The 72,089-nt window shown below is 43.5% G+C and overlaps 1 protein-coding gene and 1 pseudogene across 1 annotated transcript; one reads left to right on the plus strand and one right to left on the minus strand.

Annotated features, from left to right (window-relative positions):
* Positions 1–16,135: 16,135 nt before the first annotated feature.
* LOC147453332 (calcineurin B-like protein 1) lies at positions 16,136–60,361 on the plus strand. The gene is made up of 11 exons (XM_086518728.1): positions 16,136–16,312; positions 16,375–16,379; positions 16,437–16,495; positions 44,608–44,740; positions 44,822–44,904; positions 44,996–45,055; positions 59,125–59,233; positions 59,336–59,388; positions 59,496–59,576; positions 59,650–59,762; positions 59,877–60,361. Exons 1-11 carry the CDS (start codon positions 16,164–16,166, stop codon positions 59,938–59,940), a joined length of 909 nt encoding a protein of 302 aa, XP_086374854.1. The 5' UTR covers positions 16,136–16,163; the 3' UTR covers positions 59,941–60,361.
* Positions 16,504–21,251, minus strand: LOC147453333 (uncharacterized; annotated as a pseudogene).
* Positions 60,362–72,089: the final 11,728 nt, after the last annotated feature.

Raw genomic sequence — 72,089 nt, forward strand, 5'->3', positions numbered from 1 at the left:
ACACGTTTGACTTGTCCCCAATAGTCCTCCATGTAGTATTGTGGACTTTCTTCAAGCAGGGTGTTGTTTGAACAACATTTTGGGCCCTAGGGACCATGTGTTGTGACGTTTGTTCAAGAGGTGGGGCCGGCATCAATGCAGGCACTCGAGATCTGTGTGTCCATGCTAAGGTTGGTCTATTGGCCATCGCGCGCTTAAATACTATGCAATCTTTAGCTTGATGACCATACCTCCCACATGCATTGCAGTTCCCATTGAATTTTACTCTAAAAGTAGGGTATTCACTGGTACTATGCGGTCCATAGCATACTAAGCCATTGTTGCTCCCTTCTTGGATATGTATGATTGTTTTGCGGAGCAGGATTGTCTCTAAGACTCTCTTGAAATGGCCTTGGTGAGATCTGCTAAAGTCATCTCAGATATCTTTGGCTCCTTAGCAATAGGCTTTAGGGTCATTGGTTGATGCCCCGATGCTTGCGAGCTAATAGATTTAGGCTCAACAGACACTCTTCTTCCTTGAATCATTAAATTATCCTCCAATTGGATCGCATTGGTGGTAACCGCTTCCCAAGTGGTGATACCTCTAATGACTAGGCCATTGTAGATATCCTCATGTCGTAATCCCCTAATGAATCTATCAAGGAATTGATTATTATTGAATCACTCATTTGGATTACAACGAGAATTCAAATGCTTCAAGCGACTAATAAAGTCTCTCACCGACTCTCCTTCCTCTTGTTGGGCTTTCTGGAGTTGAGAGGCTACACCCCAAAGCACTCCCTCTCGTATGTATTCTTTCAAGAACAGTCTCCTAAAAGTAGGGTAAATCGTTTTTTCTTCCACCCTTAGGGTTCTATATCAATCCCTAGCCTTTCCACTTAAGGTTATGCTTAAAGCATTTCTCTTATGCAGGTCATTGTGTTCTCCTAGAGAATCGCATATTTGTTCAAACACTTCGATATGCTTTCTCGCATCCCCGTCTCCACTAAATTTTTATGTGCGCTTGGCTATTTGTATTGCCTTACTTCTAGGCTCTTTATCAGGCATGTTACGCATATTCTCAGCAATAGATCAACCAATAGCTTGAGCAAATGTTGCTAAGTCACCTAAGTGAGCAAGCACCATGGGTGAAGGTGCTCCAAAGACTACATCTGGAGTAGGTATTGGCATTGGGCTTGGCGCATAGGAAGCCCTTGGGTTCCACGTTGGGTACGATGTTGTGCCATGTGGTGGCCCAAAGTTCATATGTGTGGCCCTAGGCATAGCAGACGTCGGATGTGACATGCTAATGCTAGCCGGTATAGTCCCATGGAACTTGGGTGTTGTGGTTGTGGAGCATAGGTTGTTGAAACTATGAGAGGGGTAGGGACTACATGAGTATGAGGACCCATGGGTGTATACGATTGGTACACACTTGTAGGTACTGTTGCAGGCATTGAGCTACCATGTCGCGGTGCTTTACTAACAAATGAGGTCTATGGCGTGTTTCTTGGCATGCCCATCATTGGGGTAGGCATGGTAGCCGTGATGTCATCAAGGGAAAGATGAGCTAGACTTGGAAAAGTAAAGCTATCACTGGTGGGCTCAGATTGCACTGAGACCCCTGGCGAAACAACATAAGGATCCATCGGACTTACCGAGGGAGTCTCCATTTGCGATAAGGTTGGTTGTTTAGCCTTCCCTGTATCCAAGAATCTCATGAGACAGGCATGTGGATCCCCTTGTTCTGTCTCTCTAGCTCAATGACTCTATGGATGACCTCACAAACTCTTTGTTGTTGATCCTCCACACTAGTAGCACCCATTGTGGATTGTAGGATATCTAACCAATCCACATGATAGGTGTGACCTGTGTATAGGTCGGTTAGAGTTTCCTTTTGTAGTTCGTACTCCCAGTTCTCATTTAGGAACGCTCCATCTAAGCTTGAGGTGCTAGGGGTGTCCTTTGAACTAGATGCAATGTGGCTCTCTATGGGTTGACCCTTAGTGGTCGCTAATTCAAGAGCACTCGATTGCTCTCCTAGCAAGGATATTGCTTTCAATTTTAAATCTCTTCATTTCTCCGCCTTGTGTAAGCTCTCAATTTCCTTTTCTCTCGTCGCAATGATATATCGCTCAACGTCTTGCACTTCAACAAGGCTTCTACCATCGGGTAATATGACCTCGGAGGGGAATAGCTATGATGATTCAGGGGGTGCAGTGAATGGAGTATTCACGTGCACATTCTCTAAGGGCATAGGATCTATGTTTGTCACGAATGGAGAATTTACTTCCCTACCCCCCTCATTTACATCATTAGCTCCATGTTCGGAGCGAGTGGCTCTACTAAAGTTTCCTTCAAGCGACTAAGCACGCTCGGCCCGGACCGTGGGCCCATTGCATGCATGTCTCGGCTTGAGCTATCAGGGTTAGGCATTGGGAAACCCTCCATGATGTCGCAGTCAAAGGAAGAGTCACTAGCCGCTATGTTTGGGTCTTGGTTTGTACTACCTTGGGTCCCCGCCGAGGGCCCGGAACCTAAGGTAGGTGGATATTGAGAAGTCACGTAAGTCGAAATGCTCTCTAGTTTCTCAGCCTCTAGCACACGACCAGAGCGCAGATGCATGTACCTTTGGCGAATAACCTCGAAGGTTAACTGCTTACTTTTTTAGGTGTCCGTTTTCACTTTTTTTAATATTTTTCAATGATCGATTTTTTTATTAAAGTGTGTGATAGCTCGAAACAAGCATATTGCTCAGAGGGTCGCGGTGTGCTTTACAGCACAACGTTCGGTCACTGAAGCTCCGTTGGTCCTCAAAAAGGTCGATTTTTAGCTATGTGTGAGGCTAAAATACGTAATTTTAAAGGGCAAATGAGGCATGAGCCCGAGCGTCAGCTTGAGCTTGGGTCTGGGGGATATTCCCGATCCCGGTCCTACCTTTAATTTTTTTTTATTTTATTTTTTTGGGATAAGGTCACTGCGGCCGCGATGTGCACACGAGCACACACACACCTAACCTACTTACTTACCACTAATACAGATACTGTTACACACTAACACACTACAACACCAACTCACTAGCTAGCATAACTACTTATTGTACTTTACACTGAATTAACATTATGGATCTACAACCTTAATACTAACACCTTATCACAAAGAAAACACGGTACCTTTCGAAACCTTATTAACAAAGAAAACACAGTACCTTTCAATTCCTTATTAACAAAATAATACACAGCAGCAAAACAAACTTCTTCTCAACACACACACCTTCCTTCTCTACCTTTCGTACAATTAAAATTGCACTAGAAAGAAGCACAGAGTGCCATTCAAGCTTAGTTAATGGCATTTCTCCGGCAGTGGCGCCAAAAATGTGCACGTCTGTCGCACGTGTCAATGCAAGGAACTTGCCGATACACTGTGTGAAAGCCACAAATGGCTCCAAGCACGCAACTAGCCTAAACTAGTAAGCTCACATATGGCGATGGTGTGTCAGTCACCGCTCTATGCTTGCTGTCGTGGGGGATTCCTAGCCGCGAAGAAGAAGGAGATGCTGATACGCCGCGCTCAACCGCTTTGCTACCATCGTGCCACCGTCGCAATGCTCAATCACACACTCTCTCTCTCTCTCTTACGCAAACACACACACACACACACACACACAAGGAGATGAAGAAGAAGAAGATGGAGATGGAGCAAGAGCACTCTTCAATTGCACAAATGAAAGAATGAGTGAATTTTAGGTTTAGTTGACTTTTATATGAGCTCGCCCCATTCACACTTGGGCACCCATGCTTAGCCAACTAATCCCTTGAATGTTCCGGTTAGAGTGCACCTCTCATCGGCGATCACTCTTACCTTTTTCCTATTGGACCAACAAGCCCGGTACCTGACTGTACCAAATAAATAATACGACGTCCGTCTTAGGTGATAGGAATGTGCGTGAGGGTTAACAGATTGCTTGGTGCTAATGTACACACTTTGCATATCCTTTAGCACAAGATTACACTTTGTTATCTTCCTATCCCCTTGGATAACTGACAGTACTGAGGTGTGTTTCCCCCACGGTTTACAGACAGTTGTCCCAGATGACTGGTAAACGAGAATCACAATATCGTACAACATTGCTCAACAATGTCCTGAATAACCATCATGGTTAACTTGAAATATCCACAAGTGCAGAAAATGAACCATGACCTCTATTGGTGATTGGTAGACCCAAAAGTAATCTGATAGAGATACTGCACTTAGATCAAAATGCTTCATAAGCAACAACTTGATGCATACGCATGCCATTCCAAATCAGCTTTTGCTAAACACTAGGGCCCATAACACCTAGTGTGCATGCATTTATCAAAAAACAGATCCGAACCTGTATATCCATAATCGTCCTTGCCAATACCTATGGCGAATGTGATGCTCCTAGCACACATTGAAGAGGAGTGTAAATAGTTGCAAAAAGAAACGAAATACTTTCTATTGCAATCATTTGCAAGCCTTGCTGAAACGTTTGAACCATAATAGAAGGTGAAACAGAAGTCACTTCTAGGTACAAACAATGAAACTTTTTCATTAACAACTCATAGGCTTGCTATATGTGGAAACAACCATCTGTAATGTTGTTTAGCAGCACTTGTACCTTAACAAGTCATTCTAAGTATCCAACAATTTCTAGCCACTAAAATTGCTCCTGATACATCGTGCTGAAAATGGTCTATAAAACATATATGAACAGCACCTAGGGATATCGTCACGACACATAATTGAAGTAGCAGCATTGTGTCTGTCCCAAAGACTCATATTCTCCACATGTGCAATATGTCTTAGATAAGGATGTCTAAAAAAACGTCCTTCAAGTACGAGATGTAATTGGATGTGGAGGTAACTATAAACACGTATGTGACGTGCATGAGAGAGATCCTCATTATCCATGCTCCACACTGGCTAAACCGAACTCCTTAAGTTCCCAGACCATGTTGTATCCCATGTGACAACATGTGTCAAATAAACCTTACAAGTGGGTCTATAACTGCATAATGCAAAAAATGTATTTTGGAATCACAACCCAAATTGCTTCGCTCTTACATGACCTTGTCATTTCTCTGAAGAGAAAACATAGTTTATGCATCCTACATAAAAAAGAAACAAAACCAAAATAGATGTGTACCTGTAGCGGAGTGAAGAGCACCTGCCCAAAGTTCCCGCCGGCAAACGCCTATGAACACTAGTTGAAAATTAGTGAAATGCAAGTAGTATTGCACATGTAACCGTGGGTGTTGCCTTTGCAAACCAGACCCCTTGGGTAAAATCAGCATTGTCAAATCTCTGGGTTAAACGTTGCAGGAAAATTGCTCAACTAACAGCCGATAGTATCTTAATTCAACTTTGGAAGTTGAAATTATCCACGAGCCCTTGGCAGCTGATGGACTACTTTCGTTAGAAGTGCAAATGTGAAGATTCCCAGAATTGACCATCACACTTTAATAAGTGATTTAATAATCACGAGCTGGGTCTTACCCAAAAACTAGATTTATATAGACACTCGTATTGCTAGAGATAAAATAGGAGATCCACTGAAGTTGGAATCGTATTCACAACTAGATCTTTTCCGAACCCAAAACTCCATAATCTTGGGTTTTTATGAACAGTGCTGTCTGAAATGCTGGCATCATCTATACACCTTACGAGATAAACCCTTACGAGTTTAAGACGTTCAAGAACTCAACTGGATTTTTGCACTCAAAGTGTGTAGTGCTAAAATATTGCCCAAAAATCACTAATGGCAAGACTCTTGCTTGTCCATTATAATCGATGGGCACTTAACTAGATAGAAGTGTTCGATCTTGAAATCAAGCACTGATAGACTATAAACAAATGGCTCTTAGCCATGCCAAAATAGGTGTCAATAGATGGCGCTTAGCCCTTCCTGTTACCGTAGTAACATAAAAAGATTGCAATAAAATCATGCCTAGTTTCACCTTTCTAGCATAGAAGTTGGAAAGAGAGAGAGAGAGAGAGAATGTTGAGTTGAGGAAATCCTCTTATTCTAATGTGTTGTATGCCCTTTTCAAATGCTCCTGTGCATACCATGTCTGTGGCATAGCTTATCCTATAAGCGTACATCAGTGTAATTGTACCCTGCCCGCGTAGAGAGCGGTACCAAAAGTCACATCTTGACCCACTGACCTTGTATGTGGCATAGCTTATCCTATAAGCATACATCAATGTAATTGTACCATGCCCGTGTAGAGAGCGGTACCAAAAGTCACATCTTGACCCACTGACCTTGTATGTGATCGTGACTGTATTAGGGTGCAGATGTATGGCATGATGCCTGTGAATAAACATCAAAATAAAATGTCTGCAAATAGCAACAACCATGTGAGCTGCTGGTATACATGCCTTGCATGATTACACTAGCATGGATACATTATAGTGCGTTGTTGCGTACTATGATCTTATATCCACATAGTGCCAAAAGAAGTGTGCCAATTATCATGGATCTAAAATCAATGGATAATACCTTGGCATATAAGAGAAGCTGTACATCACATGAAGAGAGGCAAAGTACTCTGCTTTGTACAATGGCTTCTTATGGAGTCTGCCCAAGCACGTTGCTTTGCACAATAGAGAGATCTTTTCCAAAATAAAAGGTAAAACATAGACAAAAAGAAACATAACTTGAAATTGACTAACATTGTCGACCTACTGTGGCGAGTTGTCTGGAGTGTCAAGCCAAGGGTAGGACTAGGCGGGCATGGCCCTGGCAACGTGTAGGACACACATGCAGTAAAGGGGTCTATATATGGAAGAGGACTAAGGGCATATATATAGGATGGTTGGGAGGTTATTTGCATGTCTGTTTACCTAGAGGTCTCACATAGGTATCAGAGCTTTGGGGAGGGAGCAGCCACGGAGGAGGGGAAGAAGCATGGTCTTCTCTCCCGTTCTCTCTCTCTCTCTCTCTCTCTCTCTCTCTCTCTCTCTCTCTCTCTCTCTCTCTCTCTCTCTCTCTCTCTATCTGTTAACCCTCACGCACATTCCTATCACCTACGACGAACGTTGTATTATTTATTTGGTAGAGTCAGGTACCGGGCTTGTCAATCCAATAGGAAAAGGGTAAGAGTGATCCCCAATGAGAGGCGCACTCTAACTGGAACATTCAAGGGATTAGTTGGCTAAGCATGGTCGCCCAAGTGTGAATGGGGCGAGCTCATATAAAAGTCAAATAAACCTAAAATTCACTCATTCTCTCATTTGTGCAATTGAAGAGTGCTCTTGCTCTATCTCCATCTCCTTCTTCATCTCCTTGTGTGTGTGTGTGTGTGTGTGTATGCGTGAGAGAGAGAGAGAGAGTGTGCGATCGAGCATTGCGGCAGCACGACGGCGGCGAGGCGGTTGAGCGCGGTGTGCAGCGTCTCCCTCTTCTTTGCGGCAAGGAATCCTCCATGACAGCAAGCGTAGAGCGGTGACTGACACACCATCGCCATCTTTGAGCTTACTAGTTTAGGCTTGTTGTGTGCTTGGAGCCATTTGTGGCTCGCACATAGTGTATCGGCAAGTTCCTTGCATTGACACGTGCGACAGACGCGCACACGATCTCTCTCATGAAGCATGGCGAGTTTGGAAGGGCCTACAGCCAAGACGGATCAGGCAGTTTTGCATGCTTTGCATGGCGGATGCATGTTTCTCCCAATCCCGATCTCTTCAAGCCGCAGCCATGAGAGGCTGCTTGAGGCTGATAGGATGCAACAAGCCACCGCGGGATCGGCCGCTAGCATGCAAAAGGACGCAGGTTGACCTGCTTGAAACCCGCCAAGATGGGGCTTGTCGGATGCGCTCCAGGGGAGATTACGTCACACCAACCATGCCAAATTCGGCATGCAGCGGCCACGACATCTCCATGTTGCTCGACGCAACAGAGGCACCATTGCTCTCTGGTTCCTTTTTTTTTATAATGTTTTTTTTCCGCTTTTGGTTGCCTTGCCCAAGGCCAATAGGTTAGTGGCCCCTCCCACCACGAGGAAGCCACCGTACTCACCTTGGCTTCGGCAGTGACGTTCCAAGGTGCAAGTTCCACCCGAAGGGGCAGCACAGTCTCGTTTTGCAGTTACCTGAATTTCAAGCCGGGAAAAAGTGACTAAGCCGCGAGCATGCAAGGTCATGCTAGCAATCAAAATTGGGAAGCCACGACAAGGATGATGTTATTGATTGATTCAAAACCAAGCAAGGCTGCCATCAGCAAGGATATACCCTACCATGGTAGGGACCATGGTTACGGCTACGACCAAATCTTATGTCCTCAAAAACGACTCGAGAGTCAACAAAGATCATCGCCAAGATAATGTTACTCGTGATTTGAGGATCATGGACACATGACTGACAGGTCGAATTGCATGATTAACCAAGTATGCAATAGCTTTTTTTTTGTTTGATCACGCTTTCAAACATGCTATGTAGGTCTTACATGCAGGCACAAGCACGACTTGTGACAGTTCCGTACGCATTCAACTTTTGTTGACTGCTTTGTTTGCAAAGAACCACTTGTTTGGTTGAGGGATCAACATCAAGCATGGCTTGAGTACACAATACTTCAACAACACACGTTCGTCGGAGGTTGAATGTTGATGCAAAGGCAAAAGAAATCGGTACTTACAAGGATCGGCACGGCCGGTAATTCTTACTGCTCAAGGGTACAAAGTTGCTTGGCAAGGCCGATTCTTTGTTGATTCGACAAAGCTCTTTTCCTCACGTCTAGGCTTTTAGACGATGACAAATATGCTCCGCATGGCCGACTATTTGTCACCGTTTGCAACAGCCGGAGGGGAACAACTTACCGCACGGCAGGTAGACGTGATTCCGAATCTCTTGCATAGTGGTTTTCCAAGTGTTGATATGATGGCACTTTGCAAGTATTTATGGAGAATCTTTCAGTATTATGCATCAAGCCAAGGGGCATTCATTATCTATTGGACGCCATGGCTATGAGCCAGAAGGGTTCCAGTTCATCACGTACACCTCAGTCTACAAGGCCACAAAAGTACTTATCGGAAGCATGGCTTCCATTTCAAAATCTTGCATTGAGCTTTTCCCCGTCTAGGGTATGCTATGAGCACATGCCCTTGAGGAATTTCTCCATATGCTTGCAGGATCTTTCAGGGCGTGTATATGATACATACGCCAACTCTCTCTCTCTCTCTCACGACACAGATGACTATGAGCTACATTTGAGCGAGCTTTTCTTTCGACATCTCCAAACAACTGGCTACAGCAGGATGACCAGGGTAGACCATGTTTAGTTTTGTTTATTTTTCCTTGTTTATACATTTACTTTGGCAAATACTATCTGTAGTGAAAAGCAAAGTGCTTTCTACTTTCACGTGAAGCAAGGCTTCTCACTCATACCAAGATTGTGCCCATTGACTTGGCATCAAGGGGGCATTGGCACACACGTTTGCGGAACTGGTAAAATGGGAATTTACGCCCACATTTTTTATGTGGCACCATCCCGTTGTAATGTATCACTACTAGTACGGACTGTGCAAGGCACTTATGGTTTGGGCTCTCACACTTGCGACCGTCATAATAGCCAAGGGCTTAGAATTCTGCATGCACAACATGCTAATGAAGTGGATTCAATTCTACCGCCTCATGAAATACGCTTTCGCTATAACACCAAACACTCTGTCAAGGTCAAGATAAGTTCTGGATTGTTTGACATGATTTTTGATTGCTATCAACGCACACCAACACTAAAAAGAACCTAAAACTTGGACTGGACTCACAGGCAAAGTGTCCTATTCAAGTCATCCTCGTACAGTCACGACCCCATATAAGGTAGATGGGTCATGATTTGACTTGTGTTTTCTGTTGCCTCTCTTGATGAGAGCGTCATACATATAGATTGTTGTATGATTATAGAATAAGCTGCAACCCAGGCATAAGATGCACACGCGTACACGGATTGGGTACGCACTATAACAAGTTAAGAAACCTTCCTCAACCCCGCATGTTGTCTCTTTCTCTCTCTTTCTTATTTCTCTCGAAGAATAGTAAAAACTTTCTAAGAAGCTTTTGATACATGTTTTGCTCATGAGTCAGCCTGAGCCAAGGTGCTCTAACTCTTAGCTAGAAATTGGCCAAGACGCCACCCAAATTAGTCTTCCTGGGTTCGTCGATTGAACACTAATTTGTTATTGGCATAAGGGCTATGAGCCACAAAGGCTAAGAGCCATTGTCAGACCTCGGGTAAGACCCAACTGTTGGCATTCCCTAGGTGATTGTTCGCAAGATCACACAGATCTACCAAGTGGAGTACCCATCGACGTTAATGAACAAGCAAAAGTCTTGTCATTATGGATGTTTTTGAGTGTTATTTTTGCACTACATGTTTTTAGTGCGACGCTCGAGTTGAGTTTTAGATAGTCTTAAACTCACAGCAGCTGATCTATCCCACAGAGTCTAGATGCAGCAAATAGTTGAGACCGCATGGCTGTCCATAATAGCTAGGCATTTCACTTGTGTGTATATCCTGCTCTCTTTATAGCACTATGAGTGTCTATGGAAGCACAATTTTGGGGTAAGACCCTGCAAGTGATCATTAAATCACTCCATAGGCATTGAGGATCACAGTTGTACTTTTAAGGAAAGAAGTCCGCAATCTACCACGGGGTAGTGGACACATTCAACTTTTTCGGTTGATTCCAATCATTTTTGTACACGGTCGACTATGTTAGTTACCGTTAACTTCTAATTGAGTGGTTTCTATCAAGGGTCTTGACAAGGGGTTTGACTACGTAGATTCTAACCAAGGGGTTTGGATTGCCAAGGCAACATCCAGGGTTACAAGTTCAATTTCTTTATCTTCACTAATCTCTAATTTTAGTGATTAGCAGGTCAAAGAAACTTTGATATGGTACGCTTACAAGTTGAGGGATATACTTGACTTCCAAATGAGTATCAGGTATTTTCCACCTCATTGTGAGTATATGCTTTCTGGGTTTATTTTCCTTTCCAATTAAGTTTGGTTAAGTTCTGTCAAAGGGATGTTTGAGCAAGAAGGCTTTCATCCAGCTTGCTATTTAGTCACGTGACAAGGTCATGTAAGAGCATAGCATTTTGAGAAAATAGTGTCATTTTCTCTTTTCCCTGTTCATCAAGATACTGTGATGGATTTGACTCTTGCTGAAACAGTTACAGACCTACATGGTACGGTTCTATCTGGCACATGTCGTCGCATGGGATACAACATGGTCTAAGAACTCAAGGAGTTCGGTTTAGCCAGTATGGAGCAATGATAATGAGGGTCCCTCTCACTCACGTTGCAAAGTGTTTGCAGTTACCTCCACACACAAGTACATCTCGTATTTGAAGGATGTCCTTTTTTTGAACATCTTTATTTGAGACATATTCCACATGTAGAGAGTATGAGTCCTTGAGACTTGACACTGGCGCCTGATTCCTAATGATGCGACGAAGTCCCTGGGTGCTAATCACATCCGTTTGTTAGACCATTTGGAGCACACAATATCTGGAACAATTTCAGTGGCCAAAAATTGTCGGGTACTACGTACAGACTTGTTGCGATTACAAGTACTGTGAAACCACCACATAACGGATGGTTGTTTCTACAAATAGCCAAGTGTGCTATAATAATGAGAATGTCTCATGGTTGGTACCTCGGTGTGACTGAGTTTTCACATTCTGTTATGGTCCAACTTTTGTTGCAAGGCTTTCATGTATGTACAGTGGAAAGTCTCGTCATGGAATTGTGGTTCGGATATGTTTGTGTTAAATGCATGCACACTAGGTGTTATGGGCCCTAGTGTTTAACACAGATTTATTTGGAGCGGCATGCAAATTCTTGGACTTTATTCTTTCTGCACCCTTTTGCACTGCAAGTGAAATCTCTCTTGTAGATTTACTATGAGTTCACACCCGGCCATACACAATAATGGTTTAGTATGGGTGTTTGTGATTGGATGATCTAAACTCTATGAGTTTACTTCGGTCAGAATCACATCACGTATACAGCTGGAACCTCACTTGGTGAGTCGTAGGTTATCATCAATCATGGAAGATTGTCTGTAATTGATTGGGGAAAGCACCTCATTCTTATTCTCTGTTATTCATCCCGTGTTGGATGGGCATTCTATTTAGTACTAAAGGATATGCTATGCTTATACGTTAGTTAACCACGCTAAAGGATATGCTAAGAGCATACGTTAGCAAGAAGCGACACAACCGGATCGGTTACCTTTATAGTTGGGAGTCTGTTTCACATGACGAAAGGCATGTTGCGACTAGTTTTAGTCTCTGCCTATTATTCTCTGGAAATCAACCTTGATCATCAGTTTGGATGAGGTTGGTTACTGACACGAACCGACAGCAAGTCAAGGACTTGGTTGGTGTTGATAAGTATATCAGCATGTTACTTTCATGGAAAGTTGAGCAAAGGTCTTATTGCACGTTTCAGTACCTTCATAAAGTTTGAAACCTGGGTATGCATTTAGACACCTTTTAGTTGTGATAACTTCATTTAGAATACTCAACTGAGTTCTAAATGGAGTTCCACGCTATGTTGGTTATGGGTCGGTTAATCAAGACGGTTGCACAGGGACAACAATGTGGAAAAATGAAGATGTTATCTTGATTTCATTGAACCTCCCACTGAACCGGGTTCTAATCCAACGAACTGTTGAATCCATGAGGGATGCCATGGTGGAAAATATTAGTGTTCTTATGAAGATACCACCACTTGAGTTTTCGAGGACAAAAACGCTTCTCCAAGGGGAGAGTAATGTCATGCCAAGGGTAGGACTAAGCGAGCACGATAGTAAAGGGGTCTATATATGGAAGAGGGCCAAGGGCCTATATATAGGATGGTTGGGAGGTTATTCGCATGTCGGTCTACCCAGAGGTCTCACATGGAGTGTCCGAAATAAAAACTCGCTTAAATCTGGCTTATAACCATATTTGCTGTTTGAATGAGGTAGCTATGCCCTCGTGTGATTGAAAAACTTGCAGTTATATTGGCAAGGTTCCCTAAGTTCGTATGCTACTAGCATATTCCCAACTTTGGAAATCGCTATGCCAAATGTCAAAAGGGAAGCCATGCTTCACATAAGGTATGGAACCGTGCTCCGATGTTGGAGGATCATAATCTAGGTTGACTGCATCGATGGCAGACAACGGGCCGAGGAGCTCTCCCCTAACGTTGCTTGCCAACATCGGGAAATAATAAGTAGTGATTGGCCTTGCCGAGTATCGTAACCTTACAAATCACAGGCCATGCCTCACTTGCTTTTACATGTCGAAGGGTGGAATAAACCCTGGCTATGTAGCCCAACCAGGTGATGTTGCCTACACAAACTTTCCACATGAGCCTTGCTCCCTCACAGTACAAATAATAGGTCAACACTCGTCGGCCTTGTCGAATTCCTATTCCCACAGGCCTCGCCTGTACCTGTGGAGTATTTTGTTTACCAAACTTTGACCGCGTGGATCCACCACCTCGTCGATTAGGACGGCACATTAAAAGCATATAATTGCAACAATCCATATCTTGTGCAAGCATATAAACAAGGGTGCCTGAGTTTCCCTGTTTGTAAACGAAAACAATCAGTGGACCATGCCAACATCTGTATCGTACCGAGTGCAGGCCTTGCCTATACTTTTCTTAATGCAAGTGAATGACAGTACCGATTGGTACCAACCTCGTAATCGTTTTGAAGAAGATCATAGGTCTTTGCATGTCCCCATTTAGAATAAGTGTCGACATGGTAGTTCAGCTTTGGGTACTGTTGTCGCATTAATCATTCGTACTTGTTTGACTTGAAAACTTCAAGCAAATGAAAAATTTGAAACCTTTCTGAGATACTTACCTCCCTTGCATGGAAAATTTATGCACGTTGCCAAATCTGCCAATCATATGACAATCCGATCGCTTTCATGATGGTTGCATGGTCACTACCATGCTGCACCTTGCACATTCTACGTCTTGCATGATTGATGCATGCAACCTGGACCGCTTTCTATTGATATATTGTGGGAGCAGCGCCTTAGGTGACCTTAGAGCACCCTTAGGGCACCCAAAACGTTAAAAAAAAAAAAAAAGCTTGGCGATGGTGGCGGACCTGTAGTGCCGAGGGAGAGAGAACTATAGCGGCTTCTACAAGCTGCGAGGGCATATGCCCTTGTGTCGAAAAGCCTTCTTTACTATAGCGTGAGCCCAACGAGCCCACCTGCGAGCTGTTTCGTGGCAATCGATCCCGATCCTCCTTTCGTGCAAGTGGTCGTTCCCGCAGCTATTCCCACAACTATCTCCTTTCGGCTCTCTAGGGGACACTGCCCACGGCCATGCCTTGTCCTTCTTCCCGAGCATGCAAAGGCATGCAAGCACATCGTGAGAGAGAGAGAGAGAAAGACATCGAGAGAGCCTTCTTGACAACGCCATAGCCTTCTATGGGCAAGAGAGAGCCATGCACTCCTTCAAGAGAGAAGCTCCATGGAGAGCTCGCCAAAAATGAACGAGAGCAAGACCATGCATGCCTCATGCAACCGATCTCGTTCCCTCCTTCCTTCCTCCATGGCTCCTCCTCCTTGAGCTCTGATACCAATATAAGAACTAGGGGACTAGACGACTCGGATCCTCCTCCCAAACCCTGTCCACACTGTCTAGCCTCGCCGCCTGGTCGTAGTCTGTGATCGCCCTAGTCCTTAGGTTTGGGCCGTGCCCCTTAGGTCCGTGACCCCCTGGCCTTGCCCTTGGCATGACAGTTACAGATCTCGGCCTCAACTTTCAATCTACCTTTGCAAGGTGAAAACTGTGCAGAGGGGTGTGCACAAGAAGCATGACACCTTAGGTGGCCTAAAGTTGGCCCCTTTACCCTAGTGGAACACATGTTGTAGTGAGGGTTTTCTTTTGACATACAAGCTAGCCTAATATTAAATTTGACAAGTACCCTAATCTTTTTTCTTGCCTTTAGATTTCAAAATTGCAAAAATGTCCATGATGATGGATGGGACAAATTTCAAGCTTAGAAAATTTTGTCCCTAGATAAAAAGATTCAATAATAGATGATAGCTACAAGAGTGCTATTGTCATTATTTATATGATAACTAGAATAATAATGGGCATTAATATACCCCCATGGCTAGCATTCGAGAAAAACCATTTTTGTAATAATACACAATGCCTCTGGTCCTTCAAAGAGGAAACTTAAGATATTTTGAATGTTCTTTTCACATTTCAAATCAACTTTTTTCAAGTCTAAGTCGATGCATTCCTCTTGCTCTCACAGACATTACTGAATTTTCACTTAACACCATTGTAAGTTGGGATACACTTTTCTTCAACATTGAACACTACTGACGACCAATAGAGGTATTGTAGTATTAGCAAGGGGAGGAAAATGATGTATTAGTGAGTGAGGTTCTTGGTATGGAGGTAGAACCTGTTCAAGCTAGAACCAGGTGGTGAGTACACATATGATAGGATTGTCCACCCTTGAGCAAAGTGAAAACTTTGAATGGCCTACATAAAAGGATGAGTTAGAAAGTGTGTGACCCACTACTAATTGTCCCACTTTATAGATATAAGAAAACAAAAAATATCTCTAGTGGCCTATGCATACATAAGAACAAATTCAGACACTACTAGCAACATAGCTTCACACATCATCAATATCATCCATTTGCTTGTAGCAACTTTGAATGTAAAGTTTCATCAATTTGGAAAGGTGGGATAGAAGAAGACGGTTTGGGTAGTTCTGTCAAAATTGATAGAGTTGAGAAGGGGACTTGAGCAAGGTTAGCTATCAACAAATTGCCATGTGGACCGTGTTACTAATAATCGACAAGAGTTATGTGACGGTACATGATTGCTAAGAATAGTTCCATGAATCAATGGTTATGAAACGCCTTATGTAGGTACTAGGCCAAAAATAAACGGGCTTTCAGACAACGAAAGATAGTGTTGGGGGCTTTTGTGTTTTTTGGTTGCTGGGAGTGGGGACACAAAGCTTGGCAAAATGCCAAGCACGTACAAATTTTACGATTGCTTTAGGCTAGCTTCTCCAAAGCTCTCTCTCAGGGAGTGAGAGTCTAGAGACTCTTTCTCTCTCACACAAACACGCAATGCAATCTCTCTTCTGTCTTCACGCTAGAGACACGCATGTGCAATGTACAGTAACAGTGCATGCGATATATCATACATCTCTATCGCCACCGACCTGCCAGCAGACGCCCCCCATACCCATCCATCCCATCTTGTCTCTTTCCTCTTTGGCCCTCTGAAGAATTTTGGGGATGTGCACAGCCCACTCATGAGGTGAGCCTTCGTGATTCTGGCGCGCCTCAATTTTACACGCTTCAACATCTTTCCATACGCAGACATGGTGCAATGATGCATCCATACTCGCTCATGTGAGCTTAGAAGCCTCTGCACGTCTCAGCGCTGCAAAGGTTGCTTCATCGTTCATGCTCGAATCTCCGGCTGCTTCCTAACAAACAGGTGCAACATCTCGTCGCTTTTACGTGTGGTCAGTGTGCGCGCGCGCACGCGGAGAGAGAGAGAGAGAGAGAGAGAGAGAGAGAGAGAGAGAGAGAGCTTTCAACACAGCGTGCCTTTCTTAAGATGGATCGCTCATTTCGACTGCTAATAATGCACTCTTTGCTCCGCTTTGTGTCGTTAAGCTTAGCAGAAGTTTGCGCTACAAGAAGAAAGAGTTTCGACTTCCATATGCAGGCCATTCATGCCTGTAGCTGATCTTGTCAGTACTGCATGTACTTCAGATCTTACTGAGTTTTTTCATCCTCCTGGAAGTATGAATTATACACTAGCAATGGTCTGTGCATTCAGACTCTGGAACCTCATAAATTAGAGATTCATACTTTACACACTTTGTGTACACAGCATGCTTTTTGGGGTTTCAATTCAGGGTTGCAGCTCGTGAAACAGCATTTCAACCAATTTTAGTATTGTTTAAATCAGACCTGTTCTTTCTATGTGCGGTGGACTCTCAGCCTCTGAACTCTTGAGTGTCACTTTGGTGTTAGCATCATGCATTTGTAGCTTTGGCAGTCTAATAACCAATGGCGGGTGACCAATTGCTTTGTCAAGCATTATACATACCAGCACTGCCAAGGACCATCATGTACTTAAGTCTCTGTGATAATGTGGTGCTTGCTGCACGGCTTCCAGGACCCATTGTATGTTAGTGACGTTATTAGTTCTTTTAGTTTTTTTCTTGCAGTTTACTATTATACTCCGTAGCTTCAGAAATGATTTCAACAATCTTGATCACAAGATGCAGCTGGTACTGAGTGTGGAGAACTATCAATGACATTTGAAGCTGAGAGCTTCACAGGACTTGTTGCAGGGCATGCCCCATCAAGTGAATAATTAGCTGCTTGTTCTATTGATGAATATCAATGTGTATCAATGCGGCTGTGACTACAATGCTAACTCAGATTCCTATCAACCATCCTCTCTGACCATCATTACTTTTGTGCATGCTTCTGTGGCTACTTCTTTCCATTCAATGATTGTTTAGACAAATGGCATGTGGCCCACATATCAAATTACCTTCCTTTCCTTCAAAATTACCTATTTTGTATAATAGAATGCGATCTATGTGCTATAGCAATGGTTCAGGATACTCTCGTCACCCAATGAAAGATGTGAAGCTGCAATAAGATTTTCACGTTAGAATGTTTTTTCTAAGATTTTGGATTAAAATGAAGTAAGATTTGAAGTCGGCGGTTCCTTATAGACAATGCTTGTCAATGATGGAGCTCTTTGATTGCTACACCCCATACTCCTTCCACTAGGTATTAGTGGAAGATAATCTTTAGTTTCACTTACATCATGCCACAATGCGGTCGCATGCTCTTCAATTAAGTGTAATACAATTAAACCTCTATGTCTTTTGCGACACTCAAGTTCAAGCAGGGACTAGAGGGAGTTGCGTATGAGAGCCTCTCCACTGAAGCTGATTCTTTTTCGACACCTCCGCACACTTTTAAGTTTTCAACGGGAGAGTGTAGCTTCTAGACTCGTTGAGCCAGCCACTTGAAAACCACAATGGGGTGAGTGTGAGACTCGGTTCAATGCTTTTAGCCTTGTCCTACCTTGACACGTCCTCGTTCAGCTTTGTAACGACTCGGCGACCTCCGGCACGCGCTGCTGAGTGCTGCAGGTAGTCAGAGTATAGGCTATGCTCCGTCTTGCAAATCTACTTGGAACGAAAAGCGAGAACGGGAACGGGGGGCTCCAGAACGGTACCAGAATGGGGAGGGGGATACCGGAACGGGAATGCCGGAACGGTCCACTAAAAAACACTGAAATCAGCCTCAAAACAGCCTATAAGTTAGTAAACAACATCTAGTGGCACAATCACAATCATGTTTAGGCGTGTTTTAACACATCGCTTGTGCGAGTTAGTGGATGTGGATGTAAATGAGAAACCTCATGACATACTAAGCGCATCACAAATAACATCATCTAGGAAGTGCAAAGATTGAAGAGTTCAATAGACAAAAAGATGGAGCAAAAAGACTATGACTATATGTTCAAGCGTGGTTTATAAGGCTAGCCAAGGCGCTACAAAAAGGTGAGCACTGAGAACTCAAAGAAAAGAGAAGAGTCGAGGCTCAAGAGTCAAAACTAGCCACTAGGAACTCTAAGAGCTCAATACATAGATGCCAAAATGCCAAAATGAAAACATGTCTGTTAGGTGCAGCGGAATGAATGTTGTATTTTCTCAAGATTAGTGATCTTTATTGCTCAAGGTTCCTTTTAGTTCTTTAGGGAAAGAGAGAGCTTTCCGTCTTATGGAGAGTGCTATGATCACGAACAAAGTGAGTGGATATTGTGCGTGCAAGTGAATGAGACTGAGAGGAGGAGAGAGAAGAGATACGACACCCGAGAGGTTGTAAAGCCCTCCTCCGAAGGCCCCACTCTCGTCGGCGAGAGTGGTCTACTTTGATTGCACAAAGGTGTACAATGCGTATGCAATGGACAGATGCAATGGGACTATGCCGATGACGACGACGGTGGTGACGACGATGACTTGATGGCTGAAATCTGAGATCTTCTAATCGCTGAATTTCGGGACTGTTTCGGTGGCTGAAAATGACTGTTTTGGCTGCGTTTTCTTGGGCTAAAGATGGGGGAACTTCTGCAACCAATCTGGGATGTATCTGCTACCTTGCTAAAGGCTGAAAATGCTGTGTATCTACGGCAGGTTGGGGCTGAAAGTCAAAACGCTGCAGCAATGCAAAAACGCTAGGCTGATCTGCTGTGTCGTGATGATGCCGGGGCTGATCTGCTGTGCACAAATCGCCAAGGCTGATCTGATGCAAAAACGCTAGGTCTTCTGTGGAGAAAACGCCAGAGTGGTCGCGGGGGTTGGTCTTGTTGAGAAGTTGCCTGTTGAGCAAGGTGCTCCTGCTGCCTCTTCTGCCATTTAGTGCTAACTTGGGTTTGCTTATATAGAAACTTGCCTACCTACTTTTGTTGGAAAGTCACTTAAAAATAATAAGTGAAAATAACCAATAAATAGGAAAATAGGCTAAATGCACTGGAAAATTCCCCTAACTGATGCTAATGGATTCTGATGGGAATTCCGATGATCATGCTGTGTGCAACCGGAGGATATGTTATCTATGCTAAGTGACTGGGCATGCATGGTCTACGAATAGACTCACAAATGTGCCAGATCACTGCTAATCTAAACTTGACTTGACTGACGGGAACCCTGCTATGGTGTAGCTTGTCCACGGACACATAGGGTTGGGATGTGTCACGTGACATCCCCTCCTTTTCAAAGTGAGGTACTGGTACCGAACCGTACGGCGTCGAGGGAGATCGCCAACAGCGTCTGGAATTCTGGAAGGGACTCTTCGTCGGCCCACTCTGATGTGTGGGTCGTGCGGTACTTGAACTTCATAAAGGTCTGCAACGCTTGCTTCTTTGGGCCGTGCCGAAAGCGACACAAAGTCTTCTGAATCTCCTTTCTTGCTTCAACTTCGTCTAGAGTCCTGCTTCTTTCGTCTTCAAGAATCTCCATGGCTGAAAATTCCTGAAACCATCTCCAACACAAAACCATGAACATACCCATTCCATGTAAAGTGAAGGAAAAAAATCTTGTCTTCTCTAAAGACTGTGTATGTAATGTAGATGAACATAGAAACGGAGTTACAACCCTTTCATCAAACACATGCAAACAATGCACTCGAATCTTTTCTGTTTGATCGAAATCAATCAATTGTGGCAATTCACAATGGAAATGCCCTTGCTTGGTGCTCATTCTATCATGTGCTCTTTCGGAAACCGTGTCATGCCACGGAAGAGACATAGAATTTGACTTCCTGACATATAAATTTTTCAGCTTTTCATGAACAATCCGCATACATTCGTGCTCATCCATGAGAGAAACGTGCTCAACATACAATATGTCATGTCTAGGAAAAGTGATCACATAACGATGCTGACTAAAATACAGGAAACCTTCACGAATGAAACACTCGAACAATGCGTGCGTATCAATCATGCGAACACATAATACTTCCTGTAAGGGTTCTTTGGACCAAGGCTCGAGAGCCAAGATCGGTTCGTCCTGAATGATCGAATCGTCCTGTGGGGGTTCTTTGGACCTCGACTCGAAAGCCAAGATCTGATCTTTGTGGTTGATCGAATCTACAACGAGGTTAGCTTCGCTAGGAAAAGCATCAACTAACACATCATCCTTGTGAACAATCACATCATCTTCGTGTAATTCATCATGCTTGTGAGAAATCACATCTTGATCATGCAAATCATCATGCTTGTCATTGTCATCCAAATCATTATGCAAATCATTGGCATTTAAATCATCATGCTTATTATTGTCATTCAAATCATCATGCAAATCATTGTCAATCAAATCATCATCATGCTTCACACAATCATGCAAATCCTGTGTGTCATGCTTGGGAGAAGAAGAAACTGAGAGAGTCTCATTTCCGTGATTCTGTGCAAAGTACGCCTGTACTTGAGAAAAAAGTCGCAAGAACTCTTTGTTTTGTCGGTCGCTCTGCTCTTGTAGTGCTTTGGTCTCACGTGCTATGGTTGCCATTCTGTCTTGGTACTTACGCTCGATGGCTGCCATATCTTCTTCGTAGGCTTTTCTTTCTGCTTCTCTTTCTTGGTCCAAGTCCTCCATAGGAGTTAGTGCAATCTTTGTCGTAGATGGGGAAGGGTCGGAAAAACCTTCCGGTGGGGAAAATTATTCTTCGCCTCTCTCATGCTCATCACTTCCAAGCGAAGTATCCATTACGCTTCGAGTGATGATCATTCTGAAGTCGTGGGGTCTTGTGGGTTCTTGGGGGTCTTGGGTTCTTAAGTTCACGAGGAACTTGGGTTCTTTAGGTTTTTGAGGTCCTTGATTCGTGAGATCTTGGGTTCTTGAGGTTCTTAAGGTGTTCTTTCGCTTGCAAATCGCGTTGGAGAAGGATCTTCTCTTCACCCGAGTTCTACTCCTTTCTGCGGGTGCACCCCTTGGCGGCCTTGCGCTCACACCAAGGTTGCTTTTTCCCACCTCACGTCTATTGGCTGGCCGCTAAGTGCACGGTCCGCTCTCCATGAGTGAAAAGAAACACAAGGGGAGGCTGGACAAGCCCTTCTTTCTTGGGATTCCCGTCACTCTTCAATAAAACACGATTAGGAATCGCCACGCCCAAGTAAACTCGGGTTCGTGCGATCGCAACAAGCAAAAAAAAATCTTGTGGTTCTTGTGGTTCTTTCCTTGAGTAATGCAGAACACTTCCAAAGCTCTGATACCAATGTAAGGTGCAGCGGAATGAATGTTGTATTTTCTCAAGATTAGTGATCTTTATTGCTCAAGGTTCCTTTTAGTTCTTTAAGGAAAGAGAGAGCTTTCCGTCTTATGGAGAGTGCTATGATCACGAACAAAGTGAGTGGATATTGTGCGTGCAAGTGAATGAGACTGAGAGAAGGAGAGAGAAGAGATACGACACCCGAGAGGTTGTAAAGCCCTCCTCCGAAGGCCCCACTCTCGTCGGCGAGAGTGGTCTACTTTGATTGCACAAAGGTGTACAATGCGTATGCAATGGACGGATGCAATGGGACTATGCCGATGATGACGACTTGATGGCTGAAATCTGAGATCTTCTAATCGCTGAATTTCGGGACTGTTTCGGTGGCTGAAAATGACTGTTTTGGCTGCGTTTTCTTGGACTAAAGATGGGGGAACTTCTACAACCAATCTAGGATGTATCTGCTACCTTGCTAAAGGCTGAAAATGCTGTGTATCTGCGGCAGGTTGGGGCTGAAAGTCAAAACGCTGCAGCAATGCAAAAATGCTAGGCTGATCTGCTGTGTCGTGATGACGCTGGGGCTGATCTGCTGTGCACAAATCGCCAAGGCTGATCTGATGCAAAAACGCTAGGTCTTCTGTGGAGAAAATGCCAGAGTAGTCGCGGGGGTTGGTCTTGCTGAGAAGTTGCCTGTTGAGCAAGGTGCTCCTGCTGCCTCTTCTGCCATTTAGTGCTAACTTGGGTTTGCTTATATAGAAACTTAGCAAAATTGCCCTACCTACTTTTGTTGGAAAGTCACTTAAAAATAATAAGTGAAAATAACCAATAATAGGAAAATGGGCTAAATGCACTGGAAAATTCCCCTAACTGATGCTAATGGATTCTGATGGGAATTCCGATGATCATGCTGTGTGTAACCGGAGGATATGCATCTCCGCTAAGTGACTGGGCATGCATGGTCTACGAATAGACTCACAAATGTGCCAGATCACTGCTAATCTAAACTTGACTTGACTGACGGGAACCCTGCTATGGTGTAGCTTGTCCACGGACACATAGGGTTGGGATGTGTCACGTGACAATGTCAAGGCCCAAGGACCACAAGAGCCACTAGCCTCCCAGTCTGTAATATGGATCCAACACAAAAGGTGCACCACGGAGAGGGGAAGCATAGGAGTCCCATCTACTTTGACAAAGCGGGCTAATCTCCTCAAACCTATCTGCATTTGGCTCAAGTGTTTGGAGGGCCTCAGCCATGCGATCCATGGGTGGAGCTTGAGAGAGGGATGGAAGGATGGAGCTTGTGGCTTCAAGCTTGAGAGAGAGGGTGAGAGAGGCTAGATAGTAGAGCTTGAAAGTGCCAAGGGCCCAAGTGGAGAGCCTTGAGGGTGAGACTTGAGTGTCAAGTGAGAGGTGAGCTTCTAAAGAAAAAAAGGACCCCCCCCCCCCCCCCCCCCCCCCCCCCCCCCCCCTCCTCGTGTGAGTCTTGAGAGGTTTGAAACCTCTCTCTCTCTCTCTCTCTCTCTTTTCGGCTAAAGCTTTAAGGTCTCTTGGGATAGTTTCCTACGACTCTCTTCTTCTTCTTCTTCTCTCTCAGAAACGGTCACAAAGTTGAAAATTAAAAAACGGCTCAATTTTTGAATGTGCCTGTCCGCTTCCGACCCGTTCCGGCCGTCGTCCCATTGTCACGTTCTGGTTTTGGAACGTTTTTCTGTTCCCGGTATCGTTTTGGCACCTTGAACCGGTTGGAACGCTGTTTCGATATGTTTGGGGGCCGTTCCGCCAGTTCCCTGTTACTTTACCGTCTTGCCCTCCCTGTTGGAGTTTTGGCATCTCAAGTGATCTGCCCAATGTGAACCCATTATTTATTTTGGCTTTTAGGTATTTATTTTACATATTTGTCAAAGTCTGGGTAGGGCAATTTATTGAGGTTGGTATATATCAACCCCTTGCCTCCATTGTATTTATTACACACATTTAGTAATTCATTGTAGAGGTTGATTGATTTAGGACTCTCTCTCTCTCTCTCTCTCTCTCTCTCTCTCTCTCTCTCTCTCTCTCTCTCTCTCTCTCTCTCTCTCTCTCTCTCTCTCTCGTGCTCACTCTCCTTGGTCTCTACGCTTCCGCATCGTCGATCTTGACATGGTATCAGAGCCCTTGGTGGAGCTTTGTGCTTGAAGAGTCTTGGCAGAGAAGGGCAAGTTGAGAAGAAGTAGACTACCTCGTCGCCGACGTCAATCTCCCTCCACACTGTCTTGTGCGTTGCAAAACGCTGCCAACAAGGAGCCCTTGGCCGTCGTTAGCGTTTCAAAACACTAGCGTTTGCTAGCGTTTGTTGGCAAACCTCTCTTGGTTGGTTCCCCCCCCCCCCCCCCCCCCCCCCCCCCCTTCCCCCCCCCGCCCCCGCGGCTCGTAAAACATCTCAAAACGCAGCCACTGTCGGCGCCGAAGAGCACAAGCAAGCTGCTCCCTATCGCTTGGTCCATTGTTGATAGCATTTCAAAACGCTATTGCTAGCCCAAGCAGGTAGCGCTCCACATTCCTCCCCCCCCCCCCCCCCCCCCCCGGTTTCGATCATGGGTTCCGAGAAAGAATTGATGTTGCAGCAACAACTAACCTCGCTATCTTCAAGGTATGCTTGGATGAGGAGTAATCCGCATCTGAGCGACCCCGAGATAGGCGTGATTGCAAAGACTGTTCAACCCTGGCCCAAGAAGAGCGTGCTGTTCGCAGGCCTACCTCCTCTGTCCAGGAGTCCTCATGTATATATACATAGCATGGTGGGCTTTGCGTATCAGCAAAGAAGTGTACCACAATGTGTCTACATCCTGCTATGTCTGGAGGTGTCACTGAGAACTTGGCCAACTGTCACGTGCACATTTAACCTTATGTGCATGTGGACAAGCTATCTCAGGTCTAGGGTTCAAGTTAGCCTAGGAAGTGTTCTGGCACCCTTGTGAGCTCGTGCGCAGGCCGTGCATGTCCAGGCACTAGAGTAGTTGCATATCCTCTGATTGCACAACCCGAAGCATGAGCATGATCACCCAACACTAGAGCATGATCAGTAGTAACCAGCATGATCCACCGGGACTCTTTTTCCCCAGACACCATGTGAACCACCTCTTATGGTTACTTTAATAAGTGACCGTAACTTGTTAAAAAAAAGGCCAAATTGTGGAGCTCTCTAATATCTGCTCGACCCAGCCTATTGGGAGTATAAAGGCAAGGCTTTGGGCGCAAGGGAGAAGGAGAAGACAAAGGATAGCACAGGCAGACTAGTGCACATGCCATCCAGCGTTTCCTCAAGCCAGCAAGCTGAGCGTTTTTGGAATCTTCTTCATCAGTGTTTTGCTTGCTTGTCATCAGCTACTCAGTTAGCGTTTTTCAGCCTCAGCCTCAGCCTTCAGCCAGGGATCACCAGCGTTTCCAGCCAGAATCAGCGACAGTATTCAGCCAGGAAACCCCAGCGTTTTCTGCCAGAACTCAGCCAGAATCAGCGATCAGTTTTCAGCCTTGTTGCTCAGTCAAATTTCTGCCCTCAGTAGCAGATCAGGTAGCGTTTTGGTCCAGCCAGCACTACGGCAGAAAATTCAGAATTCAGCACATTGGTCGTCATCGCCGTCGTCGTCTTTGTCGTCCCGCCATCATCGACTTAGCCTCATCTAGCATCATAGCATCAAGTCCATTGCATCAAAACCATTGTACCAGATTTGTGCAATCTATAGCATAGACCTCTCTCGCCATAGAAAGGGGGACCCTTGGAGAAGTGTTTGAGAACGGTCTGGTGTCGTCTCTCTCTCTCTCTCTCTCTCTCTCTCTCTCTCTCTCAGCATTTCCATTCACAGTAGCATTCACTTTGTTTGTGATCATTGCACTTGCACTTTCTCTTTAAGAAGAACGGAAGGCACTCCCTTCCATAAGTAAAAGGAACCCTTGAGCGCTGTTCGAGCAGTCATCCTGAGCACTATCAACATTCACTTCGGCTGGACGTGACATTGGTATCAAAGCTCTGTGTGTGTTGCACCTGACATTGGAATCAGAGCTCTGTGTGTGGTCCAGCTTTGCAAACTTAAGGGAAGAACCTAAAGAAGAACCAAGAACCTCAAGAACCAAGAACCATCAAGAACCCAAGTTGAACCAAAGAACCCAAAGAACCTCTCCCAGTTTTTTCCTGAAGAATCTTAGAGTCTCGACCATGGACTTACCAGAACCCATCTTCATTGCCATGTCTTTGAAGGAAGATTGACATCGGATACACGAAAACCCAGATCTTGAGTACCAGGATGTACTTGCCTCTTATGCGGATATGGAAGGAGTTGGAAACAAGATCCCTAACATCTTCTGCATCTGCATTCGCATGTAGCGTGCATCCACTTCCGTTGACAAGAAACCCTTGGGATTTTTCTCGGAGCACCCTTACCTTTCAGCTTCACCCGCAATGTTTTCACGACAGGACTATTCGGGTGATAGTGCTTGCTTGCAAGCAGAGTCAACATGAAGGCTGGTATTCTGCGACAGTAGTAAGGCTACCTAGTAACTCGTATGGTCAGTGTTTACATCGCAGCAGTATCTGTAACAGACTTGGACACTCCAAGTCAAGAATTTACCGCGACATGACATGAATTCACTTCAAAACAGTTCACAATTTGATTCGACAGCGGCCCGGCGGAGTTCCGTGTTAAGAGGTATTGGCCCCAAAGACTGGTGCCCCTTTCGGTATTTCTTTTTGTATTAAATCTGTTGCACAAAGTACAAGGGAGTAGGTGGGTCTCACTCTCAGACTCTGCGTCCAGATGCTCTGCGAAGTGAGAGCCCAAACTACACTTATAAAGGTTTACAAGGGATGCCAAAAGCAGAGCCCCAAAAATTGCCAATTAAAAGCATTCCAAAAACAAAGTTACTCCTCTCACTTGCTTGATAAAAATAAAGCAAAACTTAAAAAATAAAGCTCTCTCTCTCTCTCTCTCTCTCGTAGCCCAAAAGCTGAAGGTCCGTACGTTGCTTTCGCAAAAAGCGCCGCAAAACGCGGGGTTGTCCGTACGCTGCTGCCATGTGGCACTGCAGGGAATTCCGAGATTGCCCGCCTGCAAGAGAGGGTGTGTGTGTCCGATCTGCAGCCCATTTATGGGTCTAGGGTTATGCCACGTCACTGGTTTTAGGACATGTCCCCCTCTTGAAAGCATTGTAATCGCCCTCGATTACGCCTGCAAAACAGATAGAGGCCATAAACTGTCTTAGCAGACACTGATTGTTAGTACCGACGCACTAGGAACACAACATCTAGCACATGTACCAATCGGCAATCACATCACAAGACATCACAGGACAAATCACATTCAAAATTCATTCGGATCTCTTACCATGATTAATCGGCAACGTATTTAGCAATCGCATCTAGATCCACTCGGTACTTCACAGATGCCTGATTGACTAATCGTTATTGCAATCATGTCTATCGAGATCTTTCATACCCAAATGCTGCAGTCATTTCGTGTATCAGTTCCTGCACTTAAACAAGTCAAGAACAAATCAGTATCATATTATCGGGAATTCCAGTTCATAAAGTCATACAGTAGAATACTGTCAGCTCACAATAGCCCTGAAACTCAAAGAGACATCAGTGACTTTAATATCAAAAATCGAGGCAATCTGTTGACAAAGGAGCGGATCGACTCTCCTCTTGTGCATACCCGTTGCACCAGATTCCGCCCAAGCTGAGTTCGGGGTTCCATTTAGACTAGACTATGCTAATCCAAATGCTTCAAGGTAATTAATTATTATTCACAGTCTGAGGAGTATCTGCTAGGTCCTCCTCCTCCATCCACTTCGCATCCAATGCAAGATAGTTCTTGAATTTAACCAAGAACCGCCTTATCGCTTTACCCTTAATCTTTCTGTCTTAATGTGCCAATATCTGTTCTGGAACAAGGATCTCCTCGTTTTCTTCCACTTCGGGTTGCTCATAAGGCTTCCCATCTTCGGGTATATCGCCTTTAAAAGGCTTCAAGAGACACATGAAAAGCATTGTGAATTCTCCAAGTATCGGGCAGCTTCAGTCTAAAGGAGACATCATTGATCTTTTCGGAAATCTTGAAAGGTCCGTAGTATCGCATACTAAGCTTTGGAAAAAGCCTCTCCTTTCCCTTTTTCTTTCTCAGGCGTGCCTTCTCAAAACATAAGAGCACCCAATCGTTCTCCTTCAATTTCAAATCACGACGATGGCGATCTGCTGCCTTTTTCCATCTTTCTTGAGATTTCTGCAAAGCCTCGTGGACCTCGGCAAAAGCCGTGTCTAAGTCACGTGTGTATACGTCGGCTTCAAAAATCTTATCTTTCGTGCTTAGGAAGGGTGGAACCTCCGTAGCACCTTCAATAATCTCAAATGGTGTCTTCCCCGTCAAAGAGCATATCGTGTTATTATAGGCAAATTCCACCAAAGGTAAATACTTTTCCCATTGAGTCTTCTGATCCGAGATTTAAGACTTCAATAAATCTAGTACCACTGAATTAGCAATCTCTGATTGCCCATCAGTCTGCGGGTGGAACGATGACGAGAACTGCAACCGCGTGCCAATGTTCTCCCAAGTAGCCTTCCAAAACAAACTCGTGAATCTGGGGTCCCTGTCGGAGACAATCGTCTCAAGCATGCCATGTAATCTGAAGATCTGGGCCACAAACAATCTCGCTAAGTGATCTGGCTTGACTGTTTTCTTCATTGGAATGAAATGAGCTTGCTTGCTAAGTCTGTCAATAACAGTCCAGATACCATCGTGACCACTCTGTGTTCTCGGAAGATCAAAAATGAAATCCATTGCAATACTTTCCCAGGGGCGGATGGGTATGGGTAAAGGCTGTAACAATCCTTGTGCTTTATGCCTGTCAAACTTGACCTTCTAGCATACCAAGCAACTGCGTACAAAATCCTCCACGTCCTTCTTGAGTCGCGGCCAAAAGAAGTATCTCTCCACACCTTTCAATGTGTTAGTTATGCCGCGGTGACCCTTAAAAGGTGGACAATGGCATTCGGTTAAAACCTTTTCCCTCAACGGCTGTGTAATGCACAACATCGTTTTCCTCATCAAGTAGCAAATGGAATATCCCGCTACTATCTCCCCATTCCATATCCGAGTGAAAATATCTGCAAAATCTGTATCTGTGGCATACTGATCGACCATATCCTCTAAGCTCCTATGGTGAATCGCGGAAATAGCTAGAACCAATGGCTTTCGGGACAAAGCATCTACCACCAAGTTCTTCTGTCTTTGCACATGGACAATCTGGAAGTCAAACTGTGACAAGATGTTTGTCCACCGCATTTGCTTTTCCAATAGTTGCTTCTGTGACAAGAGGTAGCGTAAACTCTGATGGTCTGTGAAGACAATAAAATCCGCTCGAAGTAGGTAATGTCGCCACTGAGTAAGAGCATGGATAACCGCCAAAAGCTCTTTCTCATAAATCTGTGTTGTCAATTCCGGCCTTGAAAACAATCGACTTTCATAGGCAATGACATGGCCTTCTTGCATTAAGACCGCACCCAAACTACGACCACAAGCATCACAATATACTTTGAATGACTTCTGCAAATACGGCAAAGTCAAAACTGGTCCTGTAGTCGGTCTCTCTTTAATGTCTGAAAGGCAGTCACCTTTGTGGGTCCCCACGAGAAAGGGACTCCTTTCTGTGTCAAGATATGCAAAGGGGAAGCAACCTCTACAAACTTTCTAATGAACCACCTGTGGTACGAACACAAGCCCAAGAAGCTTCTAACTTCATGGACATTCTTCAAATCGGGCCAATCACGGATAATCTTTATCTTGGCCGGGTCCATCTGCACTCTTGTTGCTGAGACAATGTGTCCCAAAATGTGTATCTCCGGTAGGAAAAATTCAGTTTTCTTTGCATTAATCACCAACTTGTGATCTTGTAATGCCTGAAAGACCTGTAGCAGATGCTCTTTTTGTTCTGTCTCATCCTTGGAGAAAACAATGATGTCGTCAAAGAAAGTGCCAACAAATAGTCTGTACTATTGAAAAATCCTGTCCATCATCCGGGTAAATGTCGTAGGAGTATTGGTTAGGCCAAAAGGCATCACCAAAAACCAAAGGTCGTCCGAAAAGCTGTCTTGTAGACATCTCCTGGCGCGATTCGGATCTGATGATATCCGCTCTTCAAATCGATCCTACTATGGCACGTGCACATCTAACCCTGTGTACATAGACAAGCTACTTCATGACATGGGTTCAATTCAGTTGCATGTCCAGACACTTAGATTAGAAGCATATCCTCTGGTTGCACTCAACATGATCATCAGATTTCCATCAGAACCCATGAGGAGCATTTTTACAGTGCATAGCCCTATTTTCTCTATTTTTGACATTTTTCACTTATTATTTTTAAGTGACTTTTGTTGGGAACTAGGTAGGGCAAATTCAGTAGCCAAGTATATAAGCAAACCTAGCGCTAGCATTTTGTTAGCATTTCTGGCAGAAGAGGCAGCAAGAACTTCGCGTTCAACACGCACCTTCTCAGCAGGACCCCTGCAAGAGACCCTAGCGTTTTCTGCATCAGCAGCAAGGCCTAGCGTTTTTGCATGACAGACCAGCCCTGTCGTTTTGCATTGCAGATCAGCCCCGGCAGTTGCAGAACAGCAGATCAGCCCTAGCGTTAGCAGTTCTCCACATCAGGATAGTTTTCAGCCCTAGCGTTAGCAGCTCTCCACATCAGGACATTTTTCAGCCCTAGCGTTTTTGCATCAGCATAACCATCCAGCGTTTTGCAGATCTACTGCGACGGAATCCAGATCTAGACCAGCGTTTTCAGTTTTCAGCATCAAGACTCCGCAGAAGAAGTCCCGAACCTCGCAGATCTCACCTTCCCGCAACAGATCCTCGCCGCACGGTCAAATCAGTCACAGTTTGTAGTTTCAGCCAAAAAACGCAGATTTCAGCATCTACGTTTTCAGCGCGTCATCGTCACACCGTCGTCATCGACATCGTCAGAATTCAGCAGATAAAGATTTGCAGATTTCAACCATTAGCGTTTTCAAATTTCAGCCCTTCTCGTTGTCGTCCTCATCGTCGTCGACATCGTCGGCAAGTCTGAAGCATTGTAGAGATTTGTGCAATCAATAGTAGACCACTCTCGCCATAGAGAGTGGGGCCTTCGGAGGAGGGTTTGACAACATTTTGGTGTCGTATTCTCTTCTCTCTAGATCTCTCAGTCTCAGCACTTTCATTCATAGTGTTCATCACTTTGTTCTTGTCCATTGCACTCTCACTAAAGGAACGGAAGGCTCTCCCTTCAGTAAGTAAAAGGAACCTTGAGCACAGTTCGGAGCACTCATCTTGAGCAAAGTTCAACATTCACTTTCGCTGTACCTTACATGCTAAAACACGAGGATCCCTGTAGTTGGTCAAGAATATCATCGATCCTAGGAATCGGAAATCTGTTCTTGATGGTGATTTTATTGAGAGCTCTATAATCGATGCACATTCTCCAAGGACCAAGATCCGTCTTTCTTCACAACTAACAACACTGGAGAGAAGTACGGTGAAGTACTAGGCTGGACAAGACCCTTTTCCAAGAGGTCTTTCACTTGGGTTCATAATTTCTTCGTTCTGGGCTCGGTTCACACGGTAAGGTGGCCGGTTCGGTGGTGTGCTTCCAGGTATCGGATCAATGGTATGATCCTCGGGACGAGCGGATGGTAACTCGCATGGCAGGCCTTCTGAAAAGGAATCGGCATGAGTGTGGAGAAAATCTTGGTGTTCTTTATCAAGTTCAAACATATTTGTCCTATTCTCATCATTCAACTCTTTCAAAAAGATCGAGTAAACAAACAGACTGGATTTCATTAATTTTGAAACGATCGAAGCCGATACAATAGGGACAGACTCTCCCTTAAGTTTTACATGAAGTACAATAGTTTGGCCCTTCTTTGTAGTCAAAGTCGTTGTTCTCGCCCGATAGTCGATGTAACAGACTTGGACACTCCAAGTCAAGAATCAACCGCGACAGCCCCAAATAATCACTTCAAACAATTCACAGATCACAATAGATTTGCACTGGCCCGGCGGAGTTCCGTGCCTAGAGATATTGGCCCCAAAGACTGGCGCCCCTTTCGGTATTTCTTTTTATATTAATCAGTTCAAAGTACAAGAGAGTGGGTCTGGATTCACTCTCAGACTCTGCGTCCAGATGCTCTGAGAAGTGAGGCCCTCACCACTAATTGAAAGGTTACAAGGGATGCCCAAAAGCGGAGCCCCAAAAGCTTCAAATCAAAAGCAATTGCTCTCTCTCTCTCATAGAGAGTCAAAACTTGAAAGCAAAAGCATTCTCTCTCTCTTTCTCATTGCGTAGAGAAAAAGAAAAATTTGCGTCGCTCATCATTTAAAAAAAAAAAAAAAGTCTCTGCGATTTCTAGAAATTAGGGTTTTTGGCAAAAATTAGGGTTTGCAGGAATTTTAGGGTTTCTGGCAGAAATTAGGGTTTCTGCTGTCCATAGCCACGTCATCACTTTGTGACATACCCCCCTCTTGAAAGCATTGTAATCGACCGCGATTACGCCTGCAAAACCGACAAAAGCCATAAACCGTCTTAGCAAACACTGATTGTTAGTACCTACGTACTAGGAACACACATCTAGCACATGTACAAAATCGACAGTCACATCATACGACATCACAGGACATCACATGACATTCAACATTCATTCGGATCTTAGACCATGATTTATCGGCCCTGTAGCTAGCAATCACATCTAGGTCCAATCGGGACCTCATCGATGTCCGATTGACTAACCCCTATTGCAACCATGTCTTTTCGAGATCAATCAGACCAAAATGCTGCAGTCATTTCGTCTATCAGTTCCTGCACTCAAAAGAAGTCAAGAACAAATCAGTATCATTATAAGGAATTCCATTTCATAAAGTCATCCAGCAGAATACGGTCAGCTCTCAGTATCCCTGAAGCTCAAAGAGACATCAGTGACTTTAGTATCAAAATCGAGGCATCTGTTGACAAAGGAGTGGAGTGGACTCCCCTCTTGTGCATCCCACTGCACTAGATCTTTGGCCAAGCTGAATTTCTGGGTTCCGTTTGGACTAGACTATGCTAAACCAAAACGTCGAGGTAAAGTTTCACAATCCGAGGAGTATGTGCTAGGTCCTCCTCCTCCATCCACTTCGCATCAAATGCAGGAAAGTTCTTGAACTTAACCAAGAACCGCCTTCGGACTTTACCTTTCTTCGTATCCGTATGTGCCAAAATCTGTTCAGGAACAAGGGTCTCCTCGTTTTCTTCCACTGCGGGTTGCTCATCAGGCTCCCCATCATCAGGCACATCACCCTTAACAGGTTTCAAGAGACTCACATGCAATGCATTGTGAATCCTCCAAGTATCTGGCAGTTTCAATATGAAGGAGACATCATTTATCTTTTAAGTAATCTGGAAAGGTCCGTAGTATCGTATACTAAGCTTTGGAAAAAAGCTTAGTAGGCTACATCTCGCCCAGAGACTGACAGTTCTACTGAGGACTCGTCTACAGACAGCTCAGATTCCGATGACGGAAACTTTTATGCGAACAAGAAGAATTTTTACTAAGCTAACCAGTATGACTTTCTCGAAGATAAAAGCAAGAAAGTTCGAGAGTTTAAGGAAGGTGGCCACTCGTCAGGATACTCAGATGCTTCGAAGGCTTTGTCTTTTATACAGTAGTTTGACATCGCTTTCGCGGGAGAACGCTATTCAGAGCACTCCAAGATTCGAAGAGCTGCCTCTTACTCTAAGGGGAATGCTCGTACTTGGTGGTCCACGCTTATTTTAAACAAGACTGCGCCACTTAAATGGCTGAAATTTAAGAAGCTTTCTATTTCTTCTTGGTTGACGCAAGAATATGAACGAGATATACGAGCTGCTTGGAACCATCTTCGGATGACCAAGAAAGATACAACTACTCCTTCAAATCGAACACGCTTCTTCCGTTTCTTTGCCTTGTCAAAAGTCGACTGACGACCCAAATATCCTGGGAAGTCAGTGCTTTTCTTCTGCTTTTTGCCATGCTTTTTGGCTTTCTTTTGCGCGTCAAAAAACTGAGCAATCCGTGCATCAACCACCTCTTCTAATTCCTTCTCTGAATATTTCTTGTGAGCAGAAGGTTTCTTGAGAGTGGGTGCAGTGGTTTTCTGCCACTGCTCATGCACTTCCTGAAAAGAAGTCTCGCTCATATATTTTGCAAATTTTGGGTCCTTCGCAAAATTGAGCATCATCTTCGTTGCATCGCAGATCAACTGGCGACGCTCCATCTCTCGCCCCTCTGCCTGAGTAGGCCGAGGCGGGCCATACTCTTTGTTGGAATCTTCGTTGTGATCCCTGCCGGCATCCCCAGATGCAGAGGGAGTCGACTGATCCTTGCGTGAAGCCATAGGTGCCGCGGAAAAAAATAAATGGGGATCGGATTTCTCGTAGAAGAGAAATCAGCCGTCCTCTGATACCACTGTAACAGACTTGGACACTCCAAGTCAAGAATCAACCGCGACAACACCAAATAACCACTTCAAACAATTCACAGATCACAATAGATTTGCACTACCCCGGCGGAGTTCCGTGCCTAGAGATATTGGCCCCAAAGATTGGCGCCCCTTTCGGTATTTCTTTTTATATTAATCAGTTCAAAGTACAAGAGAGTGGGTCGGGATTCACTCTCAGACTCTGCGTCCAGATGCTCTGAGAAGCGAGGCCCTCACCACTAATTTAAAGGTTACAAGGGATGCCCAAAAGCAGAGCCCCAAAAGCTTCAAATCAAAAGCAATTGCTCTCTCTCTCTCTCTCTCTCTCTCTCTCTCTCTCTCTCTCTCTCATAGAGAGTCAAAACTTGAAAGCAAAAGCATTCTCTCTCTCTTTCTCATTGCGTAGAGAAAAAGCAAAATTTGCGTCGCTCATATTTTTTTAAAAATATATATATTTTAAAAAAAAAAAGTCTCCGCGATTTCCAGAAATTAGGGTTTTTGGCAAAAATTAGGGTTTGCAGGAATTTTAGGGTTTTTGGCAGAAATTAGGGTTTCTGCTGTCCGTAGCCACGTCATCACTTTGTGACAGTCGACCACAGCGTTGTTCTTATGGTACCAGGGAATTCTCAGGAGGATATCACAACCTTCCAAGGGCATTATGTAGAAGTCCTCATGCCCCAAATACCCTTGACAATGCAACCGAAGTTTGCCAATCACAGGAGTAATGGCTACGTCCCTGTCGGGTGCCGCTAGAACTGCCTCTGCTAGTGGTCCCATCCGATCGGGTGTGATCTTGAGCCGCGCAGCCAATTCAGTTGAAATGATGTTGGCCTTGGCTCTTCCATCAAAGAAAATTAGGGCTTCTTAGTCTTTCACTTTACCCCAAGCTTGGCAAAGTTCTGTACTATCATCAATTGTGCTTGGGTCAGTACCCATGCAATCTGGAACCAGTCCTGCTTTCATCTTGCCTTTTCGTCCACGTTCCTCAGCTGCTTTTGAACTGTCACGTGACACATCCAACCCTGTGTGTCTGTGGACAAGCTACAACATGACTAGGGTTCAGTTCAGTCAAGTCAGTCTAGAATAGGAAGTGATCTGGCGCTTATGTGAGTCTGTTCGCAGATCGTGCATGACCAGACACTTAGATTAGATGCATATCCTCTGGTTGCAAACAACATGATCATCAGCATTCCCATCAAAATCCATCAGGGGAATTTTCCAGTGCATTAAAACCTATTTTCCCTATTTTTGACATTTTTCACTTATTTATTAAGTGACTTTTGTTGGGAACTGAGTAGGGCAAATTGGGTAAGATAATATATAAGCAAACCTAGGCTAGCACTATCTGGCAGAAGAAGAAGGAGAGTATCAGGCACTCAAGTGCAGCAGGTCTCTGGAGACCCTTCTCAGCAAGACGACCCCCCTTCAACCTAGTGTTTTGGAGCCCATAAGGCCAGCGTTTCTCAGCCCAACAGCCTCAGCGTTTTCAACATCATTGCATCATTACATCATCGTTTCTCTCATGGATTCAACCTTGCTATTGGCGCCTATCAGCCTTGCCAAAGCGATGTCAGGATCAGCAAGCCAGTAGCGTTTTTGGAAGGCCATCACAACAGCGATTCCCTAGCATTTACAACTAGCATACCCAACGTTTTTGAGAGCCTCAGCAGCGTTTTTGAAGCAGTACAGGTCAGCGATTTGGGACAGTTAGGGGAGAGTTTTCAAGCCATAAGAAAACAACAGTTTCAGCCATAGGAAGCAGCGAGTTCAGCCATCAAGTTCGCAGATCATCCTTCGACTTGGTGACACAGATACCGACTCGAAGCATTCAGTTTTCAGCCCTAGTCTCGTCCTCGTCGTCCCCACCGTCAACATCGACATAGCCATTAGACTTGCATTAGCATCATTGTATCAGATTGTGCAATCAATAGTAGACCACTCTCGCCATCAAGAGTGGGGCCCTTGGAGGAGGGTTTGACAACATCTCCGGTGTCGTATTCTCTTCTCTCTCTATCTCTCAGTCTCATGCACGTCCATTCACAGTGTCCATTCACTTTGTTTGTGTCCATTGCACTCCCTCTTTAAGAACGGAAGGCTCTCCCTTCCGTAAGTAAAAGGAACCCTTGAGCACAGTTCGGAGCATTCATCTTGAGCAAAGTTCAACATTCACTTCCGTTGCACCTTATATTGGTAGTGTTCTGTATCACTCAAGGAAAGAACCACAAGAACCACATAATTTTTTTTTGCTTGTTGCGGTCGCACGTAACCCAAGTTCTCTTGGTCGTGTCGATTCCTAATCGTGTTTTTGAAGAGTGACAAGAAACCCAAGAAAGAAGGGCTTGTCCAGCCTCCCCTTGTGCCTCTTTTCACCCATTGAGAGCGGACCGTGCACTTAGCGGCCGGCCAATCGACGTGAGGTGGAAAAAAGCAACCTTGGTGTGAGCGCAAGGCCGCCAAGGGGTGCGCCCGCAGAAAAGAGCAGAACTTGGGTGAAGAGAAGATCCTTCTCTAACACAGATTGCAAGCTAAAGAAGAACCTCAAGAACTCAAGAACCCCAAGAACCAAGATTCCCAGGAACCAAGACCCCCGAGAACCCAAGTTCCTCGTGAACTTAAGAACCCAAGACCACAAGAACCCAAGTTTCTCATGAACTTAAGAACCAAAGCTCACAGTGCATGGTCATCACCCGAAGCGGAATGGATACTTCGCATGGAGGTGATGGGCATGAAAGTAGTGAAGAAGAATTTCCTCACCATGGAGGTTTTCCTGACCCTCCCCCTTCGCCATCTACGCTAGGGATTGCACGAAATCCTATGGAGGCCTTGGTAAAATCAATGATGGACATGATCGCACGACAAGAAGCGACTCGCATTGACAGGGAACGCGAGCGCAATGAACGTAAAGAAAGAAAAGCAGACAGAAAAGCAGCTATTGAGCGTGAGCGTGAGCAAATGCACTTGGAAGCCGAAGCAAGACGAGTGGCCTTCGAGGCCGATCATGAGGTTTAAAGGGACCTGCGCATTTAAGGATTGGTTCGACAGGTTCTTGCCTCGAAGTCCGAACCAACCAAAGATGTTGGTAGTTCCTCAAGTGGCGCAAGCCGCGATTCGGACTCCAACAACCCAGTCACAGAGAAGATCGAGTTCAATAAGTATGATGGTAAGATGGATGCTACGGTTATTCATTCTTGGTTGCATCAATTTAATGCTTATTTTGCGACAACTAAGAAGACAGGAAATAGCAAGGTTTTGACGGCAGCTATGTACCTTGCCGGTGATGCCATCAATTGGTACCACGCATGGCAAGAGGCACAATTAGCCGTGCACCTAGAGGAAGCCGACGAATTCATCCCTTTTCTTCAATTGGGTTGATTTCCAAGACAAACTCAAGGCGCGGTTTATGCCACCTCAGTACCTCGCACGATTGAAGGACGATTGGCGTGCTCTCAAGCAAAATGGTATGCTAGTTATGTCTTTCTCTAATCGTGTTTTGCAGCTCGGCACTCAATTACGCAAATCGGATGCGGAGGGCAAGGAGGCATTCCTTTATGGATTGGACGAGTATATCGAGTATGATATCGAGGTGCTCGATCCAATCGATCTCAACAAGGCGGTAGCGATTGCTCTCGCACAGGAGATGAAGCACAACAAGGGAAAGCCTAAGAAAAACAAGACTTCGACAAGTACTTCTCAGAACCCTCAGAACGGTAAGAATGGTAAGAACGGTAACTCTTCTAACCAATCTTCCAATAGTCTCTCAGAAAAGAACTCTCAAAAGTGAACCTAAGGGTAAAGCTAACACAATTGCTAAACCTAAGCTCACACCATATGAAAAGGTAGCACAAGGAATTTTAGGAGGATACATCACGTCGGGAAGAGCAAAGCACTTATTCTAAGGAAGGTCGTTGTTTTCAATGTCACATTAAGGGTCACATAAAAAGAACATGTCCTAAGCTTGAATCGAATGAATCTAAAGAATCCACAGAAACCACTTCCTCTGTCAATGCAATAAAGGACAACACAAGTGTGCCACAAGTTTCTCATGACCCTCCCATTGATGAGTCTCTCATTAAATGTTATGGTCATATGACGAGGCAACGTTTTGTCATATTGTTTGACCCTAGCAGTATGCATGATGTGATCAGTCCCTCTCTTGTTGAGAGAGCTCGCCTAGAGGCTAGTCAGAAATCTCCTCTCAAGGTCTCTGGCTTCGCTCCCGGTATGGATTCTCTCATCACGAAAGAGTGCCTTGATGTGTTGTTTACAGTTCAACAAGCTGCTTTTCGTAGAAAATTTTTAGTCTCTCCTCTATGAGGTTGTGATATGATTTTGGGCATTCGATGGTTTCGTGAGCATAACCCTCTCATTGCTAGGGCGGAAAATACGTTCACTTTCAATGCCAAAAGTGACTCTCCCATTGTCATTCGTGGAGAGCAAGTTGTTCATTCTCCGTCTCTTATTTCTAATGTGCAGGCGAAGATTGAAAGGATTTAGGAGAAGGAGACTCTCTCAGTCTCTTCTTCTCCAAAGCATGATACACAGGATTTGCATGATGATACGCATGATGATTTGAATGGCAATGACAAACATGATGATTTGCATGATGATCACGATGTGATTTCTCACAAGCATGATGATTTGTACGATCAAGACGTGGTTGTTCACAAGGATGATGGTTTAGTTGATGCTTTTTCTAGCGAAGCTAACCTCGTTGCAGATTCGATCGATCACGAAGAATCGATCTTGGCTTTTGAGTCAATGTCATGTGACACATCCAACCCTATTGTGTCCGTGGACAAGCTACAACACGACAAGGGTTCAGTCAGTCCAATCAGTCTAGATTAGAAGTGATCTGACACTTTTTGTGAGTCTATTCGTAGACCGTGCATGCCCAGTCACTTAGCATAGATGCATATCCTCTGGTTGCACACAGCATGATCATCAGTATTCCCATAAGAATCTATTAGAATCAATAAGGGAATTTTCCAGTGCATTTAGCCTATTTTTCCTATTTTTGGTATTTTTCACTCATTATTTTTAAGTGACTTTCCAACAAAAGTAGGTAGGGCAATTTTGCTAAGTTAATATATAAGCAAAACCAAGTTAGCACTAAATGGCAGAAGAGGCAGCAGGAGCTTCCCGCTCAACAGGCATCTTCTCAGCAAGAACCGCAGTACCCCCCCAAGCTTGGCGGTTTTGGTCTTCCCATCCTCGCCTACACTCAGCCCTAGAGTTTTCACATATCGCTAGCACCTTCCACCTGAACCTGGCGTTTTCCCATTGCAGTCATCGCCGGCACTTCCCAATTGGACTAGCGTTTTTGCTAGCATTACCAGTTCTGCCAGAGTTTTCATTTTCAGCCGGAATTGAAGCCTTTGCTGCAGCGTTTTCAGCATTCCCCACAGTAGCAGATTCAGCCTTAGCCTCATGCTGAAGACCCCCATTTTCAGCCCTCGAAAACGCAGCAAAAACAGTCATTTTCAGCCACCGAAACAGCCCCGAAATTCAGCAGATAGAAGACCACAGATTTCAGTCCTAAAGTCGTCGTCGTCATTGGCATAGTCCAAGTTACATCAGTCCATTGCATACGCATTTAAGTAGACCACTCTCGCCGACGAGAGTGGGGCCTTCAGAGGAGGGTTTTACAATGTCTCTGGTGTCGTATCTCTCTTCTCTCTCTCTCTCTCAGTCTCATACACTTGCACGCACATTGTCCATTCACTTTGTTCGTGATCATAGCATATTCCACTAAGAACGGAAGGCTCTCCCTTCCATAAGAACTAAAAGGAACCTTGAGCACAGTTTGGAGCACTCATCTTGAGCAAAGCGCAAACAATCATTCCGGTGCACCTAACAGTCGAGGTCCACAGCAAATTCCCAAGCAGTGTCGATCAAACAAGAAGAACCGATCTTGGCTCTCGAGCCTAGGTCCAAAGAAAACCCTCACATAAGACCCTTTGTGGGTGATGTGCTAGAAGATATGCTAGATGAAGATCAACTAGAAGTTGAGGAACTTGATGAGATCTTGGTAACTGAGCAGATTTTGGCACATAAGGAGAGAAGGAAAAGTCGCAAGACGTTATTTGGTGAAGTTCAAAAACTATCCACCTATGGATGTAAAGTGGATGGAAGAAAGTGAACTGGTAGAGTCACCAAATGTCTTTATCTTGAAGCCTTTAATTTACAGCCTCCAACCCAACGTGCTCAAAAGAGGGTGATCATGGAGGTAGCACATCATATGTCCATACGGATTCAATGCAATAGAAGTGTACATTGCTCAACATGTGTTAAAGGTATAATGCTCACTTCTATCATAGACAGAAATGACAAAAGTATGAGGTTTCATTAAGTCATTTGTATCTATGTTTCATGACCTTTCTTGCGGATACATGTGATGATTAAAGGGTGCTAATCACACTAAATCATCTATGGCATGTATATTTGTAAGGTGCAGCGGAATGAATGTTTGTGCTTTGCTCACGATGAGTGCTCCGAACTGTGCTCAAGGTTCCTTTTGTTCTTATGGAAGGGAGAGCAGAATGCTATGATCACAAACAAGTGAATGGACACTGTGCGTGCAAGTGTATGAGACTAAGAGATAGAGAGAGAAGAGAGATACGACACCAGAGACGTTGTAAAACCCTCCTCCGAAGGCTCCACTCTTGTCGGCGAGAGTGGTCTACTTATGATTGCACAAACTGGTACAAACTGAATGCATGTGACTGATGCAAGTCTAGGCTATGTCGACGATGACGACGGTGACGACGAGACCGACCTAAGGGCTGAAATCTGCAATCTTTCTACTGTTGTCCAAAAACACTATGGGCTGAAATCTGCTGCGGGTCCAAAAACGCTGATTTTTGGGGCTTTTCCTGTGGGTCTTTGTCGCTGAAATTCTGCAGGTTTAGGGCTGAAAAGTGAGGTGTCTTTAGGCTGAAAACCGATGGTCTATCTGGGCTGAATCTGCTACTCCTTTTAGGGCTGATCTTGATGGTCTTTTAGGGCTGCAAATCGTTGCATATGCTGGATCTGCAAGGGCTGAAGATGGGACCAAAAACGCTGGACTGTTGTGTTCCAAAAACGCTAGGGAGGCTCAGTCAAAAACGCCAATGCTGATGCTTTGCTTTGGCAATGAAGCTTGATGCAAAACGCTGGGGATGCTTGTGGATGGCACTGGATTCTTGTGGGAGGAAAACGCTAGTGATGGGGTTTCTTCCTTGGAGGGAATCCACCGAGGTCCTGTTGAGAAGTTGCCTGCTGAGCTTGGCTCCTGTTGCCGCTTCTGCCAAATAGTGCTAGCTCTAGTTTGCTTATATACAAACTTAGCAAAATTGCCCTACTTACTTTTGTTGGAAGGTCACTTAAATTAACAAGTGAAAAATGTCAAAAATAGGGAAAATGGGCTAAATGCACTGGAAAATTTTCCTGATGGATTTTGATGGGAATACTGATGATCATGTTGTGTGCAACCAGAGGATATGCATCTACACTAAGTGACTGGGCATGCACGGTCTACGAATAGACTCACAAAAGTGCCAGATCACTTCTAATCTAGACTGACTGGACTGAACTGAACCCTGATCATGCTTTAGCTTGTCCACGGACACATAGGGTTGGATGTGTCACGTGACATCCCCTCCTTTTCAAAGTGAGGTACTGGTACCGGACTATGGCGTTGAGGGAGATCGCCAATAGCATCCGGAATCTTGGAAGGAACTCTTCGCCGGCCCACTCGGATGTGTGGGCGTGTGGTACTTGAACTTCATAAAGGTCTGCAACGCTTGCTTCTTTGGGCCGCGCCGAAAGCGACACAAAGTCTTCTGTGGCTCCTTCAATGCTTCTACTTCGTCGAGAGTCATGCTTCTTTCTTCTTCAACAATCTCCATGGCTGAAAATTCCTGAAACCACTTCCAACACAAAAACATGAACATACCCATTCCATGTAAAATGAGTGGAAAAAATCCTGTCGTCCTAATAGACTGTGCATGCAATGTAGATGAACAAAGAGACGGAGTGCCAAACCGTTCACCACACACACGCAAACAATGAGATCGAATCTTCTTCTTATGATCTAGAGCAATCAACTGTGGCAATTCACAATGGAAATGCCCATGCGTGGTGCTCATACTTTCATGTGCTCGTTCTAGGAATGTGTCATGCCAAGGAAGAGACATGGAATGTGACTTCCTTGAATGCATACTTTTCAGCTTTTCATGAAAAATCCGCATACATTTGTGCTCATTCATGAGTGAAACGTGCTCAACGTACAATATGTCATTCTTAGGAAAAGGGATCACATAAAGACGCTGACTAAAATACAGGAAACGATCACGAATGAAACACTCGTACAATGCGTGCGTATCAATCATGCGAACACATAATACTTCTAGTGAGGGTTCTTTGGACCTAGGCTCGAGAGCCAAGATCGATCCTTCGTGATTGATCGAATTTGCAATGAGGTTAGCTTCGCTAGAAAAAGCATCCACTAACACCTCATCCTTGTGAACAATCACATCATCTTCATGCAACTCATCATGCTTGTGAGAAATCAGATCTTGATCATGCAAATCATCCTGCTTGTCATTGTCATCCAAATCATTGTCATTCAAATCATCATGCTTATCATTGTCATTCAAATCATCATGCAAATCATTGTCACTCAAATCATCATCATGCTTCACAGAATCATGCAAATCCTGTGTATCATGCTTTGAAGAAGAAGAGACTGAGAGAGTCTCCGTCTCCTGAATCTCTTGCATCTGTGCCGGCACTTGAGAAAAGAGTCGCAAGAACTCTTGCATGTGTCGGTCGCTCTGTTGTTGTCTTGCTTTGGCTGCTGCTATTCTGTTTTGGTGTTTGCGTTCCATTTCTGCTTCTCTTTCTGCTTTGTCTTCTGCGTGCCTGCGATCCATTTCTACTTTTATTTCTGCGTGTCTGCTTATGATTGCACAAATCTCTACAATGCTTGGACTTGCCGACGATGTCGACGACGATGAGGACGACGACGAGACGGGCTGAAAACTGAAAACGCTAAGGGTTGAAGTCTGCAAATCTTTATCTTGTAAATTCTGACTCTATGTTGATGATGATGTCGATGACGACGGTATGATGACGACGTGCTGAAAACGCAGATTCTTTTCCGGGATGAAACTGTAAACTTCGTGGGATCTGACCGTGCGGCGAGGATCTGCTGCAAGAAGGTGAGATCTGCGAGGTTCGGGACTTGTTCTACGAGTGCTAAAGGCTGAAAACTGAAAACTGAAAACGCTGGTCCTATGGCTGATTCTGTCGCGATGATCTGCAAAAGCGCTGAGGTTGATTTGCAAACCAAAAACGCTAGGGCTGAAATTGGTCTTGCTGCTGCCGGTTGTCCTGCAAATGCAAAACGCTAGGCTTCTTGATGGGTCTTGCTGCTGTCGGGGCTGATCTGCTCTGCAACAATCGCCAGGCTGCCTGTAGAAGAAAACGCTAGGTCCTTGTAGATGCAAAAACGCTAGCCTTGCTGATGTGGGGGGTCTTGCTGAGAAGTTGCCTGTTGAACAAGGTGCTCCTGCTGCCTCTTCTGCCAAAAAGTGCTAACTCTAGTTTGCTTATATATTAGCTTAGCAAAATTGCCCTACCTACTTTCCAACAAAAGTCACTTAATAAATAAGTGAAAAATGTCAAAAATAGGGAAAATAGGTTTAATGCACTGGAAAATTCCCCTGATGGTTTCTGATGGGAATGCTTATGATCATGTTGTGTGCAACCGGAGGATATGCATCTAATCTAAGTGATTGGTCATGCATGGTCTGCGAACAAACTCACAAAGGTGCCAGATCACTTCCTATTCTAGACTGACTGAACCCTGGTCGTGCTGTAGCTTGTCCACGGACACATAGGGTTGGATGTGTCACATGACACTTTGTCTCTCTTGCAACGGATTCTTTGGCATGCTTTCTCTCTCTTATCTTCCGTTGCACATTCTGACATAGGAGTGGCTTTGGAAGTTAATGTAGCATGTCCATGTGGCACACAGAGCCATATGCATATGTCACATTCTACTCTCTATCTCAAGTCTATAAGTTAACAATCGTTCATTTAATCATGACAAATCCTCCTCGATGCAAGTAGTTTCTTGACTACTTCTTGGCTTTGCTGGATAGCAGTACTGGAAAAAAGTTGTTTTCTTGCCCTTAGCTTACTTTAGATAGCTTCTGCAGTCAAATATGAGAAAATGCTGCCATAATCTACTATCTAAGGCTGTCATTCTTTTAAATGAAGAAATTACTTCTCTTAGTTTGCCTATTTGTTCCTGCAGGGATTTCTGAACAAGAAGACAGTGTATGCCTGCCAAGGCACACTGTGTTGTTATATGGGCTGCTTTACGTCTAAGCCCCAAAAGCAGCTCTCAGGCTACAAGAATCCGGTAGCCCTTGCAGCAGAGACATCTTGTAAGTTGATGGCTTTGATTACTTGATTGCTGAAACTGTTGCTATGCAAATTGCACCAGAGTTCTGTTGTTCTGTTCGCAGTTAGTGTCAGTGAAGTGGAGGCACTCTATGAGCTTTTCAAACAGATCAGTACCTCTGTGACTGATGATGGAGTCATACATAAGGTTATACCAGTAATGTTATTTGTTTGGTTCCCGTAATGTGATCTACTGTTGCATACTGTTTAGATTGATTTGTCTTCGGCACTTTTCACAGGAAGAATTTCAGTTTGCTCTTTTCAAAAACACAAAGAGGGAGAATTTCTTCGCGGATAGGGTAAGAATTTTCTCTCGTACATTTCCAAGTTAAGAATGTCACAGCTAGATGCATATCTGGAGTTTGTCGTTATCCCTCACCATACGTGTTTTTGTCTTGAATTGATTAGGCGTTCTTTCCCCCTTGTGAATATTGAGCTTGATTATATTTTGTGCTCGTAGAAAGTATTGCAATTAATGGTTAATCGGATGGAGTAGGATTGGTAGGCTATATATTGATTGCAATGTGCATGTGGATGTGCCAGGCAGCAATGAAGCCTATGTGCCCATAGTGAGAAAGATAATTTAGAATGGGGGTTTTTGTTGCACCTTACCTTTTAAGGGAGGGTTGAGTGTCCCATCGTAGGCTAACAAATAGAAGATAGTATTGGCATGTATCAACACTGTGTGTGTGTTGCTGCCAGGAAAAAATAAATGTAAGCATGCTTCTGTGGTGCCCCTTTACCAGGAGTATATAAATGGGCAAACACCTTCTAGGTCTAGTGCAAATAGCTATTGCAAGTCTTTAGATAGTATTTACTTTGTCCACTGTTCTTAACATTAAACATGTCTTATTCTTTGTACGTGTCAATCACTGGGAACTGTACCCCATTGTGAATGCTTGATGGATTGGGAAATCCAATCACAATTTGCATTCAGTGAGCCACATGAACTAGTTGTGATGTATTTTACATAAGGGTAGATGTGTATCATGGAGTGCAGTGGATTGCACAGATCAGCTAGAAATGAAAGGTAATGAACCTTGAAGAGCTGAATCTGTCTCCTTCTTCGAAGATTATTTTTTCAGACAAACACTTCAAGGGCACATGCCCGAAGGGAAATTACAAAGAGTGGGAGATTGCAATGGAGCTTGATAACAACAAAAAAGAAGAAATGACTGAATTTTTGGCACGAGGCTCTTTCAAAGAGCGTTACACATAGACAAGAAAGAAAGGAAGAATAACTCATGAGAATAGCCCATGGGCTTAATGGCCAGAATAGCCCATGAGACCAGAACAACGTACAATTAATGATGATATGTGTCATCGTAAATTGTCATCACAAATGAAGCATAATCCTAGCTGAAGTCTTAGCTAGCTAGAATAGAAAAGAAAAAGCGCATGAATGATTCTGTAGCTCTACAGCTACAGCTAGAAAGTCGTAGGATAGTCTGCTTCACCCAGTATCTCCAATGGTTGGCTCAAGAGGGGGAGATATTGTCGAGTCGTCCCTCCAATGATGGCTTGAACCGCCAATGGTGAGGAAGCTGTAAGCAAGGTCCTCACGGTCGTGGACACCTCAAGAGGGGGAGATATTGTTGAGTCGTCCCTCCAATGATGGCTTGAACCGCCAATGGTGAGGAAGCTGTAAGCAAGGTCCTCACGGTCGTGGACACCTCACTCTATGATTGGCATTTCTGATGTAATACCTTCAGAGTGGTGTCTATGGTAGGGTAGATCAGTGGATGAGGAAGTAGAGGTGGAGGAAGTCTGACAGATCTCTGTGTTGACAGCACGGGGCCCTCTACTCTTCTGTCCCTCAAGACTCTTTGTGACGCCTAAGCTCCAGTAAAACTAGCCCCAGGCACCTCTGAACCTCAAAGCACATGGTCCGATGCAACAGTCCAAAGCATTCATGAAAAAGGCGATGGTATCCCCCTCGGATCTCATATGAAACAGTACATTGGTGCATGTTTAGTATGAGCACTCAAACAAGAAGGAACATTTGTGGTAGGAGCTAAGCGTCCATTCCTTCCAGCGTTTTTCTGCCTTATGAACATTCTTTTACAACAATACTGAAGAAGAGTGTCTGGTTTTGCTGCTTGTTGTCTCTGATTTCTAGTACTGTACAATGGGCACACTTGAATCCTACATGCCCTTTTTTCAAATTGAATAGGGAGACAAATAAAGAAAACTATCTCCCATGAAAGGTGTTTGGGGGGCAGGGGGGACTTGACTAAGTAAGGGTTGCAAGCTCATTAATGCCAGTTGGATTAATCCTTTCACTAAACACAATGCTTAAACTTCTACCTCCTCAGCTGGGCAAACTTGGGAAGCCTTGGAAAGCGAGCTGTAACTGCAAGCCCAAAGTCCAAATTTGTGGTTTATTTCTGTGGTATTGAAAAACAAAGCCCATTGTGAACCTTTACATCCTTATGCACAAGAATTTGGCAAGCCTTTCTTGACACTTCAACTGAACTCTTTGTGAATGCTCATGGAAATGAAATGTTATATTAAACATCTTCAAAGGCCAAAATGACCTATGATACCAAACTGATACAATCTTCGTGGATCTAATACAATGTCTGGGTACAAAATAAAGATAAAGTCGAGCGAAAAACTAAAACCATCATCCTCATCATCAATGCCCAAGGATTCCCAGCATCGGGCGTTGTCCGAAAAAGTACTGCATAAGTCGTTGAAGAGCATCGTAAATGTCCGCCTCTGTAAATAGTCACACTGGACGTCTCGCATGTCGTGCTAGAACAGTTCTAATCCTCTAATGGAGCCTCCGTCAATGTCGTGCTCGCCCTCGTAGGTGTGGGTGTGTATGGCTCTGTCAACTAATATACCTTTGGTATAGATGGGCTTTGAAGAGTGCTCTGAGGCTTTCTCATCTGACCGCCGAGTCTTTGCTCTAAAGAAGCCATTGATCTCCCTCTTTCAATGTCTCCCATTGCCTAATCTCCTTAAGAGACTCTCCCTGTATTTGTGCAGCTCTAGCAAAAACAACCCGAGGCATCTCTGATCCTGACATCTCATGACTCTAGCCAACGATCCAAAGCCCTCTCTGAATAGACAATGAAAGCGGCCTCATATCTTATAGTATACCGGACAATGACAAATATGATGTAACTCGGTCTTTGGCTCTATATGACACAACTAGCAAATCCTGGCCTTTGCTAGTACTCTCCTAAATCTCAGTCTCAATCTCTAATTGATGCAATGATGTGCGCATCTGACCAATAGCACATCGTATCCCATGGGATAAATTAGTGCCATATATGTCGGTCTGATCACATATCCATCCTCTGTTAGTTAGAGAAGATGCTCTCTATAGAAAGCCATCTTCGTGCCCAACTCCTGTGTCGGTTGTATCCATGTGCTCCTGCTATCTAGTTGAATCTGATCCTGACGTATGAGTCTAGTGATCTCTGTCCGTGTGAGAGATAGGGAGGGTGCATCCAGGGAGTATTGGAACAGAGGCAGTCTATCCATGTTGAAACCATGATTGAAACCATGATGTCTTTTGCCCATACCAACATGCTATATCCCCCTGTAGCGCTAGTTGCCGGGATGCCTCAAGGGCTAGCTGAGCATATCTGACTATGGGGATGTAAGGTGCAGCGGAATGAATGTTGTATTTTCTCAAGATTAGTGATCTTTATTTGCTCAAGGTTCCTTTTAGTTCTTAGGGAAGGAGAGAGCCTTCGGTCTATGAGAGTGCTATGATCACGAACAAAAGTGAGTGGATATTGTGCGTGCAAGTGAATGAGACTGAGAGAAGGAGAGAGAAGAGATACGACACCCGAGAGGTTGTAAAACCCTCCTCCGAAGGCCCCACTCTCGTCGGCGAAAGCGGTCTACTTTGATTGCACAAAGGTGTACAATGCGTATGCAATGGGACTATGCCGATGACGACGACGGTGATGACGACGATGACTTGATGGCTGAAGTCTGTGGTCTTCTAACTGCTGATTTTCGGGACTGTTTTGGCTGCGTTTTCTTTGGCTAATGATGGGGGAACTTCTGCAACCAATCTGGGGCTGATCTGCTAGTGTTTATCTGCTGGAAATCTGCATTTGTCAAGGCTGAAAATCTGTGTTTTTGCTGCTGAGATCGCTGGCTGAAAAACACTGAGATCTGCAAGTGCTGCTGGCGTTTTTGCAAGGAAAACGCTGGGGCTGAGGCTTGTAGATCGCGGGAAAAACGCCAGAGAAGAGGCTTATGGCGATGCTAATGGTGTGGAAGGAAAACGCCAAGAGATGGGAGAGGATGGCCTAGGGTTGAAAACGCTAGGGGTGCTGAGAGGGGGGGTACTGCTGAGAAGTTGCCTGTTGAGTGGGAAGCTCCTGCTGCCTCTTCTGCCAGAAAGTGCTAACTTGGGTTTGCTTATATATTAACTTAGTAAAATTGCCCTACCTACTTTTGTTGGAAAGTCACTTAAAAATAATAAGTGAAAATAACCAAAAATAGGAAAATAGGCTAAATGCACTGGAAAATTCCCTTGATTGAATCTGATGGATCTTGAAGGGAATACTGATGATCATGCTGTGTGCAACCGGAGGATATGCATCTATGCTAAGTGATTGGGCATGCACGGTCTACGAATAGACTCACAAAAGTCCTAGATCACTGCTAATCTAAACTGACTTGACTGACGGGAACCCTGCTATGGTGTAGCTAGTCCACGGACACATAGGGTCGGGATGTGTCACGTGACAGGGGAGGTGCCATAAACTATGCATGAAGGATACTGATCTAGTAAGTGCCTCAACCACGAGAGGGGGGGCAGCTAGCTCGGCTTAAATAATCTCATGTGGCATTGAGGCCTTAGCCCGAATCATCCAAGAGATCATAGAGACTAAAGGCCTCTCCATACATCTCCATCCATCAGTGCTGCAAGATCTGTCTTGGTGGTCCATCGAGGGTCCCCCAAATTTGAACTCCGTAAAGCATATCTGAAGCCACTAGAGTATCAAAAAGCCAGAGCTTTGTTCGAGGTTCGTGAAACTGAACCTGCGAATGCATCTTCTCCAATCCTCCCAAGGCTGCATAAGCTCTCGTCAATCTAGTCTCTGTTGCTCTCCTCAATGAAAACACCGGTCCATTGAAAACTACCCCAAGATAGGTGTATGCATCTATATACTCCACCATGTCCTGGCCATATGTAAATGTGAGTGCTGACCTTCGGACCCACTATGGTGTGGTGTTAAACACCATAACCTTGGTTTTTCCCAGGTTAACAGACAATAAATTGTCATGAGCAAATGTGCACAAGGCATCTAATGATGCTGCATCCCCTTTTGGGAGTCAGAAATCAACACTATCATCAGTATATAACAATAGTGGGATCCATGTCCTTGCCAAATGTACAGTACGGTTGGAACCACCTTGCTACCTGATCTTCTCAAGAGACTCTCCCTGTGTTTGCGCTTCTCTAGCAAAAACAACCCGAGGCATCTCTGATCCTAATATCTCATGACTCTAGCCAATGGTCCAAAGCCCTCTTTGAATAGACAATGAAAGCGGCCTCGTATCTCATAGTATACCTGACAATGACAAATGTGATGTAACTCTGTTTCCGGCTCTATATGACACAACTGACACATCCTGGCCTCTGCCGGTACTCTCCTAAATTTGCCAGTCTCAATCTCTAGTTGATACGATGATGTGCGCATCTGACCAATAGCACATCGTAGCACATTGTATCCGATACGATAAATGAGTGTCCATATAGGCCAATCTGATCGCATATCCATCCTCTATTAGTTGGAGAAGATGGTCTCTATAGAAAGCCGTCTTCGTGCCCAACTCTTGTGTCGGTTGTATCCATGTGCTCTTGGTATCAAGCCGAATTAAATCATGACGTATGAGTCTAGTGATCTTGTCCGTGTGAGAGATAGGGAGGGTGCATCCAAGGAAAACTGGAACGGAGGCATTCTATCCATGCTGAAACCATGTGATTGAAACCATGATGTCATGTGCCCATACCAGGATGATGTATCCCCCTGTAGTGCTAGCTATCGGGATGACTCAAGCGCTAGTCGAGCATATCTGTCTCTGGGAAAGTCCTGCATGAAGGATACTGATCTAGTAAGTGCCTCGACCACAAGAGGGGGGGCAGCTAGCTCGGCTCAAATAATCTCATGTGGCACCAAGGCCTTACCCTGAATCATCCGAGAGATCATAGAGACTAAAGGCCTCTCCATACATCTCCATCCATCAATGCTACCAGATCTGCCCTGGTGGTCCACCGAGGGTCCCCCAAATCTGAACTCCGTAAAGCATAGCTGAAGCCACTAGAGTGTCAAAAAGCTAGAGCTTTGTTCAAGGATCCTGAAACTGACCCTGCGAACACATCTTCTTCAATCCTCCCAAGGCTGCATAAGCTCTCGTCAATCTAGTCTCTGCTGCTCTCCTCAATGAAAACACCGGTCCACTGAAAACTACTCCAAGATAGGTATATGCATCTGTATACTCCACCGTCTCCTGGCCATATGTAAATGTGGGTGCTGACCTTCGGACCCACCATGGTGTGGTGTTAAACACCATAACTTTGGTTTTCCCCAAGTTAACAGACCATCCATTGTCATGAGCAAATGTGCACTAGGCATCTAAGTGATGTTGCATTCCCTTTGGAGAGTCAGAAATCAACACAATATCATCAGCATATAACAATAGTGGGATCCATGTCCTTGCCAAATCTGCTCCTCTATCACCATCCCTCTCAATGTAATTAGAAACCTCATCCACATACATGCCAAATAGTGTAGGAGATAGTAGGCAACCCTTTTTCACTCCGATAGTGGAGTGAACCAAATCAGAAAGCCCCTCTAGAGTGCGTACATGCCCCAATACTGACCTGTATAGAGCCCCGATCCCCCAAATCAACTCTGTGGGTACCCCCATCCCTGCAGGATGCACATCTATCTAGCTCTGAGCATTGTATCGATTCTCGAAGGCTTTGCGGAAATACACAAAGATATAGAGCCGTCTCCCATGTGATCTTCCCTCCTCAATATGGCTTTGAGTGTCAGAATATGATCAAGAGTAGAGAAACCTCTCTTGAAACCCGCTTGTCCTGCTGGCCGTACACCCTCTCTCTCTGCCCATCTACTTAATTGCTGCTCAAGGATGGATGCGTACAACCGTGCCGATGTGTGTCCAATCATGATAGTGCGGTAGTTCCCGGGCTCCATAGGGTCCCATGACTTGAAGATAGGTATGATAGTAGACAAACTTCATGTATCAGGTAGGCTCTCACACAAGGCACGGTTGAACATCACTGCTAGAAGCTATGCAAGCAGATCTCTGGCATGTATAAAATGCTCTACTACTAGGCCATCATGATCATATGCTCTCCTGGTCCTCATCCTGTCAATTGCCTTCTTTACCATCTCGGCGGTAAAGAAAGCACGTGTGTGGGCATGGCTGTGGCGGATCCGGAAGAGGTGGCTGCCCCGAGACTGTGTAGAGAGATGGTGCATACTGACTCCATGCCTCCGTAGAAGTGATGACTGGTGGGGAAGAATGTCCATGGAAGAGTCACCATGCCTTGCCTGAATCGTGGCTCAAAAACAGCTGGTATAAATCCTGCTCTAAACGAGTTAGAAACGCCCTCTTCTTCCGTTGCAACAATTGCAAGTATGAATGCCGATCTATGATGTACATTGTATGCTGTCCTGTGCTAGTTTGCTGGAAAAACTCACTACATGCAACTTTTCCAATCAAGTAACAAAGGCATGGAAAGCTTTGATGTTGATAATGGCACCTCAGTTGACTATTGTCTCCATTGCTTAGTAATACGATATCCAAAATGCGAGTGGTGCTCACTACCGTTCTGAAACTTGTAAAATTTTCAGCTCTCTGCTTTCTTCCCTACGCTTTCTTTGCCTCTGAACATCGTTGTGCTTGTCTTTCAAAATAAGATCCTCTCTGAGGAATTTATACTTAGTAAAGCCCCAAGATCCGTCACAACAGTCCCAAAAAACATGTACAACTGTGTCAAGACATCATTAGCGGGGAGCACGGGAAACAAAACAGGGGAGAGATGGCAATGGTGGGGCGGAGCCACCGCATGCAGATGAGAGGGGAGGAGGGGAAACAAGAATTAAGGGGAGGAATGTTATGAGGTAGGGCTTTCCATTAGAAAGCACCACTTATTCTCTGGTAAAAGCTAGCTGTCCTGCTCTAATGTCATTGAACTGGTAAAAGCTAGGTGCACTCCCAGGAAGTGCTGACCTCTTCTTAGGTGCTCTTTAATCCTCAGAGCAGCAGGTTTGAGTGTCTTTATTGAGTGGTCAAGAACCTTCAAGATTAGCGTGTTACTTGGATGTGGTTGCTGCTCAAAAATACCTTCAGGATGCGTGTTTACACTGAGTTGCAAGCTTACAGGGCTTGTATAATCTCAAGGGTTCTTCTTCAAGCTAATCTTCTGCATATTTGGACCTTTACTTTATGATGTGATTGTGCAACATTACTACTTGTTCCCAGTTTCTCCCTCAACTAGCTATGCTTAAGTTTATAACAATCATGATCACCTGGAACTTGGAGTCGCATGGTTTAATGTATCATCTATTGTTTTGGAGTGCTAGTTTGGTATACGTGCTCCTCTCATCAAGACATTGAAAGATAAAAGGTAGAACTAAAGGAGTAGCCACACGAGAGAGGAATCACGTTTGATATAGCTATGACAATATGCCCAGGTCCATAGTGACCATACTCATCACACCTCCAGCATGTCAGGGCCGTCGTCCCAACCACATTAGATGCCGCTCTCTCGAAACTCCTTGAGGCTTGACCCCTTTCCTTCAGTCTGTACTGATTTCACTTTAGACACAGAGATATTAGGTTCACATATTGTTTTGCTCCAATATTTAATAATTTGTCAAAATTCACAATGTCAAGGATCCTGTCTAAAGTAGGGGTCACATTGTGCTGCCACAAGGGCATGCATTTGACCCCTACATCCATGATGTTTGTCCTAAATCCGTGTCCTTGTGGCATGCAAAAAAGAGCCCAAGTTTACACAATTTAAACATCAAGGCACCTTAATTTTACCAAGTTGATGGTTTTACTCCGTGGACAGATTTTGATTCTAGATTACAAGTTTTTTTGGTTGTGCTACATGGTGTTACATTGACAATACTTGTCCCAGGTTTTGGATCTGTAAAGGTCATTATGGTCTTTTGCTCATGTAAGTATGTTTTTCATTTTAGGAAGCATGATCATGTCACATACACATCTAACCCTATGTGTACGTGGACAAGCTACTTCATGACATTGGTTCAGTTCAGTTAGCTTAGGAAGTGTTCTGGCACTTTTGTGAGTCTGTTCGCAGACCGTGCATTTCCAGGCACTTAGAGTAGATGCATATCCTCTGGTTGCACACAACATGATCATCAGATTACAGTCAGAACCCCTCAGTAGCATTTTTACAGTGCATAGACCTATTTTCCCTATTTTAGCCAATTTTCACGTATTATTTTTAAGTGACTTTTTTTGGGAACTAGGTAGAGCAAATTCAGTAGCCAAGTATATAAGCAAACCTAGCGCTAGCACTTTCTGGAAGAAGAGGCAGCAGGAACTTCGTGTTCAATAGGCACCTTCTCAACAAGACCACTTTGCCGCAACAGACCTAGCGTTTTCAATCATCTGCAAAGCCTAGCGTTTTTGCCCCGAAGACCAGCCCTAGCGTTTTGCATTGTAGATCAGCCCCGGCAACAGCAGGATAACAGATTAGCCCTAGCGTTAGCAAATTTCCTCAGCAAGATCATAATTCAGCCCTAGCGTTTTTGCATCAGCATGACCTACTAGCGTTTTGCAGATTCATCGCGACAAGTCTCTGAATAGCATCAGTGATTTCAGTTTCCGGCATCAAGACTTTGCAGTAGAACCTCCCCCAGACCTTACAGATCTCACCTTCCCGCAGCAGATTTTCGCCGCACGGTCAGATCCAGCGTAGTTTGCAGTTTCAGCCCGGAAAACTCTTTCAGCGCGTCGTCGTTGCATCGTCGTCATCGCCGTCGTCACCGACATAGAGTCAGAATTCGACAGATAAAGATTTGCAGATTTCAGTCCTTAGCGTTCTCAGATTTCAGCCCGTCTCGTCGTCGTCCTCATCATCGTCGACATCATTGGCAAGTCCAAGCATTGTAGAGATTTGTGCAGTCAATAGTAGATCGCTCTCGCCATAGAGAGTGGGGCCTTCGGAGGAGGGTTTTGACAACATTCTGTGTTGTATTCTTCTCTCTCTATCTCTCAGTCTCATGCACCTTCATTCACAGTGTTTGCCTCTTTGTTTGTGTCCATTGCACTCTCTCACTAAAGGAACGGAAGGCTCTCCCTTCCGTCAGTAAAAGAACCCTAGAGCACAGTTCGGAGCACTCATCTTGAGCAAAGTTCAACATTCACTTCCGCTGCACCTTACATCGGTATCAGAGCTTTGGCAGTATTTTGTATCAACTCAATGAAAGAACCACAATAATTTTTTTCGCTTGTTGCGGTTGCACGTAACCAAGACCTCTTGGGCATGTCGATTCCTAATCGTGTTTTTGAAGAGTGACAGGAAACCCAAGAAAGAAGGGCTTGTCCAACCTCCCCTTGTTTCTCTTTTCACTCATTGAGAGCGGACCGTGCACTTAGTGGCCGGCCAATCGACGTGAGGTGGGAGAAAGCAACCTTGGTGTGAGCGCAAGGCCACCAAGGGGTGCGCCCGAGGGAAAGAGAAGAGCTCGGGTAAGAGAAGATCCTTCTCTAACACAGATTGCAAGCTAAAAAGGAACCTCAAGACCCTCAAGAACTCAAGAACCAAGAACCACAAGAACCCAAGTTCCTCGTGAACTTAAGAACCCAAGACTTCAGTGGATGATCATCACCCGAAGCGGAATGGATACTTCGCATGGGAGTGGCGAAGAAGAGTCTTCCCCACTAGGAGGTTTTTCCGACCCTCCCTCTTCCCCATCTACGCCAAGGATTGCACTAACTCCTATGGAGCTTTCCGACAATATGATGATGGACAGGAAGTTAGAACGCGAAGCAAGAAAAGCAAAAAGAAAGGCAGAACACAAAGAAAGAATGGCAGCCATAGAGCATGAGCAAGAGCAAGCACGCTTGGCGGCCGAAGAAATACGAGCAGAATTGGCTCGCGAGCACCAAGAAAGAAAAGCAGAATTGACTCGCTCTCTCACGGTGTTCATCTCTTGGAATAGTTTCTGGTCCTTGGCCCAATATCCAATCCCTTATGGAGTATCCTTGTTATTTGGTTTGTCCACCTCCTCAAGAGTCATTATAACAAAGTTATTGTTATAACAATCTCTAAACAAGTAGGTTGATAGATCTGGTGATCCCTTGTCCTTGATTTTGTAGATATAAATGATCTTCATGGGCGTTAGCTGTTCTGATTTGGCATGAGAAGTCTAAAGAAGATCTTTGACGTTTCTATCCTCCCAACAATAGACTCCGATACTAGGATTATCCGTAGTAAGCCTTTTCAAAGGCTTCAAATCAACTTGATCGTATCCCTCGAATTCTAAAGTTGGTGGTCCTTCTTTTGCTGCCATATCCTTCTCCAAAGCATGACACACATGATTTCCATGATCAAGTGATTATTCACGAGCATGATGATTTGCATGATAAAGATGTGATTGTTCAGAAGGATGATGGTTTAGTTGATACTTTTTCTAGTGAAGCTAACCTCATTGTAGATTTGATCGATCACAAAGAACCGATCTTGGCTTTCGAGTCGAGGTCCAAAGAACCCCCACAAGAAGTATTGTGTATGTGCATGATTAGTCAGTACGCATTGTTCGAGTGTTTCATTTGTGATGCTTTCCTGTATTTTAGTCACCGTCGTTATGTGATCCCTTTTCATAGGCATGACATATGGTACGAAGAACACGATTCGCTCATGAATGAGCACGGATGTATGCGGATTCCTCATGAAAAGATGACATGTTTGCATCCAAGGAATTCACATTCCATGTCTCTTCCGTGGCATGACACAATATCAGAAAGAGCACAAGAAGGATTGAGCATCAAGCATCGGCATTTTCATTGTGATTTGCAACAGTTGATCGATTTAGATCAAAAAGTCCAGATTCGACCCCATTGTTTGCGTGTGTTTGATGAACGGTTTGGCACTCCGTCTCTATGTTCATCTACATTGCATGCACAGTCTTTAAGGAAGATTAGAATTTTTCCAGTCACTTTACATGGAATGGGTATGTTCATGTTTTTGTGTTGGAAGTGGTTTCATGAATTTTTAGCCTCGGAGATTCTTGAAGAAGGTAGACGCACGACTATGGACAAAGTTGAGGCATTGAAGGAGACACAGATGACTTTGTGTCGCTTTCGGCGCAGCCCAAAGAAGCAACCGTTGCAGACCTTCATGAAGTTCAAGTATCGCATGACCCACGCATCAGAGTGGGCCGGCGAAGAGTCCTTCCCAGGATTCATCCGGACGTTGATGGCGATCTCCGTCGACGGCATACAGTTCGGTACCAGTACCTCACTTTGAAAAGGAGGGGATGTCACGTGCACATCTAACCCTATGTGTACGTGGACAAGCTACTTCACGACATGGGTTCAGTTGAGTTAGCTTAGGAAGTGTTCTGGCACTTTTGTGAGTCTGTTCGCAGACTGTGCATGTCCAGGTACTTAGAGTAGATGCATATCCTCTGGTTGCACACAGCATGATCATCAAATTACAGTCAGAACCTATCGGTAGCATTTTTACAGTGCATAGACCTATTTTCCCTATTTTAGCCAATTTTCACTTATTATTTTTAAGTGACTTTTGTTGGGAACTAGGTAGGGCAAATTCAGTAGCCAAGTATATAAGCAAACCTAGCGCTAGCACTTTCTGGCAGAAGAGGCAGTAGGAACTTCACGTTCAACAGGCACCTTCTCAGCGAGACCACCTTCTCGCAACAGACCTAGCGTTTTCAATCATCTGCAAAGCCTAGCGTTTTTGCCGCCAAGACCAGCCCTGGCGTTTTGCATTGCAGATCAGCCCCGGCAACAACAGGATAGCAGATCAGCCCTAGCGTTAGCAGATTTTCTTAGTAAGATCAGAATTCAGCCCTAGCGTTTTTGCATCAGCATGACCTACTAGCGTTTTGCAGATTCATTGCGACAAGTCCCGGAATAGCATCAACGTTTTCAATTTCCAGCATCAAGACTCTGCAGTAGAACCCCCAGACCTCGCAGATCCTCGCTGCACGGTCAGATCCAGCGTAGTTTGCAGTTTCAGCCCGGAAAACGCAGATTTCAGCATCTGCGTTTTCAGCGCGTCGTCGTTGCCGTTGTCACCGACATAGAGTCACAATTCAGCAGATAGAGATTTGCAGATTTCAGCCCTTAGCGTTTTCAGATTTCAGCCCGTCTCATCGTCGCCCTCATTATCGTCAACATAGTCGGCAAGTCCAAGCATTGTAGAGATTTGTGCAATCAATAGTAGACCGCTCTCGCCATAGAGAGTGGGGCCTTCGGAGGAGGGTTTTGACAACATTTTGGTGTCGTATTCTTCTCTCTCTATCTCTCAGTCTCATGCACCTTCATTCACAGTGTTCACGACTTTGTTTGTGTCCATTGCACTCTCTCACTAAAGGAACGGAAGGCTCTCCCTTCCGTCAGTCAAAGGAACCCTTGAGCACAATTCGGAGCACTCATCTTGAGCAAAGTTCAACATTCACTTCCGCTGCACCTTACAGATCAGGTAACACTCATGGGTATAATCTCAAAGAACTTAACTCACTTTTCATGGATGCCAGGCTGGTTTATTGGTTCCTTCGTCATTCTTGCCATCTTCTCTTACAACTGCATATTGGCATGGCAATTATGGTAGCATCTGGAGGCTTCATTTTCAGCAGTCTTTGCTGAGGTTTACCTTAACCTGTGGAGTAGAAGGTTCTTAAAAACATAAACTTCAGAAACTTGCTCTGATGGGCAGTTATTGTATCAGGGACTCCAAAATATGAGGGAAGGAGATTGGAAAGTCTCGTTCATCATAAGACTTCAGTCAGAAAACCTTGAGATATCACATTGTGGATGAATGTAATAATCTAAAAGTCTTTAGTAGGCAAGATTAGGAGACTTTAAGGCAATTATCCAGTTAGGAAGAATTGCAAAGATAGCTCGCGCTTTGCAGACATGTATTGGCAAGGACACGTGTGAATCGCAACAGAATGGCTGGAATTTTTTGTGTGACTATATTTTTTCCCCTTTGTGTTATGTTCAAGTCAAGAGGCAATCCTGGTTATGAAGATCATCTGTTATTATGCCTTGGACTCCTCATTTAGTATCAAGAAACTACATGAAGATAGAAATTGCTGTGGTAGATGACCATCTTTTGGTTTGAAATGGCTAGGTGTTTAATGTTTTCGATGTCAAAAGAGACGGGGTGTTGGAATTCGGAGAATTTGTCCGGGGTTTGAGTGTTTTTCATCCGAATGCTTCTGAAGAGGAGAAAATAGATTGTAAGCTCTACATTAAAATGTAGTTTCTCAGGTTGTCAGTGCATCCTCATCAGTGCAGTCCTGTGTTTTTCTTGATGAAGGTTTTTGTTGTGCTGGAAGCAGTTGCATTCAAATTATATGACTTCCGCCACAGTGGACACATAGGAAGGGAAGAGGTGATTCGAGGCGTGCAGTGTCATTATTCCACTGACATACATACAATGTTTTCTAGATACCATTTTGTATGCATTCTGAGAGCTGCTGTGGGTTTGTGTAATGACAGGTGAAGTTAATGCTGGTGGCTTCAATGGAGGAGTCTGATATGCAACTTTCAGACGATGTTATTGATGCCATTCTAGATAAGGTCATTTACTTCATGTATTAACCAGGCACATACATGATATAACCATAAAGCTCATCTCCTATGCAATACATAGACTTTTGCAGATGCAGACATGAACAGAGATGGCAAAATCGATAAGGATGAGTGGAGAAACTTCGTCTGTCGGAATCCAGCACTGATTAAAATGATGACATTACCTTATCTCAAGTAGGCCTACAAATGGTTCTTTTTACTCCCTACCTTTAATATTCATACAACGATTTTGAGTTTGTGCTTTCGGAGTTCAATATGTCTGCTCTTGTGTATTTTTTTTCGATTTAGGGACATCACAACCACATTCCCAAGTTTCATTTTCCATTCGGAGGTCGATGATTCATCTGTGTAGCAGAAAAGCTGCTGATGAAGATTGCTGAGAGTGAGATGCTTCCTTGAAGTTTGCACTAGTATTGGTAAAACAGGAATTTGGTACTTAAGTACCTTGAAGCAATTCTCTACAATGTGTGATTCTTTGGAATGACCCACATTTGTATTAGTGAATTGTGATTGTATCAATCATTCAGGCCAAGAACCAAAAATTCTTGGATTAGCTCAGTCGAGACTTTGAAGTAGGGTTTTGGTCTATTCACAAATTTTGGGTCAGCTTAGTTGAGAGACGGTCTATATGAACTTGCTGCAATTTGTTGTCCTTTTGCTTTGTTATGTGGTCGTCATACAAGCCCCGTTATTAAAGGAGATACGGTCAAGCACATGGAATGCTTTGTGGATTCATAATACCACCCTTAGAGCAGAGCTCTCTTGCTTCAGCATTTCATGGAGTTAACACATCTATTCTGAAGTTAGCTATGATGTTAAGAAGTACATCACACATTATTTTTGTGATAGCTCGTTGGACTTCTATTACACCTTCCCATCATGAGTAAGGGCCTATGGATATCATAAAGGGGGTGGGGTGGGTATACTCCCTTGCCGCGATTGCGAAGGAAGAAAAATAACAATTTTTTCACATCAGGAAGTGATCATGAATTGGCGTACCCCTCCCCCCCACTGAGCTTAAACATGCACGCATATCATGTATGTCCATGCACTCCGACTTTTCAAGCTAATTGGTAACGCATTGTTTCCTTTCATTTTGTATGGCTCTCTATGAACCCCTTGGTATTAGAACCTTATTTCCTAGATCAGTTTTCACCTAGTGTGAGCAATTCATTTTTAGGGCTTCCATCTTTAGGACGATTAAGGCTTTGAGACCTAGCCACATGGCAGTGTAGCTTGGGTTGGCATACTCGGCTAGTGTTCGTTGGCCACGTCTATATAAATGGAGTCATATGGTTGAGTGCATAGTTCTTAGTGAGTGCTCAAATGTTACAGAATCTTGGGAGTTCTCTTCTAGGTAGTATTAGTAGAGGCACATCATCATTGGCACTAAAATGGCCACGTCTATATATACGGAGTCCCATGGTTGAGTGCATAGTTCTTTGTAAGTGCTCCAATGTTATAGAATCTTGGGGAATCTCTTCTAGGTAGTATTAGTAGAGAGGCACATCATCATTGGCACTTAAATGGCACAATGCTAAAGGTATTTGTTCATACAAGTAGATGCCATTGAGTTGGTATAAAATGACCAATCTTTAAAATTGACACAAAAGTAGGTTCAACATTAGTTTTCTAGGGGTGGAGGAAGTCATGCCCACCACAATTCTCCACTAAGATGAGCAGGCATTTGGAATTATTGGACACTATATGTCAGCTTTAAAGGGATGCTAGCTTACAAAGAAGTAAAGTCACTTGTATCTAACTCACTTTGGTTTGTAAATTTAGGTCCTTTGTCAAGGCATTAGAGTTCAAACGCCCATTGAGACAATTAAAGGCACGTCGGTGTTGGTGACAATTTAAAGGCAGTTATAGATACTTAAGGGTATAATAGAATTTTGGTCAAAAAGTGGTATGTTCATGATCACTTAGGTCCTTTAGTAGACTCATATCTATGAGACAATTTGGATAGTCACCTAACTAAGTTAATTCCTAGTTTAATCCCTCGCTTGTGAACACCCAGATAGTGGACTGAGGTGAGCTCGACCCTATATTACATAAATGATCAAGAAAGTATTATACATGCAAAGATATGTTACCAAACATGCTTTATGATTTGGATACTAGCCTCAATGAATAGGATTATGATCCTCAAAGATTGCCAACAAAGCAAGCTTAAATGAAGCCATATAGCATGGGACGCATAGTTTCATCTCATAGCACTTTGTATATGTTTTTTTGTGTTGAGCTTCCAACTCAGAGGTAGAAAGTAAAGTCCAAGAGGTTACACTCAACAAAGAAGTTTTATATGAGGATAGATGATGTCCTTAAAGGGAGCAAGAGTAAGAAAATAAGAGAGTAAGAGAAGATTTTGAGTTACCTTTGTAGTAAGCTAAGTGTAAACACTTAAGGGTAAAAACTGGCAACCAATCAAGAGCTCAATTTTAACTCTCAAGGAAAAGAAGTCATTCTATCCAATGACACACCGTAAGGTGAGAGACTTACATAACCTACTATTGGTGATTGGAAAAATTCCCAGTGCTCATTTGTGGGAAGAAGATTATTGGCTTGGAAAGAAGCATGAAAGTTTATGGGAAGACGACCACATATGTAGTGAATGTTTTGAGCAAGCGTTTTATAATCTTTGGATAGCTCACATGGCACTGGTTTAAAGTTCTCTAAAAATAGGTGAACTACAATTATTTAAAGAGTGGACATTATATACACCTAATATGTGTAAGCTCCCTCTTACATGTGGATGCTTAGTCACTTTGTGACTTGTGATAGACCATGTGATTTAGCCTATGTGGAATCCCAGTGTGCAATCTACTTGGCAATCCTTATGACAGATTCATCATTTATGTGTGCAAATATGTCTATCTCAAGGCTATAAATTGAGCTTGTGTATACATTCAATAATTAATCAATAATCATTGTGTGCTTATGCTATTCTCTTGTGTGTATTGACTATCTAAGTGTGACCAGCATTCTTAATTTCTTAATCATATTATTTGTATGAATGCTACATTGGATTATCCACCCTACTTCAATATCGAGTATCAGAGGTTGCTAGTGTGATAAGCATCTCCTAATTGCCCCTATTGATCCGAATCAAACCCCTCTCTGTGCTAGTATGTATGGCACCTCCTCTTGGCCATTACAATCACTATTCATAACTCTATTAAATCCAAACTAATCTTTGATTAGGCAATTGAGAGCATGTCCATGGGCCACTACACTCATGACCCCATTGAGATTAGCATTGGACTTGATTAGGTTCATAAATGTGTGTGTGCGTGTATGTGTGCGCGCATCTATTTTTTTGCATAATAATTAGCCTAACATGGTAAGCCAAGACCAAAAGTTATTTAATCAATAATTAAATAACTTTGGTCCATGATTAAACCACTGAGGAAAAGATAATTGAAACAAGGCAAATGTTGCTCAATTCCATGCCAAAGATGAGCAAGCTTTGGGCATACTCCTCACCTCACTTGATGATAATTTTGTGCACTATCTAGAACCTCTTATGAAGCTTGGATCACAATAAAGAAACTCTTTGGAGCCAAAGCCAAACACTCTAAAAAATTTCTCTAAAAATGGAGCTCTATAGCCCAAGCATGGAACCTAATGATGAAGATATAGACTCACTAGTGAACCGACTTAAAAGCATTTGTACACAGAATGTGCATACATCTAGTGCATTGTAGATGAGGATGATCAAGCAGTAGTGCTTCTCAAAGCACTCTCAAACGCTGTGTATGGGCAAAGTGTCACCGTACTCAAAGAGAAGGATCCAATACACCCTCTTGAGGATGTCATAAACTCCTAATAGGCTTTTGAGAAGAAGATAAAATGCAAAAACAATGGAGGAGCATTTGTAGTGACCAAACACTGCTCCAACAAAAACAAGAGCAACCTCTAATGCACTTGTCAAAGGATCATTTTGAAATGAGCTGTTGCAAGCATTGTGGCAAAAACAATACTCATCTAAGTATTACAAATACAAAGACAAAAACAAGCATAAGGCAAACACAAGCAACAACAATCACTACAAAGACAAAGTCAAAAATAAAATTATTCCCACACCAAAGGAAAATTAATTATTTTAGTTTACATTAATATATTGTGAGCACTTTAGCCATGCGTTCCTCAATCCTTTGTGTTGTAAGGGAGGATTTTGCGTATCCCACCTTGTATTTTTGGGGGGATTTCCTCTATCCTTTCCCTATTTGTCTTCAAGGGGAGGACTGTGTGATGTGGACTTACCCCTAGTGTGTTTTGAGGGGAGGTAGTGTGAGTGCTTTAGTGCACCTCATATGTGTGAGAACCCTCTTATATGTGAATGCCTAGTCAACTTGTGACATGTGTTAGACCATGTGATTTAGTGTATGTAGAATCCTAGTGTGCAACCTATTTGGAAATCCTTATGACATCTTCACTTATGTGTGCAAATATGCCTAGCTCAAGGCTATCAATTTATCTTATGTGTACACTCCATCATTAATCAATAATCATTGTGTCTCTATGCTATGCTCTTGTGTGTATTGACTATCTAAGTGCGATTAGCATTCTTAGTTTCTTTATCATGTTAATAGCATGGATTTTACATTGGATTATCCTCAATCTAACATTTATCACTGAGGTTATCCTTATTTGGGTATATTTTTGCATTGAGAATACTCTAACTTGATAGGTTCCTGCCTTGATCTAGAAGGACTTTTTGAGATCAATGAAGAGGGTTAGAAGATCCTGCATGATGAGTCCTTGCCTTATATATTTTTGGATACTACTCCCTCTTTCATCTCTAGAGTTGTTGGCTTGGTTGGTTTTAGCCAAGACAATAAGTTTTGATCTATTAGAGTCTTAGCCTCACTATGGGATCTTGCCTATATATAATTTTTTCATAGGGAACTCTGAATGTTTTTTCAAACAACCAGTGCTCTTCATCTGGTTGTGTGTCTTTGTGATGGGCTCCCTTCCACTACTATTTAGCATGATTTGGTTTAGACATAGGACCATTTATCCTTCATTTTTGTGGCTTCTTTGGGCTCTTGACTCTAGTTATAATTAGTAATCAAATTTGGTAGCTAAAATGCATCTTTTGGTTACTCTCATGGTCTAACTGTGATATGATGAGGCCTTATATAACTACTTTCGCTTCCTAAAAGGAGTACTTGAGTGACTGTAAACTCTGGAACAACTCCTATTTAGATGACACTAAAAGTAATACTTTTCTAAAAACTATAGCTTGATTATGAATAAAGATATACTTGATAACTAGAAAACCTTGTTATGATAACTATAAATTCATGGCTTTGTTTTGTTTAGCATTCTTGTTGTTACTCTTCCTACAAGAAAAAATAGGCTCTTTAGACTACAAAAATGAATTGGAAATCACCCCTTTACAGAGACTTGGACCCTGTGTCCATTTTTAGATCTAACTTCCAATATGTTTACTGTTTTTTTTGGCTTGATGATTCTGCCTCTTTGTTTTATTGATATTTTTGGCAAGACCAATGTAGTGGACTACTCATTAGTGTCACAAGGACATCTTATCTCCTATTGAGTGATTGATAGGGATACTAGGTATCTTGACCTTAGAAGGATTAATTAAATTTAAGAAAAAGGGTGCTTTGCACAAGATTCAATAGCATCATTGTCTTTGGCTTTGTTTCAAAGACTACTATTGTTAAAACCTTTTAGGCATGTTCAATCTTACTAAGATTGCTTGGACCTACTCATGGGGTACATGGTTAACATTTTAATTTTGAATTGGTTTTTGATGATATGGTCCCTACATGGAATTGTTATTGATACATGCTCGAATTTTTTTCATTACGTTTGATTTTTCTAAGAAAATGGAAGCAATTTAAAAAAAGCATGCAATAGATAACTATGGATGGTTTTTTGGACAATCTATTAATAGTCTATGATGAACTAAAGTCACCAAAAGGATTCCTATGATAGCTTCAATACTACTATAAGAGTATGGAGCTTGCTTGGCTTTTCGATTCATGGTTTAAAAAAAATAAAAAATATTTCCAAGAAAGTATTGGTTACTTGAAATGTTCCAAATAGTTTTAAAAAAAAGATATGATATAAAATTTTAAACATTGATAATTTCCAAAATGTTCTTAAATTAAAAAAAAATTATACTCACTTGATTCCAGTAAAAGGGTGGAGGATTTCTAAATGGAATTCAAGATTCAAAACAAAATTTATATAGTTGTACCAAAGATGTTGACAATAGCTAATCTAATAATCTTTAAGTAGACAAAGACAACAATTGATAGGTTCCTTGGCACCTATAAAACATATCCAAGGATTTTGTTGTTTTGTTTCTATGGATGCAAGTGAAAATTCTATCTTTGTTTAAAGAGGTTTAGTTTACTCACTTTGAACATGAAGGCCTATTTCATCCATAGATTCATTTTATGTCTTGATGTACATGATAGTTGGAACGAGCCGTCATTTTGACTATTTTGTACAAAAATGATTTGAATATAGAAAAGTTTATGTGAAAATACTTTCTTGTTGTCTTTGAACATAGTGGTTTTTTGTGTAGAAGTCTTTAAAACAACAATACACACATGAGGAGAGTTTTCACAATGTAGACAAAAAGAGGGAATAATGATCTTTATAAGACCTTCTTCTCCAGGGCCTCCATAAAAACAAAAACCCTTCAAAGATTGCCATACGGGCACAAAGGAGTAATTTGGGAGTGAAAATGGCCTACACAAATTTCTATACGCAATGCCTACACATCAAAAACAAGATTGACTTTAAGAATGTTAACCTCATCTCCCTATTGAAGATGCACATCACCAATCTAGGGAATGGTTAAAGCACCACCTAGATTAGAAGCAACTCGAAGATCCATTAGCAACTAATAAATATATTGATGTATGTGGCTACAATTCTCAAATAAATGTGCCTCTTAGGCGGCTTTATCTGGTGTATGAGACCACCCTCTAGGCTTGAACTTAACTAAATTCAGCCAAAGTTAAATGGAAAACTAATATTTTAGTGTACGTGCAAGGGAAGTATGCGACATATTTGAGTGCAAGGAATAGAAATTTAAGCCACATGATTGAACAATACATTGATTTTTCAAAATATTATCCGATTTGCATCAATCAAACTTAAGAGGAAATTATACTCTAAATTTATGCAATACATAAGATAGCATCTAGTTGAAATAGACCATGCTTATACATAAATCCCCTCCTACTCCATGTTTGGGCAACAAAGAAACCAACCACTCCCAAACTCGGCTAGTGAATAAACATGTTCTCATTATACCTCAATCCCAAAACATGCAAACACACAAAGTAAATGTGCGAATTCAAGGTAGAGATACTTCTTGTCCATGTGCTCGGTGAATTCCAAGCACGTGTAGCTATAGGATCTCTTGTGATTTTCACCTCAGATACCTTGACATATTGATCACCTTCACATGTTTCAAGATTCGATGCCACATCATTGTGCTTCACCATGCAAACCTCCCATATCACTCTTCCTTTGAGTTTTGAGGCCAACCTAATCTTCTTTGGAACATCCATTCAAATGAGTGGAACACTTTGAAGTAATGCCATTTGTGCCCCCCCCCCCCCCCCCCCCCCCCCCCCCCCCCCCCCCCCCCTTCCCCATATGGAAGAGTTCCTAATGTCGTTAGAGGTGAGTGCGTGCCAAGGGTACTTCGATCATCCTTGCCCTCAACATGATAATAACTTTCAATGCCCTTCAAAATGATCGTGCCAAGACCCCATTGCTTGCTTTCCACATGTCTTTCCATTGTTGGTGTGCCACTACACATAACTTTTGTGCCAATATTGGTTTTTCAAATTTCCCACATGGTCTCATTTATCCTACATTATAATACCATTGTAGAGCTTGTTTACACATGCCTTGTGGGAATTTGCAAGCTTTCCTTGTTGTTGACAAACTCAATCTTCCTTTCCCTACCAAGTTGCTACGATTGGTGCTAACATGAACCACTTGTACCATGCTCTTGTGGTCGACCATTGATAAATCAACAAGTATCGTTAAGCCTCACCAAATGCTATTTGTGCTAATTAATAAGCTACAAAACATTGGGTTCCCAAGCTACAAAGGTGTTTGGGACCACTTTATAATAGAGGGGAGGAGGAGTCTAACAAAGCATGTGGAGGTAGATTTTCCACCCATTGCAAGACTACGATGGGCTTACGTACATTTTCAACATGGAATCTAGCATTACACATATTAGCATGTGCAATGATGAAATTCTCCATGGAGTATATAACACAATCATTACATTATGCAGAGTACAAAATTTTGCATTATGCTGGCAGAGGCCAAGTATGTCACTTTCGCTTATTCAGATGCTTGTTTGTCTATTTTCAATGGATATGTACATGGCTAGTGATAATTTCATAGTAGAGAAGGTGATCTACCTATTGATTTTTGGTTAAAAATGGTCTTGCAATGACACGTGTCCATAGCTAACTATTTGCTAATGTACAAATGTCTCAATCAATTATCCATCCTTGCACAAGATTTCAATCCAAGCTAGGGAGGGTCAGGGGAATATTTTTTGGCGATCATTTTCTGGTGAACACTTTTTTAAATTCGATGAGCAGATTCCAAAAAGACTCTTTTCCTCCCTCCACCCTTCAAAGTTGAGGATCCACTCCTTCTTTCTCTCTCTTGACCCTCCCTCATCCTCGTCCTGTCTCCCCCCCCCCCCCCCCTCTCTCTCTCTCTCTCTCTCTCTCTCTCACACACACACACACACACACACACACACACACACACACACACACACACACACACACACACACACACACACACACACACACACACGTATACTTATACAACATCGTTAAATATATTTTTTCCCCTTTTTTCCTTGCAAAGGTTACTATGTACCTTAGTCTAATTTCCTAAAAAATTTAGTATGGTTTATCTGGGGGGACATACCTCTCCCATCTATCCTCATATGGGTACCCACCCCTATGCTTATTATGCATAAAATGTCGCCTTCATGACTACCCTAACATTTCATGCCCTCGCTCTCTCTGACCGGCTTGATTGTATTACTATACACCATAGCCTACTGTGTTGAAGATGATGAAACAGGAAACAGAAGAAAGACAGCAACTCAGAGTAGGAAGAAGATGGAGAAGGAGAAGACACAGAGCTTGTGTACGAGATCTCTATAGTCTCTCTCTCTGTATTGGAATAATTAATATATACAAACTCAGAGCTACAAAGCTTATATGAAACCCTAAGAGATAAGGTGTCCTTTCACACCGGATGTCCAGGGGGAAAAACCCAGTGGGAGAAAAGTGCCCCTGGTGAAGCGCGTATACACACTAACACTACTACATGTCTACAAATCCCCCCTGTAGTGATAGTGTGAATCCGTACAAGGTAGCAGATCATCATGTGTATGAGAGTAAGCCCAAAGCTTTTCGGAAAGCTTCAAACTTTTCTCGTGATAACGCCTTCGTAAATAGATCTGCAATGTTATCCTGTGTAGGACAGTAAGTTAGTGTGATCTCCCCTGCATGTAGCCTTTCCCTGACATAGTGGTAGTGAACCTCTATGTGCTTTGTTCTTGCATGAAATACTGGATTCCTTACAACTGCAATAGCGCTCTGACTGTCAGTGAAAATGGTAGTGGGTGCCTGTTGACACTCACAAAGATCTGCCAATAACCTGCGTATCCATACACAATCAACTGTTGCCGTGAAAGCTGCCCTGTACTCAGCTTCACAAGTTGATGTAGCCACTGTGGGTTGCTTCTTGCTTAGCCAAGATATACATGCATTTCCCAAGAAAAAACAATTGCCACTTGTGGAATGTCGTGTGTCAAAATCACCAGCCCAATCTGAATCGCTGTAACCAAGAAGCTGCATAGAACTGTGCTTTCCATACATATCCCCCCTTGGAAAGAACATGGCAAGATTAGGGGTACCTGAAAGGTAACGAAGTATGCGCTTCACAGCTTGCCAATGATGCATACCTGGGCTGTGCATAAATCTGCTTGCTTGTGAAACCCCAAATTGAATGTCTGGACGAGTGTTGCCTGCCAAATATATCAAGCAACCAACGGCTGCTGCATAAGTATGTACATCAAAAGGTTCTCCAGCATCATGCATGCTCAACTTTGATCCAGTTTCTACGGGTGTAGAGATTGGCTTACAATTTTGCATACCAAACTTGTCCAAAATTTTATGCAAATATTTTGCCTGCAACATGTATATGCCATCTTCTGATTGCACAAACTGAATACCCAAGTAATAATGTAGCAAACCAAGATCAGACATCTCAAAGGTTTTTCTCAAAGCATCTTTAAACGCTTCAATTTCATCTGCAGTATTGCCTGTAAGAAGCATATCATCCACATAAAGTGTTAGCATAATGAGAACTCCATCTCTCTTTTTGACATACAAAGTACTTTCTGTTGGACTATTCTGAAATCCCTGGCCAATCAAATAAGTATGTATCTTCTCATACCATGCTCTTGGAGCCTGTTTGAGACCATACAAAGCTTTACGCAATCTACATACCTTTTGCTCTTGACCTTTTACAACAAAACCACTTGGTTGACTTACATAAACTTCTTCCTGCAAATCACCATTCAAAAAAGCAGTTTTGATATCCAACTGATGCACTTTCCAACCATGATGAGCAGCAATTGCAACTAGTGATCTAACTGTGGACGCACAAGAAGTAGGAGCAAAGGTTTCACCATAATCTATGCCTTTCTGTTGCGCATAGCCTTTTGCCACAAGCCTTGCTTTGTACCTGTCAACAGTACCATCTTGTTTCCTTTTTACCTTAAAAACCCACTTTGTACCAATAGGCTTTTTACCTGTAGGCAAGTCCACTAGATCCCATGTATGATTCTTATGAATAGAATCAATTTCTTGCTGCATAGCATCTTTCCACTGAACACACTCTAAAGCTTGTTCAAATGAATCAGGCTCATCTGCATCACAAAGAGTGCTAAAGCAAGCCAAATCTACTCGCTCTCTGCCAAAAGTAGTACCAGCACGTGTTTTCCGTGGCAACGGTGCATCCAACTTGCTATCCTGCAAAGTTTTCTGAACCCATTTAGGCAAGGTTCTTTCTTCCCTGAGAACTTCTTGCTCTTCACGCACAATTTCCTCTACATCATGAGGTGTCACATGCTGATCAAAAGATTGATCAAGATTATCAACCTGTTGTGATTCTTGATTCTCCACAAAAGAAGGAAGCAAACCTTCAAATACATCATGTGTCTGCATATGAGGTACATCAAAAGCAACCATAGGTTGAGCAGTAGTTTCTGTAAAAATTACATCGCGACTTTCAAAAATCTTGTTTGTAGCAGGATTGTAAAGTCTATAACCTTTACTTCCACTATTGTACCCCACAAATATACATTTGATTGCCTTATCATCAAGCTTTCCACGTAACTGCTGAGGGATGTGAGCATAAGCAAGACAACCAAAAACACGAAGATAACTGACTGAAGGTTTTTTGTCATACCAAGCTTCATATGCAGTAATGGTCTTCAAGGCACGAGTAGGACACCTGTTCAAAACATGTGCTGCACAAGCAACTGCCTCCATCCATAGCTTATGAGGCAAACTCTTAGCCTTGAGCATACATCTAGCCGTCTCCATTAAAGACCTGTTCTTCCTTTCTGCAACACCATTCTGTTGTGGTGTGTATGGCATAGTGCATTGGTGTTTAATGCCTTTCTTTCCCAAAAAATCCTTAAATGCACCTGACATGTATTCACCTCCTCGATCGGTACGAAGAGTCTGTACTTTGCAACCTGTTTCATTTTCAACCATGGCGACATAATGTTGAAAAACTGCAAACACGTCTGACTTTGCTTTGAGTGGATACACCCAACAAAACCTGGAAAAGTCATCAATGAAGGTCACAAAATAAAGGCTGTTTCCTATAGATGGCGTCCTCATAGGACCACATACATCACTGTGTACAAGCTGCAACTTTCTTGTCGCTCTAACTGAACCATCCTGCGAAAATGCAAATCTGTGCATCTTTCCAAGAACGCAACCTTCACATACATGTCTTGGTGGCATCTCCAATAAAGACAAATCATGCACCATATTATGACGTTGTAAAGTCATCAAACTGCCATAACCAACATGCCCAAATCTAGCATGCCACAACTCAGCATCCTGCATGGCCTGAGTCTTTGTTTCTGCAATACATACCTGAATCTGCTTTTCATAATGATCTAGCACAAATAGTCCATTTTCCAGCGTACCTGTAGTGATAAGAGAATAACCATTCTCTCGATCTCGTACAACACATCTGTCATCCTCAAAAATGACCCGAAGACCATTTTTTGCAAGAGAGGATACAGACAACAAATTCTTCTTGATCCCTGGAACATATAAGACATCTGGCAAGCATAAATCTGAACCATCTGAAATGGTAATCAAAATCTTACCAACGCCTTTGATTGGATAAGAAGCATTATTTGCACATGTC

Source organism: Adiantum capillus-veneris, chromosome 8, assembly GCF_014529385.1.
Source record: "Adiantum capillus-veneris isolate H3 chromosome 8, ASM1452938v2, whole genome shotgun sequence".
Lineage (NCBI taxonomy): Eukaryota > Viridiplantae > Streptophyta > Polypodiopsida > Polypodiales > Pteridaceae > Adiantum > Adiantum capillus-veneris.

Coding starts and splice junctions, on each gene's coding strand:
- LOC147453332 (XM_086518728.1), top strand. CDS start 16,164: ATGTACAGTAACAGTGCATGCGATATATCATACATCTCTATCGCCACC. Junction 16,496..44,607: donor GGCTGCTTCCTAACAAACAG/GTGCAACATCTC, acceptor TTGTTCCTGCAG/GGATTTCTGAACAAGAAGAC. Junction 59,763..59,876: donor ATGACATTACCTTATCTCAA/GTAGGCCTACAA, acceptor TTTTCGATTTAG/GGACATCACAACCACATTCC.